This window comes from Leucopleurus acutus, assembly GCF_964270905.1.
Source record: "Leucopleurus acutus genome assembly, chromosome: 16".
Taxonomy (NCBI): domain Eukaryota; kingdom Metazoa; phylum Chordata; class Mammalia; order Artiodactyla; family Delphinidae; genus Leucopleurus; species Leucopleurus acutus.
In genome coordinates, this window is record NC_139158.1 from 83,184,747 (window position 1) to 83,256,381 (window position 71,635).

The window sequence follows — 71,635 nt, forward strand, 5'->3', positions numbered from 1 at the left end:
AAGGAACTGGCTGGCTGTCACTTAAGGCCATCAGGGGCAGACTCGGGGTCACATGCTGCTGCCCAGGTCCACCCCCTCCCCGCCTCCTGCAGCAGGAAGCGCTGCCCCTCCCGGCTCCTGCCTGAGTCAGCGGCCCCAGGGCCCGGGGCAGCGCAGCATAGCCCGCGTCACCGCGTCACCGTGAGCCGTGTCAATCACGCCAGCAGCACCGCTGGGAGATGAAACACATTCGCTTATAGAAAGCAAAGAAAGAACTTCTTTTGATAACAAGCATCTGTTAATGGGCCTCTGAGAACTGTATACAATTTAAACTTTTTATTAAAAACAAACCCAAAACATACTCATTCACCCCCCTGGGAGCCTGTGCTATGGAATTGCAAACTGCACGGGTTTGTTTTCCTTTTCCTTTTAAACGTGGCTGAACATACAGTGGAGAAATTTATTTTGTTTTGTTTTGAACTACAACTGTGGGTTTTACTTTCGCCTCTTCTGCTTAAAGCTATCTTGGGGTTCTATGTGGAGGGTCCAGACTTAACAATAAGGTGGGTCCCCATCCCTGGGAGCGTCCCCTCAGCCCTTGGACCCCAAACCCACCGCTCACTGGAGCCTAGAGTCTGGGAAGCATGGTTTCTTGCCCGGGAGAAAAGAGCCTGGGATTTTCTGTCAGCACCAAATGCTCCAGACCAAGAAGCCGGGGATGGGAGGGTGCCTCAGTCCAGTCAATGGGGCCAGGAACCTTCTCTCTTCCTGAGCACAGGCCTCCTCATTAGGGGAGGCCCAGCCAGTCCCACAAAGCAGCTCTGAACTGCTTTCCCCAAATACGGTCACGAATCCCACCCCTGCCAGGGACCAGAGTCCCAGAGGGACACCCCAAGGTGGAGGCTCAGCTCTCAGGCTCTGGGGCCTGGCTGCGGCGGCCTCGGGCTGGTCCCTCTCTGCTCCGAGCCTGCTTTCTTTCTGCAAGTTGCAGAGTCACACCCTGCACTGTGGGGCCTCCCTCCCAGGACGCCAGGCGTGTGGCAGTGACTTCTTCGCTGGCAAGGGTTAACCAGGATCACCAACGACCTGGTTTACCCAACTGTATTCACTGAAGTTCTACCGTGGGCCAGGTACAGCTGAAGCTGCTGGAAGAGATCCCAGTGACTGACTCAGTCCTTCCCTTGAGGCAGAGAATAAGCGTGGATAAATCAGACACTGATCAGTAAGCATTATAAAGAACAGAAAGCAGAGTGACGGGATGGATAGATAGGACAGCCGGCAAAAGGAGGCTGCTTTTCGGGGTGGGGGTGGGGGGATGCTCATGGTGGCTTCCCTGAGCAGGTGACGTGTGGTCTGAGACTTGAATGAGGGGAGCTGAGCCTCTGCAGATCTGGGGCAAGAGCTGCTGGGCAGCGGCCGTGGCACATGCAAAGGTCCTGAGGCAGGAAACAGCTTGGTGTGATCAAGAAACAGAAGGAACCCCAGTGCAGCCAGGGCAAGGGGAGGTATCGCTAGACCTGGGATTTTATTCTGCGTGCACTGGACGCCCCCAGAGAGCTTTAATTAGGACGGGGCAGTGGCGTGAAGTGAAGGTGCATAACAGAGAGAGCTGGGGTTTACCTCCACTTGTTTCATTCTCTTTCACACGTTCTCTCAAGACACTTCTCTTCCTTTCTTTAGAACCGTAATCCCCTTGGTTGACTTTAATAACCAGCAGGAACATTTTTCAGGCTGTTTAATTTTATTAAAAGATTCAAATTTGATGATAAATGCTGGTGTGGCTGCCTTAAGCCTTGGATACAAGACCTGCTCAGCCGTGGACATGTTCCCACCACCCACCCTCATCCCCACCAGGAACACTGCCACACCGCCCACCCCCATGCAGTCTGGGACTGTAAATAAACAAATTATTTCTTGTACTTTGGTAAATACGCCACGAACACTCAGAGCTCTCTGAGACCTACAGAGAGTATTAACTCGGGTTTTTGGTTTTGTTTTTAAGAAGGCTGTGTAGATAGGGTAACTTCAGCGGGCTGATTGAACCCCACACAGCCGAACAGAGGACAAGGGCTTGCCTCTGAAAGCACCGTTAGCCTCACAGACCATTGTTGTTCAAGATCCGTGATAAGAGCCAGAGACAAGGGTTCGGGCAGAGGAAGGAGGGCGTGAATCATCGCACAGCATCCCGGAAACCCTTGAGCCCACCAGGATGCCAGTTAATTTCACAGTGTACAGACGAGGCTCTGGGAACACAGGCAGGGTCCCTGGAGAGGCACAGCCTGTCCCCACCTTGATGACAGCCCCCTCTGAGCACATTAGCACTGCAGCGAGCAGGCTGGGTGAGGTGTGGCCCTCCGCTCCCTCCTCCTCCAGATGTGGCCGGGTAGCCCGCTGACCCTAGGATGGTCCCAAAGACGCGTCGGAGGTTTCCCTCCCTCCTTGTCAGCCAAGCACAGGGAATCTTGAAAACAGAGGACGCCTGTGCAGGGCTAATTACAGAGCACGTTAGTGTCACCGCTGTCATTAGTATTAATTACTTTCCAAAGGCTGGAAGCGCCGGTTTCCTCCAAAGACCTGACCCCGGCTGCCAGCCCTACACGCTGGGGTTCGGTGTGGATGGGGCTGCCTTTATTTGCTTCCTGGCCGGGGAGGGCTGGATTTACCCGCGCGCCGTGTTGACAGCTCGAGGCCTGACTCGCAGAAGCACAGGCAGGCGCAGACAAGACGCCAGCAGTCACGACTCGAGAAAGCCGAGCGGCTCCCAAAGAGGCGAGCCGAGCCCCCTGCCAGCGAGCTGAGACGTGCCGGGAGCCCGAAGCAGCATCTTTAATTCATGGCTCGGGTTTCCGTTTGTATTGCTAAATTCAAATGAATAACTTTAAACAACAACCCACGGACTCAGCAGAGCAGCGGCAGCACGCGCGTGCAGAACCGCGTTTCCATTTCACTGAATCTCAGGGGCTCAGGGAGGGAACTGGGGTGCCGTCGGGCAGGGAGACGGGTGTGGTCCACCCCCCGGCGCTGGTCCGCGCGCTGCCCGGGAAAGTTGGGAGTGAGCGCTTGGGAACTCGGAGCAGTTGACGTTGCTGCGGTGCCCGAGTTTGTGGTCATGATTCGCGTTGCTAGCCGTGGTGTAGGCTCTGCAGGCGCTGTTGAAACTCAGGTGCCACTTAGGATGCAGGCCGGGCTGTGTAACTGTCCAGGACGGTCACGGGTGGAGGAGTCTGTGCCAGAAGGGAGTCCATGGGGTCGGACGAGTGTCCTGAGGCACCGTCTGGAAGTCAGAGACCAATTTCATAGCCAGTGGAGGAAGGCCAGCCCGAGAACCAGAAGCGGGAAGGGGAGAGGGGCCGCTGGGGGGCCCAGCCCCCCACCGCTGACGGGCGTCTGCAGCAGAGGCCTGTGCTGCGGAGGCCTGGAGAAGCCCCAGGCCACCCTGTCACAGAGCACCAGGGGTGCTTGGTAGGATGTGGGCCTCTTCTCCGGAGTGTCGGGACTGGAGCCGTCAGTGGGCCTTTGTCCGATGAAGAGCAGGCTTTGCCCGAGGGGGCCCTCCTCCATCTTGAAGAGCTCGTACTCCACATGGGGGAGCCTGATGCCCAGCGGCAGGCACCCGTTGGTGGCGGTGACATCCCGCTCGGCTCCCAGGTACCAGGCCCCCGGGCCGCCACAGCTGCTCGGCTCGGAGAAGTTGAGCATGGCCGTGGTGACCCGGTCCATGGGGGTGACACGGGCTCGCGTGACCTGGAACACCAGCTCGGTGCCGCCACGAACCCTGGCAGACGGCGTGCCCTTGGTGTAGCGGCCAGCTGCGTAAACGGTGAAGGTGGGCTGCCGGCAGGTGGGGTCCGAGAAGTGGTGGTAATACCCTTCCCAGGAGCGGTTGTGCCCATGGAAGGTGAAGACCCTGGTGAGGAAGAGCACGGCAGGGCGCACCTCGCACCCAGGGCTGACCCAGCGGCCGCCCAGGTGCAGGGGCAGGGCCGCCTGGCGGGGCAGCACGGGCGGGTGGTGCTCGTCGGAGCGGGCGATGAGGCTGCAGGCCGGGCAGGGGCGGGCGTGGTGCTGGCAGAGACAAAGGGAAGGCGGTGACTTCCGAGGCTGGGAGGTCAGGGTGCACCCGCGGCGGGCTGGCTCGGGGTCCCGCCCCCGGCCGCCCGTCACCCCTTCCCTCCCCCCCCTGCAGCCCGGACGGTCACTTCACTCTTCGTGGACCTCAGGCGGCTCCTTCATCCTCTGGGCCTTTGCACCTGCTGCTGCTTCTACCCGGAACTCCCCCCGGCACGTAGCCTGGCTGCCTCCTTCCCGACCTCTCAGTCTCAGCTCAGAAGCCTTAGAGAGACTTTTCCCAACCACCCCTTGTATGGTGGGCCTCAGCCCCTTCTGGTGCTCAGGGACGTGTCACGCCCTATTTCCTCTGCTCTCCACTCCTTCCCCTTCACTGGAGAGTGAGCTCCAGGAAGCCCAGGCTGTCTCTCTGTGGCTGCTCCATCGCCAGGGCTAGCACAGTACCTGCTCGCAGCAGGTGTATTGGGCAAACGAAGGAAGGAGAGAGGGATGGAACTTGTGTCCTGGGATTTGAAAGAAGTTGTCCTTTCCCACACCCGGCCTGCTTGTTCCCGAAATTCGGCCGTTCATGTTTACTGCCTTTCTCCTGCCTGTTGTTACTTCCCCCACCCCCAACTCATTCTTTTTTAGGTGCTTCGTCAGGGCCAGGAGCTGTGCTGAGCACTTTTCATGCACTGTTACCTTACAGCCGCTAAAATTCTCATGCCCTTGGAACCCCTTGCTGAGCGTCTGTGCTGAGGCGTGGCTGAAAAGTTGCAAAGAGATTTGGCACAAAGATGTTCATGCTTGTGTTATTTATAATCGGAAACCCAGCCCCCTCTGCGTTGGTTGTCAGGTGCGGCCACAGTCCTCAGTTGCCCGAGGCTGTTTTCCTCTCGCTTTGGCCTTATTTACAGTTGCCCCTGTCTTATAAATTCTTAGGAGCTGGGTTTACAGTAAAACACGTCAACAGGAAGCAGATGCTAAACCAAGTCGCGTGGGAGTAGTCGGTCTGCATTCTGGAGTGGAAAAGCTCGGTCCAGGCCAAAAAGAAACCAGATACAGACTTTTTTTTTTTTTTTTTTTTTAAGGGAGCTGCTGCCCAGAATTTAGTTCAGAGCATCATTCTGAGAGGTAAGTGTCCTGGAACAGCCGCTTGTCAAAGCAAGCGTCCCCAGCTTTTGCAGTTCCAGAAGGACACCCAGGGCCATGGGTGCACACAGGACAGGGAAGGGGAAAGGCATCTTGAAGCGCCCCAGCTGGGAAAACAGCTCCAATGTTTTTTGTTCAAAAAACAAAAGATTTCCATAGATTGCTGCTGGATGAGTTTCATGCCAAACAAGGGGGCATTTGGGAGTTCCAGTTTAGAAAGAAAATATTGGATGATTGAGAACAGACTTTTTTTATTTTTATTTTGGATTGCTACATTATAAGCTCTTCTTATTTATTTCTATGGTGAACCTAAAGTTGCCTTTTTTCCCATAATACAGAAAACGATATTATTTTTGGTTTGGGGGATTTTGACCCAGAGGACTAGAAGGCACTTGGAAATGCTAATAAATGGCTACAGAAAGGTTTGTGACGGAAAGAAGCAAGAAAGCTGGGTAGTTAGCTGGAGTGCAGGTAATTGGAATGCTGGCTGGTAAGAGTCTCCTCTAATTTAGGCATTTTAACCCACATTCCAACTGTTGTTACACTCATGTGTATTGACAGGACATAGTGCATTACACCAAAATAATCTCTGGGCTGCCTTTCTCCCTCAAAAGAGATATCTTTTGCAGACAGGACATCTGGGGATGCTGGTTGGTAATTTGGGGCAAGCAGTTTTCTGCATGGCAGAAACAAATGGAGAACTAGCAAGACTTGAGGGTGAGAGAGGGAGAGAGAAAGCATTTCCCTCTCTGATGCTTTGGAAGGGGATGGAAGAAAGTACCCGTCTCTATCAAAAACCTTCCAGGCATCGTTGTGCACAGGTCCGGAGTTGCACGTGTTAATAAACAAGGCCCCAGCCAGCAGAACTCACACTTGTGTGCAAGCCAAACTCTTACTGGTTTAAGCCTGTTATGTAAAATTATACCAGCAGCACATACAGTTTCTAGTTAACTCCCAGAGGCGACACCAGGCTTAGATGATTTTGCTCGAGTGGTGACTGACTGATTAGGATTCTATATCCAGGCAATGAATTTGGGAATCAAATTGGTTTTCAATTAATTAACTTCTAAGAATGTTCATGTTTACCATCTGGTTTGGGTTGTGGGCAAGGCCTGGGCTCCGGAGAGCATAAGGTAATGACTAATTCGTTACTTGGGGGGTTTAGCTGCAGTGTATCCTTCTGTGAAATTATCTTCCTTTTTCTGTTTTCTTATGCGGAGGGGGGCGGTTGGTGAGTGAACATTTAATTTAACATCTGTACATCTGGCCCTGCTGGTCCTGTATGTTCTGCTTGGCAACTGCATTGCAGGTTGCATGGGCCACCCTGGCTGGTCAGGCAGCAGGAGGGCAGGAGTCTGCAGCCCCAGAGCCTGGCCTGGGGAGACATGACATTGTCATCCTCCGTGCCCCGGGGTCCGTTCTCTCTGCATTCAGAGCAGTGTGCCCTCCTAACGAGGTGGTGGGTGCCGGTAATCACCCCACCACCAGTGCCTTCTCGGCTCTAAGAAGGATGGACGTCAGACCAGCCTAGAACGTTGGCTGACAAAAGGGGAATCGTTTCGAGGTCATGAAGAGAACTCAGGCTGATTTTCTGATCACGAGGGCTTCGCGTTGTGCTTCTTCTCTGCTACCCAGATCTCTGGTTGGGAGGAGGGAGGTGGGAGAAGGAGAGCAGATGGGCTGAAACCTGGTGCCCCTCCCCCCCACACACACACTGGGGATGCTTTGACAAGAGGCTGCTCTCAGGGGTGACATGTTGCCCCATCCGGTTTAATTCCGTAAGTGTCTAGTATACAGCAGGCACTCAGTACATGCTGAACATGTGAGGGTTGCCTGTGGGCTCAAAGAGCACTTGACAGGGGTGCCTGAACTCATCCATTCCCCCATCCATCCGTCCGTTCTCACTTTTGAAAGATATCCCTTGGGTATTTCCTACAGACATTCTTAACCCAGAGTCCTAACCTCGACTTCATGTTTATAAACCTCAACCTAAAATCAAAAGTTTCTTCTAATTGTGAATGTGGGCAACAGACCCCTGTAGCTTCAGTGGAAACTTCTGCTTCGTGGCCGATCTCATATTAACAGTGTTGCAGATACTAGAAACACTGTTTACACTCATTGCTACTTTGAAATAGGGAGAATAAAGAATTCCCATTCATAGTAATCCCACCTCAGAGTGTTTTAAGACTTGGGTAACTCTTTTCATAGAATTGGTTTCTGTTTAAATCCCATGTCTTTTATTTTATGCTTTTACAAATATTTTTCTGAGGAGGGGTCCTGGGGTTTCACCAGACTCACTGGAGTGGTCACGAGGCCCTAGCCTTGCCCACCAGGCTCTGTGCTATGTGCCAGGAGAACTTTACATACATAAAGTTCAGTTTCTTTTTGCCTGTGTGCTCGTCGGACAAAAAAGGGCTATCAGATCTTCCCCAAATCAGGAGAGTATGTTTGTGGTGTCTTTAAGCTGAAGTCTAGGTTAATTGACTTACGTGAAATTCACTTTGGGGTGGGCACACCTCAAAGAGAGGGCATCTCCCTTTAGACTGCAGCCTCCTGCCCAGAGGGTGGTCCATGGACCACCTGGGAGCTTGTTAGAAATGCAAAATCCCAGGCCAGACCCGCAAACTTGACTGTGCTTTCTAAGAAGATGCCCAGGTGCCGGCATCTTGAGAACAGAGTCTGAGAAAGCGCTGCTCCGCCTGATGTTACTGTGACGGGGAGCGCTCAGCGCTGCTGGCCGCGGGGTAACAGTGGGTCCACATGGAGCTTTCCAGAGGGGCCTTTGAGGGCTGTGCGGCCGCCTGGCAGAGCTCTGGAGGAGCTGCCCCCCTAGTTCATTCACCAGCATTTACTGGCCCAGCCCGTGTGCCAGCCCCTGGGCCAGTTGTGGGGACACGAAGGGGCACAGGGCCTCCCCCGCCACAGGTGATATTGGGAGATGACGGTCAGCCAGTAAACAAACAGTGCAGCCCAGAGTGTGCCGGGTGCTGGGAACCGTGCAGAGTGGGGATGGGAGGGAACGTCTGAGCCGGGAACTGAGGGAGGGGGGACCTGCCCGTGCATAGCAGGGGCAGGAAGGGACCCTGCCGGGTCCACGAGGAGAATGTCAGGAGGACCACACTCCAGAAGACTCCCCAGGAGTTCCTTCTGTCCAGACCTGAGAAAAGATGTCTCGAGCAGAGGGAAGAGCATGTGCAAAGGTCCTGAGGCAAGCAGACCAGTGCGGGTGGGGGGTGGGGGGAGGGGGGCTGTGCAGAGAGGGCCCTAGGCAGGGGCAGATCCCACAGGCTGTCAGAGCTCGCCCTCCCGGGGCCCCAGACTCACCAGGGCGCTCTGCAGCGGGCGCTGGTAACCGGTGGGCCGGTAGTGCCGCCGCTCCGCCCGGTCGGTGTGGATGTCCCCCAGGTAGAGCTCCTCCACCAGCCGGGGCGCGTCCCGGGGCTCGGGCTGTAGGCGGCGCTGCACACGGACCAGGCTGAGCTCGTGCATGGTGAAGCCCAGGGCGGCCGCGCAGTCCCGCTCAGCCCCGGCACCCAGAAGCTCGTACAGGGCCCCCGGCAGCCAGGCCCGGGCGGCGGGCAGGCGGCGCGCGCAGGCCCGGCCGGCCCGGCTCTGGTCCAGGCGCCCAGCCACGTCGAGCAGGGCGCTGCGGCTGTGGAAGACGACGCCCACCTTGTGCAGGTGGTAGTCGGCTTCGGTGGCGCCCCGGGTGACCCAGGAGGCCCGGCGCAGGCGCACCTTGCCCTTGATGAGCAGTGAGTGGGCGGGCTCCCGGCACGAGGGGTCCCTGTAGTAGAACTGGTAGGCGCGGAAGAGGCGGTTGGGATAGAAGGTGTAGGAGCGGGTGAGGAACTCGGGTCCCGGGCGCACCTCGCAGCTGCGGGGGCAGAGGGGGGTTGGGCAGAGCAGTGAGTCCCCCAGCCTCGCTCCGGGATCCCCCTCCTACAGCCTCTGTTTCAGGCCTCAGCTCAGGGCTGGGAGCCTGCAGCCTCAGTTTCCCCAGCTGATCTCAGCCCCACTTTGAGGGCTGGGGGCCTTCCACTCTGGCCTTGTGGCCTCAGCTGAAGCTGTCCTTCCATGCCATCCCAAATGCCTTTTTCCGCGGACATCCACCCTCCTGGCCCGGCTCCCCGTGGGTCCCATGGCTCCCCCTTGGCCCAAGAAACACACAGGCTTTGCAGCCAGAGGACCCGGGTTCAAATCCCATCTCCGTCCCTCCTGAGGATCGTGAGCCTGGATAGCGCCTGGCTCCTTCCTCTGGGACTGGGAGGCCCTGGATGCACAGTCAGGGTTTCGAGGAAGCAGCCAGCACAGTGGTGGCACCTGGGAGGAGCTTAAGAAACAGGGGCTCCTTCGCACCATTTGGGGAGCCCTGTGCTCTGAGCTCCTGGGGGCAGGGTCCTGCCTGTTCCCTCCCCGTTGGGTTCCTGGCACCTGGTCCAGGGCCTGGCACACACTGGACCCCCAAACCCTGGTCCTCGCTGAGTGAATCGTGAATGGTGGTGCTTACATTGTCTCCCCCCTGGCTAAGCTGACGGGCCCCCTGCCACCACATTTCACCCACATCTGTGACAGGCTTGTTGATCTAAACCAGAGAACTTTTCCAGTGAAGGGTCAGATAATAAGTATTTCTGTCTTTGTGGCAGTTACTCAAGATCGTGGTTCTGGAGCTAAAGTAGCCAGAGACAGTATGTACATGGTGGGCGTGGTTGTGTGCCAATAAAACTTTATTTGCAAAGCCAGGCGTCAGGCTGGCCCTGACCCCCGGGCCCTATTCTGCTGGTGATGAAACCATGACTCCTAGACCCCTAGTCACACCCTGGCTTTGGGGTGGATGGTGGACAAGTTCCCCGGGAAAAAGAGCAGGCAGGTACCCCCTGCACAATGTTACGCTAACCAGGTGCCACCTGTACTGTTATTTTCTCGAAATGTTTCATACCAGCGCTGCTGGGGCAGGAGAAATATGTTCTCGCTCACCCTTTTCTTTCAGTCTTTCTGGTTATATTAAGGAGAGAGTCACGGTTGGAGTTCATGTGTCTTTAACACCAATCTCCCTTTTCTCCCAAAGTGAACAGACTCAGGGCCTTAGGCAGGCAGCGAATCAGGTGAAAATTTAATGATGTTGTTTTGTTTTCATTGACTTTCTTTTTTTGTTTTTTTGCGGTACGCGGGCCTCTCACTGTTGTGGCCTCTCCCGTTGCGGAGCACAGGCTCCGGATGCGCAGGCTCAGCGGCCATGGCTCACGGGCCCAGCCGCTCCGCGGCATGTGGGATCTTCCCGGACCGGGGCACGAACCCGTTTCCCCTGCATCGGCAGGTGGACTCTCAACCACTGCGCCACCAGGGAAGCCCAGACTTTCTTTTTATGGTTTCCTCCTATTTATGGCAAGTGGCTCAGCTCCCCATAGCCATAGTGATCTTACACTTCCTTTAAAAATAATCATAGTGCTGTAAATGTGTACAGTATACCAATTATCCCCCAATAAAGCTATAAAAATGCATGAATATATTTACACCAACAAAAGCAAGTTGGTTTAAAGAAAAATTGTAAGGAAACACCAGTACAGGCAGTAGTTAAAAATGGAGAGAGGTGACTCACATGCCCGAGGGTGGGAAGATTTGCCCAAAGGAACGCAGCAGGTCACACCAGACAGCTCGGTGGTTCCCAGACTCTGGGTCTTTCCCTGCACTACTCCCAGAAAATAGCAAAGCCTGTCTGAAGGGTACAATGCGGGACTTTCTCGGAAGAAAATATTAGAAGTTTCTGGAACTCTCTGGAATGCTGTTGTCTTGGGGCAGGAACAGCCTGCAGCCAGTCCCCATCCTCCCCATGTCTCAGTTCTGTCTCAGAGTGACCCCGGCCAGTGGTGCATGAACCCCACCTGGCCTGTGGAGTCGAGGAGGGGGCAGAGCCTGGGAATGCATCCAGAGCCTCTTTGCAGGACTCAAGTCCCCTTCCTCCCCCAGTGTGCTAGCAGATGCTTGGCAGTTGGATTTTTCCCTGACCTCAGGAGGTGCGTGGAGGACATGGAAAGTCCAGTCCCTGACCCCAGGATGGGACTGGCCCAAGGGGCTGGCCGGGGAGGAGGGGATGTACTAGGTGTGGAGGAGGACACTGCCTTCCTTCTCCCTGACACTGGGAGGGAGGACCCAGCTGGCTGCCCCGCACATGAGGGCAGAGCACAAAGCCCATCGCCCCAGAGCAGCACTGAGGCCTCTGAAGGGTCAGGTGAGCCTGTCAGGTTAGAAGGAGAATTGGATGGGCAGGCAGGACCCCCGGGCCCTCTCTGGCCTACTCCTTCCGGTCTCAGGACCTTTGCACCAGCTGCTGCCTCTGCCTGGCTCTGCCCCTGGCTCCCTGGATGGCTGACTCCTTCCTCCTTTCAGATCTCGACTGAATGTCACCATCTCCGAGAAGCCTTCTGTGACCGCCCTCGAAAGAGCCCTCCCGGGCCGCTCACTCTCACATCCTCCCTTTTATGTCTTTCACCATCTCAAGTTTAAGTCACTTATTTCTGTGTTTAGGGCTTGTCTCCGCCGCAGCTCCCCCTGCACCCAGCTCATAGTAGCTCCTCAATAAGTGTTTGCACAGCAGGTGCTCAGTGTGTGGAACAAGTGCATTTCCTCCAGTTGCTGTCTGTGGCTGGGGCGGGATGCCCGACACAGTCCCGACCTGCCAGGCTCACTCTGGGGAGGGCGACAGCAAGCACGTGCTTGGCAGGCCTCTGGACAGTTGCACGAATTGTGCCCGTTTCACAGATATGGGACACTGAGGCTCAGGGTGGGTGAAGCCTCCAAGCCCAGGGGCCTGTGGTCAGCGTGACCTCAGCAGGGTCTTACCCAGTGGAGATCCAGGGCCCGTCCAGGCGTGGGGGCAGCAGTGCGGTGACGGGCGCTCTGCTGGGCAGGAGCTGCTGGCAATGTGGTCCCCAGCGCAGGCGGCTACCCTCTGCCATCCCAGCTGCCTCTGCAGTGTGGGCTGCAAAGCAGACGGACCCGGGTCAGCGATCCCAGCACACCCTGGTTCTTCACCTGCCTGGCCAGCAATGGGCTCCCCAGATCGGGGCGCCTCGAGTCAGCCTCGGGACTCATCTGCCTTCTGCGCGCCTGCCTGCCGTGGCCGAGTGCCGCCGGGCAGTGGCGGACGGGCCCTGCACCTGGGACAGGAGGCAGCCTGGGCTCAGAGGGGCCGGACGGTGGGACTCCCACCCCCTCCCACCAGGAGCCCGGGCTCTGCTTGACCTCTGCCCCTGCAGCGGCCAGACCTGTGCCCGCCGCGCGTGGCCACTCCGTTCATGGTCCCTCCGTGGTGCCAGGCCCGGGTGTCGTCCATCCCCACGGGTGGGACCTGGCCGGTGCCGGCTCACCGTGGTGCTCACTCGGAATGCGTGTGGTGGGGTCAGGCTGAGGCGTGAGGCCAGCAGCGGGGCCAGGGGAGGGCTCGGAGGCCTCAGGGAGGAGGCTGTGAGCAGTGGGGCAGGCCCGGGGTCCCCGCCCTCTCCAGACGGGCTCGTCTCGTGGAGACAAGCCAGGCCTGGCCGTGGGAGCTTTACTTCTAGGAGCAGCTCAGAGGTGAGACCACCAGGGCCTTCAGCTGCCAAAGAGCAGCAGCACCCCTGGAAACTGTCATCCCTGCTGAGAGTCGGGCTTGACGCAGCCCCGATGGCGGGATGTATGGGAAGCCTGGCGAAGGGCGGCATCCCGATGTTACAGCGACAGGCTGCGCTCAGGGGCGGCCCCCTCGACCCGCCAGCCCCGCTCCTGCGACAGGCCTTCCCGGGACACTTCGTCCCACCACGCCTGTGGCTGAAGTGGGTCAGGGGGCGCGGGGGCCTGGCGGAGATGGCGGGCAGCTGGAGAGACCTGCTGGGCCGGTCCAGGAGGCCCAGGAGGGCGTGTGGGCTGAGTGAGGAGTGAATGCATGGTGCCCCCTGCTGCCCACCCCCCAGCACACAGTCACGTGGTCCTGGCAGGGTCAGGAAGGGCAGTTCGGCCAGGGAGGCTGGGGTCCCCGCCCTGCCCCTTCGAAGCCGTCTGACGGGGCCCGTGGCCCCCAAGCTCTCTGCCCCCCTCGGCCTCTCACAGTGGATTCCTCACTTTCCTGGAGGTCTGGGGTCTCACTGGGAGACGCTCGGGGTCCCCAGGGACCAGCTGCGAATACTGGAGTGACACCGACGGGGACCACGATACGGCATCAGTGGTTCCTGTTCACTCAGGACCGGCTCCGTGCATTTGTATTATATTATCTTACATTTGTGTACGTCAGCCCAGGAGATGGTGTTGGCATCGCTGCCTCTGACGGGTAGAGCCACGGGCTGGGCGACCTGGGCTTAGCTGGCCTGGGGCCCAGGCTGCCCGCGGTGGCAGAGCCGGGCTTCGAGCCAGGCCGTCGGCTGTGGCCTGACGGCTTAACCATGGCCCTTTTGCATTGCAGGCAGGGGGAGGGGCTGAATGAAGGAAGGAGTAAAAATCCCGTGTAGCCCTGGATCCCTGTATATTCCTGCTGTATCCTATACCCGATTTACAGGCTTTAAACAGCCAAATAAGAGAGATGAAAATAAACAACCCGTGTACTAGGGCTGTGGTGTCCCCACGGACAGTGGGCACTTGGGCTGCCCCAAAGGCTCTCAGGGCCATTCTGCAGTGAGTCCACGCCAAGGGGAGTCTTGAAGGAGTGGTTCTGTGTTAACTCAGGCACGTCTAGCCTTTTGGGGACCAGAGCCAGGATGTTGGGGTGGACGGATGGGCATGCACGTTGGGCCAAACGCCCAGCCTGGCCCCGTCGGGAATCCTGAGCTGGGACATACGTGCATCCGCGTCCACGGCTCACGCCTTCTTGTGCTCCTGAGATCAACTTCACCCGGACCCTCTGGGCCCCCTGGATCCAATTCTGCGGGTTAATTTGAACATCACTGGTTGTCAGTGAAGCTTGACAAGGCAAGTGTTGATTTGGGGAATGGATGGGAGCAAAGGGAAGAAAAAGGTCAAAAGGGGGTGGGTGTTATTTGCGTGGTAGGAAAATCAAGCTTATGTCTCAGAGCAAAGCCGTGAACAGGCCCCGAATATGACATTGGCGCTGCTTCCACAAAGCTTGATTTCTCGAGGAAATGTTTTCTGTCCAAAAGGAAACGAGCCTTTCCCCCAGGTACTCCCTCTGAAGGCGCTTCGAAGAGATGTCGCCTTCACGACGTTGTATTTTGACACGAATCCTGAGATAGTGTGTTCCCGCTAAGTGTGTTTTATTTGTCTTGCTTTTCTGCGAGAAATGGGGATTTAATTAAGTCAGGAGACAAAGAGATGCGGTGAAATCTCACCATATTCAGAACATGTACATGCAAAACGCAACTGGAGCCCTTCTTTGTAAAAACCCGAGTGGAGCATGACACTGCCTCTCTGCTGAAGCGTCAGCTTCAAGGTTGCAAAAATGAAACCAACCGATTAGAAATGAACTCATGAAATGTTTCCAGTCCCAGCTTTGGAGGTAGCTTATAGATTTTCTTTCCTTTCTCTCCCTCTTTTCTCCCCTAGAAAAGTCTGAGCTCAGGGAACCACAACTGAAAGCAGATGGTGCCCTGGGCCGGCTTGCACAACTTTTCCTGGGGACCTGATAGACTGAGTTAAATGCGTGGGCCAAATTGATTTTTATCAACCATGGATTTTTAATTAACGGTGGTGTCCACTTACCGCCATCCATTATTTACTGTTTACCCACTAATTAAAAATTATGCTGCTTTTGCACTCATAAGAGCAGGACATTTGAAATTAGATCGCATCGTTCAAATTACCTGCAGAATTAAATCCAGAGCGTCGAATTGCTCAGACCAGGCTACTGGGGTTTAAAATATGATCTGCTCCAGCCTGTTGTATGATCATGAGTCAGAACGCCAGGAGCAGGCCACATGGCGAACATCGTGTGGAACCTGCCTGGGGTCTTAGTGGGGAGGGAGACCTTGGAGTCTGTCTTGAGCGGACGTTGTTTCACCCAGGAATCCCAGGGAAGGCAGCCTGTCGGTGCACTGATGGAGTGCTTCCAGGTGGCGGCATACCTATGGACCAGCAGGTGTCATCTGCACAACTGCCCATGGTCCAGGTTCAGTCAATGCCCCCATTTTGCAGATGAAGAAACTGAGGTTCAGAGGGCAGAGAGACTTGGCCACCCTACCCCAGGCAGCTGCTTCTTATCCAATTAACAAATAAAATATGGTAAAATACACCTCACATAAAAGTCACCATTTTAACCATTTTAAAGCATACAATTAAAATTCGGTGGCACTTAAGATGTTCACCAGGCTATGCAAACATCAGCTCTGTCTAGTTGCAGAATTTTTCATCACCCCAAAAGGAAACTGCGTACCCATCAGCAGTCACTCTCCACGCCTCTCTCCTCTCAAACCCTAGCAGCCAGTAATCTGCTTTCTGTCTCTACGGATTTGCCTATCCTGGATATTTTGTATAAGTGGAATAAAAAATAGCTGCCCCTTTCTTATCTACTTCCCTTTTCTTATCTACTTTTCTTATCTACTGTTCACAACACTTCTATTAGATGGACGTGATTATCTTCATTTTCCAGATGCAAAATGGAGCCTTGGGAGAAGATTTACACCCAGGTCCACCATCCGTGTTTTCTTCAAAGAATGTGAAAAGCGTAGGTCTGAATCAATGGTGGGGGGTGGGAGGGGTGGAGAAAAGACATGGGGTTTGTAGCCAGAGCAGATGGAGAAATAATCAGGTCTTCAGATACCTTTCTTTTAGGGGCAAAAGGCAAAAGAAAAGCACTGTTTTTTGTCCCCCCCCCCCATCCTAATTGGCTTGTTCTGAGGTTCTGGGAGGTGTGCCAGGTGATTCTAGGTGCAGTGGTGAGCATTTCTTATCCCAGCGGTTATGCATCGCTTTTAAAGGGTGTTACAAAGCAGCTGCAGTTACCGTAGCAAAATTGTGCTTTCACAGCCCACATTGCCAAGGACAAGACTGAGTTTTAACAGGGGCTTGGTCTGAACTGGATTTTAAAAAATTAAGTAATACTTTAAGTAAATAATATTTAATAAGTAACTATTTAATAAGTCAACGTGGTCAATAGCCTGAGGGGGGTGCACAGAACGAAGAGGGAGAGATGGAGGTTAACCCCTCACTTCCCCTCACGGCTGTGTGTCCTGGAGCCAACACCACAAAGGACAGCAAACTGGGGGACCGAAAACAGCAGGACGTTATCCTCTCACCGTCTGGAGACCAGAAGTCTGAAATCAAGGGGTGGGCAGGGCCGCGTTCTCTCCTGAGACTCTGGGGGAGGGTCCTCCCTGCCTCTTCCAGTTCTGGGGGTTCCAAGCATCCTTGGCTTTTATAGCTGCATCCCTTCAATCTCTGCCTCTGTCGTCACAGGGCCGTCTTTCTTCTCTGTGTGTCTGCAGCTCTGTATCCAAACCTCCCTCTCTTTCTCTTATACAGACACCAGTCACTGGATTCAGGTCCACCCTGATCCGATATGACTGCGTCTACATCCGTAAAGACCTTATTTCCAAATACGGTCACATTCACAGGTACCAGGGGTTAGGATCTGAACATATCTTTTTGGGGACGCAATTCAATTCACAACCGATACCAAGGGCCACCCAGGTCTCCCAGCACCCTAACCTTTGTCCATCTACTCCTCCCCCACATGAACCTTGCATGGCTGTTACATGCCTTTGTAAAGCGGCACATGATGGCCGGAGTTCCTGTTCTCTCGGAGAGGCTGGCATTAATCAAATAGTCCCACCGTGGATTATAATTTCAAAGAATCGTTAAGTGTCTCAAAGGAAATTTACACAATGGCCAAAAACTTCCTAACACACTTGGAGTAACATTCCACGCTTTTCCTTATGATCTCCAGGGCCCTTCAACATCGGTTGTCTTCCTGTCTTTCCACAGCCGTACATCAGATCCCCCCCCATGATTCTCTATTGTGTGTTCCTAGGGATGAAGAGCAAACTCTTTCCTGCCCCAGGGCTGTTGCAACGCTGTTCCTCGGCCAGAGCGCCTCTCCCTCTGCTTTGAGCTGGGTGCTTCCCACTCACTGGGGTCTCAGCGTAATCGGTGTTGCCTGGCAGGCTGACATCAAACATTCCCTTCTATTCTGCCCGTCCCATCTCACCTGTGCAGCACTCATCACCTCTCTCAATTACTTACCTGCTTGCTGTGTTTTATTTACTTTTATTTTTTGACTTTTCAAGTTGATATCATTTCAGACCTACAGAAATTTTGCCAAAGCAGTAGAAAGAGCTCTAGTATACCTGGTTTCCACAAAGGTTAACATCTTGCAAAGATATATAGTACAGTGATCAAAACCAGGAAATGAACACCGATCCCATGTTAGAATGAGTCTACAAATCCTATGCAGATTTCACCAGTTGTCCCAGTAACGTCTCCTTTCTGGTCCAGGATCCAATCCAGGATCACACATCACACTTAGTTGCCACGTCTCTTTAGCACCCTTCAATCAGAGATGCTTCTTTGGTTTATGTCTTTCACAGCCTTGACACTTTTGAAGAGTACTGGCCAATTATTCTGAAGTGTGTTCTCCGGGTTGGGGTTTTCCGATGTTTATTCATGATTTTATTCATCTTGGGCAGTTTTGGCAGGAACCCCAGGGAAGCAGTGTTGTGCCCCTCTCAGTCGTTGCTTCAGGAGGTACCGAGATGTCAGTTTGTCCCAACGCTGGTGACGTTAACTTCGACCACTTGCTTAAGGAGGTGTCTGCCAGGTTTCTCCACTGTTAAATTACTCCTTTCCTCTTTGTCATTAATAATTATCTTATGTGGATATACTTAGAGCTCATGCAAATATCTTGTTTTCCATTATACTCCTCCCACTAATTTTAGCATCTATTGATGACCATTGATGATTCTTACTTACAACAGTTATTACTGTGGTGTTTCCCAAATGGTCATTTTCTAGTTGCATCATTCTTTCTGGATTTATTTTTTATTGTATTATCTGTAACTTTCTGGATTTATTGATTGGAATTGTGCTGTAAGGAAGCACTGTCCCTTCTCCCTGTTTATCTCTTTATTCAATTGTTATTTGTCTTAGGATGAACTCAGGGATATTCAATTGTTATTTGTCTTAGGATGAACTCAGGGATATTCAATTGTTATTTGTCTTAGGATGAACTCAGGGATATTTCTTTTATAGGTTACAATCCATTGCTGTCATTATTTACTTTGTGCCTCAAATTGTCCCTGATTTGGCCATTGGGAGCTCCATCGACTCCATCAAGCTCCAGGACTCCATCCTGGGTCCTTTTTACATGCACTTGTCATTTTTTTTTTTTTGAGCATGTCCTCATTTTCTGGCACTAGAAGATCTTCCAGGCTCACTTTGTACTTTTCCTGACCCAGTCCTGGAATCAGCCATTTCTCCAAGGAGTCCTGGTTCCTTTTATCGGAGAATAGTATTTAGAAACCAAGATGTAGGTGCTGGGTGCTCACTGCTACTGAGGTGTCACCCCAGGTGCCTCAACTTCTTTCTTCCTTCGTCTCTTCCTTCTTTCCTTCCTTCCCTCTTTTCTTTCTCTCTTTCTCTTCCTTCCTTCCTTCCTTTCCCCTTTTCTTCTTCCTTTCCTTTCCTTTTCCTTTCTCTCCTTTCCTTTCTTTTCCTTTCCTTCCCACGAGGACAGGCCCTTATCTCTCTTGCTCCCTGCTGATTCCCAGCCCCTAGCACAGTGCCCGATGGATGCTAAATAAATATTTGTTGTGTCAGTACATGGACAGCACTTCGAACAACGCCTTCACATAGTAGACACTCAATAAGTGCTCGTTGTGATTGCTACTTTTAGTTGAATGAATGAATGAATGAACGACGTGCTCCCTAAGACCAATGCACATGAATTCCTTGTTGACATTTCTCCCACCCCCTTGAGGTTCCTCCTCCTAAAACTTGGCTGGTGATTTCCGTCACGTGTGTGGCTATTAGGGTCAGGCTTGAAATGGAAGTGGAGAAAGAGAAGGCTTGCAGCTGCTGGGATCACTAAGAAGCTGGTTGAGGGTGAAACGGTGGTCAGTAAGGGAGTTCCCAGCAGGCTGGGGACCCTGGTTGATCCAGGCAGGTAGAGAGGAAAGAGAAGTAGAGGCAAAGGGAGATTCAAGTCTGGGCATCAAGCCCTGCTGAGAGTTTTGAGGATGGGCCAGATCTGGCCTAAGAACCTGATGCCGGGTCCTTCGCTTCATAGCCCTTTTGACCCTTGGGACCTGCCCCAGCCAAACCAGGACCCTGCTATGGTTCTCCACCCCCAAGGAAGGCTCCATCTAGCTCCACGGCACTGTTCAATAAACAGAGACTGTGAGTCACGCATTAAAAAGGCTGAAAAGTAGCAGGTGAAATTAATTTTAACGATATTTTCATCCAGCCCCCAATCGTATAGGTAATACATGCAACATGTATAAATTCAACAGGTAATAGATATGAAAACCAGTAATGAGATATTTTATATGCCTTTTCAAATACAAGTCTTCGAAATCGGGCATATATTTACGCTCACAGCACAACTCAGTTTAGATGGGTCACATTTCAGGGCCTCAGGGGCCATACGTGGCTGGCGGCTGCTGTATTGGAAGCATAGCTCCAGCTCAAGAATGGGATGTGTGTGTCAAATTTCGCTGCATCAGAGGTTTCAAGCTGTTTTCTGAAGCCCACAGGTGTTTTTTTTCAGGAGAGAAGGGGAGACCCAGAGAGTGGGGCTCTGGCCTCCCACCTTCTGCTTTAGCCCCTGCAGCCTCCGCCATTTCTCTGGTTTATGTACTGGGAGGCTAATTAAGATCTGCTTTGAAAAAAGGGTTCTCTTGCTTAAAAAAAGAAAAAAGTCTGAAACCCTGTGGTTTATTTCAAAATCCTTAGCTTGAGGTAATTCACCTAGAATGTTTGTACTTGGAAGCTTATGCACATTTAAATAAAAATCCCCACCCCAAAAAATAACCTCTCTTGATTAGAGGCGGGCCGCCTTTTACAAATCAAGATGGGCTGGTGTGCAACAGCACACAGAGAATGTTTCGCCAACAAGCTTCAGAAACCGGCTGTTGAAATGGCAGCTGTCACTGTGTTGCTACAGCAAAAGCTGTGCTTTCCAATGAAGCCATCGCACAAAAGGCACGCAGAGTCTCCGTCTAAACTCCCCGGAGAGGGTTACAGATTGGCACGCTATGACAGTACCAGCAAATCACAGAAATATGAAGACAAACTTTGAATTCTAAGGAGCCTAAACTTCCCCTCTGGTGTGGATGGCTGGCCTTCACATTCCTCATATGTCCCTCATTTGGCCATAATTGAATCTCATTATCCATCTAATCTGAGAGTCTTTGCCTTCAAGGCTGGGGCGTGGGCGTGAGGCAGGATGGACTTTGCATTCTTGGGAAGCTCAGAACTGGTGTGCTCTAGAAGAAAGTGCACACCACCTCCCAGCCCTGCAGCATCCCGGGACTGTGACACGTGCCCTCTTTTGCTTGGTGAGCTCAGAGTTTAAAGTTGCCCTGAGGAATTCTGGAGCGACCACGTGCCTGGAAAAACAGATTCTGAGCCGTTGAGGCGCTGGAGGGCCTCAGACTCGGGTGTCATTGTGTTGAAGGGCTACTGAAGGGACATAGCTTGGTTCGTCACTGTTTCCCCCGTTCTGGGTTAAAAGTCCCAGCTTGGGCTGGACCAGGGGGGTCGGTGGAAAAGGTGGACCTAATTGGTGCCACGTGGAGAAGGGGACTGCTTTATGTTTGTGTTTGCAAAATTGAAGACATTTTGTCAAGGGGAGTGGCTGACCGTGTAGCTATCTCCCCGCGGCCTGTGTTGAGCATTTCCTGCTAATGGAAGTGGAAACGCACAGCTCACGGGATGGGACAGGAATGGGGGGTTTGGAAGACAGTCTAGCCCGCCAGGCCTGGCTCATCAGCCAGTTTTTGTTTGTTTGTTTAGGATTGTTCCAGTACAAAAACCGTTCACATCAAAGCTCCCTCAGCCCCATGATAATACTAATTATTCCTCGCTCTGGCTGGGGCTTCCACCCAGATGAAAACTGGAAAATTCCAGCCAAAGCCCAGCTGTTTCCAAACAGCCAAGGCATCAGGGTGATTGATGGAAGTGTTTCCCTTTTCACCCAGATGTTCTGGTGTCTTGGAGACAAGGCCTCCTTCGCTCAGCTTTAGCGCCTGTGTTCCCAGATCTGCATGTTGGCCCCTTAGATGTTCCTAATTTATACCAAATTTGGTCAGTGCTGTCCATGGATACCAACGTTCAGCCCTGTGCTTTGAGGGGTGCGGCGAGGGGGAGTTGGGGCCTGGAGAGATAGGATGTGAGATCTCTCCGGGCTTCTGAACCTGGCTCGGTCTCGCGGAACATTCTGGTGCCTGCCCCGAGGGATGTAGTTACAAGTCAGTGTTTGCTAAGCAGAACGTGTGTCTAGAAGTCTCCCGCTGGATTGAATCCTTCTTCGCTCTCTTGGCAGGAGACTGAAGCTCCCATTGCTCTACAGAACAGGAATTTGGCAGAGGTGATCACAAGGTTTTGACACATTCAGTAAGAAAGAAGACGTTTGTGTAATCGCGGTGAAGACTCCCGGAGAAGGGCGCAGGAGTAGGGATCTCGGGGCGGCAGCTGCAGGGGCTTAACTCTTCACGGGGCCTTAGGAACTGGTTCTCCACCAGGTCTTCCCCGGAGGGCCGAAGAGTCTTCTTGTCTCACAGAATTATTTAGGCTTCGAGGAGAGGAGGATGGAGTCTGTCGGTCTCCATTGAGTGCCTTTGGGTCTGTGTGTGTGTGTGGGCGGGGGTCCGGGGGGCAGCCCCAGCGTTGGGGGAAGTGCATCACTTACGGGGCTGTTCTCGGGAGTTTCCACAAGGGGGCCCTCTTGAGCTTCGGCTGGGGCGGTTGGGCGGCCCCGGATGAAACCCGGCACCGCCTCCTCCAGACCCGGCCTCCCGCCGAGGGCCTCCGGGCTCCCTCCGTTCACCTTGGCTTTGGCGAAGAGGGAGCCCCTGGAAGGCCAGCGCCGGGGAGCATGCTTCCTTCCACGTGGGAGGTCTTGGGTTCCGCTTGCACACAGGACGTATTTGGAGACCGAAGGGCGAGGGTCACGGGCTCCCCTAGCCTCGCCTCCTTTCCTTCTTCTTTCGAAGAAGTTTGCAACGCAGAGCAAACACTCCAGTTGGAACCACAAGAAAGGGCATCTGGGAAGCTTCATCAACAGTGAAACCAACCATCGTGGCTCCTCTGGGCCTTTCCCCAAACACGCATACAGGGGGGCCTTTGGGTCAGGCATGACAGGAGGCACGGAGATTTTAAATGCGAGAAAATTATTGTCATTTAACAAGTCAATTTTTCTTACACTGTGTTGAGATTAAGTTCGTGGTCTCTTCCATACATTCGAAATAAGGAATTTCCCTAGAGTGCGATTTTGAGGGAGAACCTACATCATGTTTTGAAAAACCTATTTTGTTGGGAGTTACTGGATTTTATTTTAAAAGAAATGGTAATATTTAATTACGGCATTATTTTACTGTCTAGAAAATTAATGTGCTTTTGGAGTTTCGGGAGAAGGGCCGGCTGTAAGTCCGAACCCTATTTTTAAATTACCATACAAATAGAATCCCAAAGACGCAAATATTGGCTTTAGTGTCACAGGCAAGGTACAGGAAAATACGCCGGCTTCCTAAATGTTAAATAAACAGGCTTGTAATTCTTGCCCTCCCTTGCGACCCTGGATGGCTGCGTTCTTATCCTGGGGAGAGAGCGCGCCGCTCACCGAGGGGACAGCAGCAGTGCTAATTGGATGAGCATAGTGGATTAGTCATCGGGCATCTTGTTACTATCCTAATAATAAGGCACACGTTTCTGTGAAGCTCTAGAGTCTGCAAAGCCCACGATTACTTATCCACTGGGTCCTCACATCAAACCTTTGGGGTTGGTATTGAGATTGCCCCCCATTTTACAGACGAGCAAACAGAGACTCCGAAAAAGAGTCTCTCAGAGTGTCTAGCTTCCATCACGCTAATCGGTCGGTGGAAAGGCCCAAACTGCAAACCAGCTCTGTTACCTGGAAACTCCACTCTCCTTCCAAAGGCACGCACAGCCCCTGGTCTCGGCACGACAGAGCACCTACCGTGTGCCTGACCACGGGGTGCAAAGATGCTTCTACAAGGGCTCAGGGCCTGATGCTCTGAGCCAGGGCAACCCCGAAGGCTCGGTGTGAGGACCCAGTGGATAAGTGGAGGTGCTCTGGTCCGGTTTGCTGAAGGGAGGCACAAGGAGGGGGCCGCCAGGAGGAGCCTCGCCACCCTCGGGCTCCTTGAGAGCCATAGGGAGTTAGGAACTGCTTGACAGGTGGAGAGAGCCGAATGGGCACTGGGCAGAGGCTGAGCACGTAGCAGGGAGGTGTGAACCAGCAGCCGGACTGAGCCAGACGTCATTAGCTAGCGGCAGGAGCTGCATGGGAGGCCTGCTGGCACCGGGGGAGCGGGGAGTGTGCTTCAAGCAGAGGGAGCGCCGCGGTGCCGGGGCGGAGAGCAGGTGGACCTTTTGAAAGGCAGTGCTTTCCCGAGGGCCCCGTGCTTACCTGAGTGGCACTGCCGCTGATTCCAGGCGTAGGTGATGGACAGTTTACATCTGAGTAGTTACATGTCTATTTCGACTCAGCTGGATAACTGACACATCCAGCCTGGGATTTTGTTAGCACGAGGCTAGAGCATACAAGGAGAGGTTATCTTTAAAAATAAGTGAAAATGAGTTCGTTGATTTGGAGAGAAACGTTGACCCAATTATAGGACAGTAGCAATCAGATGTGGCCAGACTGCTGTTGGTGACACGCAATGACAGGCGGCTGGGGACCAAGGCGCTAAGGCCCTGCTGGCTTGTGTTAAGGACGACCTAGCGTATGTCGCGGAGGGGAAGGAGGGGCTTAAGGTGACCCGTGGGAGACCACCTCAGACCCCAGGTGTGGAGGCGAGGCTGGGGAAGTGGGGTGCCGGAGATGGGAAAGCCAGCCAGGGGCTGCTGAGACGTGCGGTGAAGGCAGGGAGGAAGGTGTCGTGGCTATGCGGGTTCTCAGCCAGGAAACTGGGCGGGGGGGGGGCTGGTGGTGCTATTCCTGAGATGGAGACCTGGGGAGAGTTCTGTTTTGGGGGTGCGCGATTTGAGGAGCTGACAGGGCATCGAGGAGAGCCAGTCATGAGGAGCCGGCTGGGGCCGCACATCTGTCTACAAGGCACACGCGGGGCGAGGACAGAGGGTAAAGGTGGAGCCAGAGGCAGAATCCCAAGGAAAGCAGCCCCACGGGAAGGGCGAGGCAGGGGCCAAGGAGGACCACGCCGGGAGATGCAGAAGTACCAGGGCGCAGGTCGTATATAAGTAGGGGTGGCAGATGCAACACAAGATGCCCACTTAAATTTGATATCCAGATGCACAATGAAAAATGTTTTAGTATCGGTGTCTCAACGATTGCACAGATGAGTGTAGGGGTTTGGAGAAGAGAGACAAGACCAAAGTGATAGAGAGATTGTGTTTTATGGCCTAATTATTATTTTTATATAAGTTCTTTCATGCCACACAGAGGGCAAAAAAAAAAATCAGAAGATATAGAAAAGCATGAAGGTGATCTAAAAGCTCATGCCCTTGCCTCATGCAAAGTGCCTTGCCATTAACCTGCTGGTACATGTCACCCTCTGGATTCTAGAGTCTGGGTTGTCAAGAGAGCCCGAGCACAGGGGCCCTGGTCCCCTTTGAACCTCCATCTCCACAACAATATCTGGCCCATGGCAGGCACACCATAAATTTTTGCTGAATGAATGAATAAATCTTTCTAGACTTTTTTTCTTTTCACACACACATACCTGCATTTATTCAATTTTTTTAAACAAAAATAGGACTGTCCTATGTATGGTATAGGAAATCTATGTTTTTAACTTAATAATGGATTTTGGAAATCTTGTAGGAAGGTTGGCCTTTTAGGACTGGAGGGACTAAGACATATTCACGGTCTTTGAAGGAAGAACACAAGGAAATGATGAAGTGGCACAAACAGGAGATATAATAACCAGGGAAAGCTCTAATCAAGAAGACTCCAATAAAAACAGGCTAATCTCTTCAAACAAAAGCAGTGTGTGGCTTGCAGTGGAATTTTCAAAATGTATAAAAAAGTTGTAAAATGAAAAGTGAAAGTTGCTTTTTACCCTGAAGCCCTGGTTGCTCCCTCCAAAGTGAATCATTTTAACAGTTTCTTGTGCATCCTCCCAGAAAATGCATTCATGCCGACCTCTGCATATAAATGTATATGTTTTTTTATTTGGCTGTTAAATTTTTTTTATGAATGCAGTCTTTCTATACACATCATTCTGCATTTCGCTTTTTACACTTAAATTATCACGGATATCTTTCCATCTTAGACTTATCCCTTTGTGGAACAGACAAAATAGTATTCCATTATACAGATGAATCTTGGTTTAGTTAACCAATCCTCTGTAGATGGTCATTTAGATTGTGGCCAGTTTTTTAACATACAACAATATGTTGGACATCCTTTTAATGTAGCTTGGTATAAGTTTTGTGGGTGTCATACAAAGAAATTGTATGTGCATTTAACATCTTGATGGATTTGACCTAACTGCCCTCCAAAAATGCCGTTTCAATTTACCGTCCACCAATGGTATAGGAAAGTATCTATGTCCTTACACGTTTGGCCACACTGGATATTATCAAACTTTTCACTTTTTGCAAATCTAACGTATGAACAATGGAAGAGAAATTACAAGATCATGAAAGTTTGTGGCTAAACACACATTTTTGTGTGTGATTGTGAAATACCTATAAATAAAGAGGCACAAGTTATTAAGCAGATACTCCACTAACTTGGATTCATATCCTTTTGCTCATTTTCACTGCCACCACTCTGGGTAAAGCCATCATTTCTCATCTGAAAGACTGACCTTGGTCCCTCTCTGTTTCTCCAGAATCCACTCTGCCCCCTGTAGTCCATTCTCCATGGAGCAGCAAGTGTGATCTTTAAAAAATGTAAACTGGCATCCTGATTCTGCAGTGTGAGTCTGAATATTCTGAGGGACACCCTCCCTATGCACAACTAGATTTGATGTAAAGCATAATTTTCCAGAAAGTAGGGAAGCCTCTGAGTTCCCTGGTCCCCAAAATGAGCTGAAGTGGGACCTGTGGAGACTCTCCTGAGAGCAGAAGTCAGTGTCAACACTGAGGCTGTGAGGAACCAGGATTTAGGGGGTTGCTAGTGCCCCTTGACTCCTGGGAGAAGCAAATATGAATGTTCTCTTGAGAAAAGCACGATCAGTTTAGGTTCCAAAGTTTTCCATGAGTTTCCAATTGAAGATCACCAAATACACAAGTAAACAACCCACTATGGAGTAAGAGTTCGCAGAAATGAAAAGCTTACATACCAAGAGCATCAGATATTGCTGTTACTATCACAAAATAAAGAAAAGTATGTATGAAATGTTTAATGAAATAAAATACGGAATTAAAAAAAAAGAACAACAGACATGAACCTATAAATATGACCAAACAGATTTGAAAAAAGAATCAATGGAACTTTAAGAAATAAAAAATATAATTGTTTATATAAAAACTTAGTGCTTAGATCGTGGGGTAGATTAGATACTGTTGAAAAGGGAATTAGTGGACTGGAAAATAGATGTAAAGAAATTACCCAAAATTCAGGAAAGAGGAGGGGGCTGAAAACTAAAAAAGGAGTTAAGAGACATAGCAGCTACAGTGAGAAAGCCTAAGTAATGTCTTCTGGAAGGAGAGAAAAGAAAGTTATAGGAGAAGCAATAGGTGAAGAAAAATTGTCTGATAATTTTCCAGAAGTGATAAAAGACACCAAATATTGGTACCAGCAAGGACAGTGAGTACCAAGCAGGATTAGTAAAAATAAATCAACACTTGAGTCTTCAGAACACCAAAGAGAAAAAGAAGAGAAAAGAGCCATCAGCCTAGGTTTTTTTTTGTACCCAGCCAAACAGCCCTTCAAGATCAAGGATGAAACAAAGACATTTTCAGATAAGCAATACTGAGAGTGTTTACCACTATATGAAATGATATTGTATGTATAGGAATTTGTGGTGAAGGAAGGTCTGATTTTTAAGAAGGTATAATGAGCAAAGAACTTGAAAGTTTAATAAAAGAATGAATAAACTGATGATCTATAATGTTGTGGAGTTTGAAAAAAGGACATCAGCGAAAATACTGGAAAACAGTAGCATGTAATTTGGAGGAGGAATGATTACGTTAATGTTCTAAACTTGCGCTTCATGGGTAAGAAAAGGATTAAGATATTAAGATGGTATAATTTCAGAAGCAGCCACTAAAATAATAGAAGTATCATATAACTTCTAAATCAGAAGAAAGAAAGAAAAAAATAATAGGAATAAGTACAACCCAACCTTATTAAAAAAAAAAAACACCTTATTTTAAAAAAAGACAAGTAGGAAAAAAGCATAAAAAGCACAATTTGTAGAAAACAAAAATATGGTAAAAACAAATCTCATTTACTTGCCAGTTAACAGACATTAACAAATTGGATTTTTAAAACTCCTCCTATATGTTACTTTTATACTTGAAGCTTAAAGACACAGAAAGGTGAAAGTAAAAGGATTGAAAATCCTTACCAGATACAAAATAAAGGAAAACTGAAACCAGATGAAATAGGATTTACTCTAAAAAGCATTATTAAGGATAGAGGTCTCTCCATAAAAGGTCCAATCTGCCAGGAAGACGTGACTGTCACAGAGCATCAAAATATACAAAGCAAAACTTGCTATATAGGGAGATACTGAAAAATCCATCATCATAATGAGAGATGTTAGCACAACCCTTTCAATTATTTATAGGTCAAGCAGACAAAAGATTAGTAATGATACAGAAGATTTAAAAAAGAGTGAATAGACGTAATTCATTTTATACACATGTGTGCACGTATACATGTATGTGTGTACATCTGTATGTGTGTTGTGTAAGCATATACACAATTATATATAAACAGATTACTGTACCCAACAATCAGAGAATGCACATTTTTTTGGAGCACGCATGCAACATTTACAAAAACTGACTCTATATGAGGCCATAGAATAAACCTCGACACATTCAAACAATTGGTATCATACAGGTGATATTCTGCAACTAAATTAAAAGTCAGAAATAAAAAACATTTAAAAAATCCTGTGTTTGGAAATTTAAACTACTTCTGAACCACTCAATGAAGAAATCAAAATAAAATAAAATAAAAACCAGCAATTAGAGCTAAGCCAAAGTGAAAATAGTACCTATGAAAACACGTGAAATGTGAAGAAAGCAAGACTTTGAGGAACGCTTATAGGCTTACATTTAAAAGAAGAAAGTCTGAACGTTCAAGATACTTATCCAACTTAAAAAGTTAGAGCAAGAGAAACAGCATAAGCCTAAAGAAAGTAAAAGGAAAGAGAGAATAATAAGAAAAAAAGCAGACATTAATAAAGTAGAAAACAAGCTTCGAAAGACAGAATCAACAAGGCCCAAGTTCATCTAATAAATTGGATCCACCTCTGGTGAGACTGATCAGAAACAGAAAGAAAGAACGGAGTGGCACAGTGGGCGGATGGGGAGAGAAGAGAAGAGAGGGAGATTAATAATATTGGGAATGGAAAGGGGACATAACTACAGATCCTGCATACATACACAGATCGTTCTATAACTGAGAAATCAAACAGTAATTTACCACTGTCACTCCCCCAAATAAACAAACAAATAAAAAAACCCAGGCCGGGGTGTTTTTACAGAGGAGTTCCACTAAAGTCTAACGAAACAGATCATTCCAATTTTACATAAATTCCTCCAAAGAGCAAGAGGAATTCCTCCGTCAACTCCTCTGGGAGTCCTTTGTCACCCGGGGCAGATCCAGGTTTTGTGGAGCCTGAAGGTTATTCAACTTGTGAGACCCTCCGAAGAAAAAGGGCGCAAATTTATAGAAAAATTCAAAATTAGCATAGAAGTACATATTGATTGAGAATGAGAAAAAGTCATATGAAATTACAAATTTTATACCATCGACAAATATTACACACATTACAAAATCCAGAACATACTATTTTTATTAATCAACAGCTTGAATCTTCTACAGCAGTTTTTTCCTGCATCTTTTGGGTTGTATAGTCTTCAATGCCCTCTTTATAAGACAAAGACTTTGTGTTTTCTTTTTCTATGGCAAGAACGGAAAGGCCATTCAGTCTTTCTTTCGCCTTTGTTGATTGAATGTCTTTTTGGCTTTTGATAATTTAGAAATGTTTCTTTTTAGCTCCACAGCTCCTTATAATGTCATACATTTTTCAGGTTGTAATTAAGCTTTGGAAAACCTCTGTTAAGTTTCTTTTACCTGTAAGCTGTGAGATGTGAAACAACAGTTCCTACATTAGCTCCAGCTCTGGGCAGCTCATGTCTTGTCTCTTCTCTACCCTTGTGGTTCTGGTGACTGGTGCCAAAGGACAGATTCATGTACCTTCAGGACACGTGCCTTCATGTCCTGACAGTGGTAAGGGAGTCCAGTGAGAGGCTAGAGTCTTCCTGGAAGCCAGCCACCCACCTGCTCAGCCAGTGATAACTTAACAACACAGGGAAGCAGCTTCGAGGCACAAGAACACATCTCACTAAATAAAAGAATTCCCAGCTCACCTTCTCCTTAAGCTGGATCCCTGAATGCCTGTGGTCATTCCAACACTTCACAGCAAGAGGCAGTGATAGAAGGTAGTCAGAGGGAAAAGGACCAGCGAAAGAATGGGAAGAGACTGTCTCCTAAATGACTGATGTTAACACAGCTTACATTTCCAATGTTTACAAAAATGGATGTCCACGTGCAGACCTTGCTAGGGTCCTGCCCGTCCTCCCGGTTTTGGAAAGGACCCTCACAAGAGAGAGACGCTGAGGCCTTTTGAGGACAGTGTGAGGAAGGGAAATTACAGGACAACCTCATTTTATGGACATGGTTGCAAAAATCCTAAATAAAATATTAGCAAATATATAAAATAGATAACTAGTAAGAACCTGCCGTATAGCACAGGGAACTCTACTCAATACTCTGTATGAGTACATGGGAAAAGAATCTGAAAAAAGAAAAGAGTGGATATAAGTATACGTATATACATATATGTATATATATAACCGATTCACTTTGCTGTACACCTGAGGCTTACACAACATTGTAAATCAACTATACTCCAATAAAAAATTTCTTTTTAATATTGCAAATGGAATACATAGTATATAAGAAGGTCATGCATTATGTCCACACTGGGTCTATCACAATAATGCGAAAGTGTTTAATATTAGAAAAATCTATAAATGTCATTCACCACGTTCACATATGGTGAGAAACATCATGTGATGTATGACTCATAGATGCAGAAAAAAGCTTTTGATAAAATCCACACCCGTTCACAATTTTTAAAAAATCTTATCAAAAGAGAAATAGTTTTAAATATCCTCATGCCGATTAAGGGCATTACCAAAATCCCTACATTAAATGATATATATATATTTTTTTTGCGGTACGCGGGCCTCTCACTGTTGTAGCCTCTCCCGTTGCGGAGCACTGGCTCCGGACGCGCAGACTCAGCGGCCATGGCTCACGGGCCCAGCCGCTCCGCGGCATGTGGGATCCTCCCGGACCGGGGCATGAACCCGTTTCCCCTGCATCGGCAGGCGGACTCTCAACCACTGCGCCACCAGGGGAGCCCTAAATGATATTTCTTAATAGTGAAATACTGAAGTGTTGGGATCAGAAATAAGAGATGCTTATCACGGTGGATGCCAATTATTCTCAACATTTACTGAAGGTCCTAGCAGTAAGATAAGAAATAAAAGGCTTAAGGATTAGAAGAGAAATAACATGGTCACTATTTGTAGATGATACGATTACCTTCAAACAGAAGTCAAAAGCTACAGAAAAATTATTGGAAACAATAAGAGTGTTTAGCAAGATGGCTGGATACAATAAATCAATGTAAAAAAATAGATTACATTCTATAACAGCAACAAATAGATGGAGGGGGAAAGACACCATTTACAATAGTAGTAAAATGTATAAGCTACCTAGGAATACATCTCATAAAAATAAGCAAGACATATTTGGAGAACATTATAAAAATGTATTGAAAGACATTCCAGAAGATAGAAATAAATGAAGTGATATATTCATGGGTAGGAAATATCAAGAGATGTCTTTTCTCTACAAACAGATCCATAGGTACAGTGGATTCCGGTCAGAATCCCAACAGGTTATTTTATTTTACTTTTTATTTTATTTTATTTTTTTAGGATCTTAACAAGATGGTTATAAAATTTATATGAAAGAGCAAAGGTGTCAGAAAGTGAAGAAAAATAAGGGATGGGGGAGTGTTGTATCAGAGATCAAGATTTATGGAAAACTAGCATAATTGTAACATTGTATATTCTGTGAAGAGATAAACAAATTGACCAAAAGAATACAGTAGAGAGCTCAGATACTGACTCCGAAATTTATAAGCTTGATATATGACAGGACTGCTTGGTTATCCACAGGGAAAACAAAAAGAAATTCTACCCCTTCCTCACACCAACCCCCCCCAAATCAATTTCCAATGGATAAAAGACTTAAATGTAAATTTCAAAGTGCTAAAACTTTTCCAAGAGAATGTGGAAGAATATCTTTTTGACCTCAGGATAGGGAAGGATTTCTCAAACAAGATGCAAAAAGTGTTACCACTAGGAGACAGGCTAATAAATACATCAAAATTAGGAACTTCTGTTACTCAAAAGACACCACAAAGGGTATGAAAGGAAAACCACAAACCAGGAGGAGATACCTACAACACAAAGAACAAACAAATGATTAATGTACAGACTATGTAAAGAAGTCCCAAACATCTTAAAGACAACACAATAGAAAAGTAGGCACAAGACACAGTATCTTACAGAAGAGGAAACAGAATGGTAAGTAAAGCTGGGTAGAGACATTCAAGCCCATTAATTGTCAGGGCCATGGAAATTAAGGCCCAGTGAAGTAACATTTTACACTCATGAGATTAGCAAAAATTATGAATTCCAAAAGTAGCAAGTGTAGGTGAAGATTAGTGGGGACGCTGCTGCTTTGTAAAACCACTCTTGTAAATGAACGTTATAAAAGTTTACAGGGACTTCCCTGGTCACGCAGTGGTTAAGGATCCGCCTGCCAATGCAGGGGACACGGGTTTGAGCCCTGGTCGGGGAAGATCCCACATGCCACGGAGCAACTAAGCCCTGTGCGCCCTAACTACTGAGCCTGTGCTCTAGAGCCCGCGAGCCACAACTACTGAGCCCTCATGCCACAACTACTGAAGCCCACATGCCTAGAGCCCGTGCTCTGCAACAAGAGAAGCCACCGCAATGAGAAGCCCGCGCACCGCAACGAAGAGTAGACCCCCCTCGCCGCAACTAGAGAAAGCCCACGCACAGCAATGAAGACCCAACGCAGCCAAAAAATAAAGTTAAAATGATACTTAAAAAAAAAAAGTTTACAACACGAGATCAGTGGCTTACATTTTCTGTGACTCACAGTCAGAATCTGTTTTACATCAACACCCAGTATGTATGCATGCACGAGCACATGCATATTATGGAAATGGAGGATTCGGGAAACAGTATTGGTTCTCATAAGGAGACATCCACGCCCTTCTTACTGGTGCTATTTTGTAGAATAAGTAACAAGATGGACAGGTTTTGTGGCAGTTGTTTTATACGCTTAAAAAAAAATCTCAGTCTTCTCTTTTCATGTTTTAACATTTTCTTAATTTTTCTTTTGGTAACTAGAGCCATGTAACAAGTATGGGAAAAAATCGTGCCTTGTTTCAATAGTTTTGCTAATTTTTAGGCTGAAAGATGATGGATGGATGCCTAGAGTTTGCCTTATTATGTTGAATTGAAATCAATATTTCTCTAAGAATAACAAAAGAAAACACACAGATTGGGTTCCTCTAGTGTGATTTCCTAACCCATTAATAGATCATTACGCAGACTTTATAACTCTTGCACATGTGTACCCACAACAAGTACAAGAATGTTTGTAACAGCCTTGCTTATAATAGCCCCAAACTGAAAACGGATGGAATAGACCAAAGAACAGAAAGGTAACCTGCAGCACCCTACATGTTGGAATATTACACAGCAGTGAAAAATGCATGGCATGCAGCCACACAGAACAACACAGACACACAGCTTAGAAACCTAATATGGAGTGACAAACGTGCAGAAAAACACGTACAGCACATAATAACTTATATAGCTCAGGTGCAAGCACCGGAAAATACATTCAGGGTGCACACACCCTGAAAAAAGCAAGGAACAGATAACCACAGAATTTAGGGAGGGAAGAGATATAGGTGGATAAAGACACTGGCAGTGTTCTGGTTCTTGGTGGAAGAGGTGGGTCCACAGGAGTCCATTTTATGTTATACTCCAGAGGACATATATTTTCGTAGTTATCAAATATTATGTAATAAAAAGGTACCCTCTGTTTAAAACCCTTCCCATTCCCAAGCCCTACAAATCCAGTCTTCGCCTACGATGGCTCTCTCTTCTCTTCTGTCAGCATTTGGCACACCACACACACTGACTTACTGTCAACTTTTTGTCACACCCAGTGCTACGACTGAATGTTTGCGCCTGCCCCCAATTCACACATTGAAGCCCTGCCCCCCAGTGCAATGGCTTTTGGAGGTGGGGCCTTCGGAGACATTAGTTTTAGATGCAGTCATGGGGGTGATCTTACAAGAAGGGGAAGTCTTGAGGCCCCTCTCTCTCGGTGCTGTGAGGGCACAGCAAGAAGGCACGCCAGGACGAGGGCCCTCGGCGGACACGGAGTTTGCTGGCGCCTTGATCTTGGGCCTCCCAGACTCCAGAACTGTGAGAAAGACATGTCTGTGGTTTAAGACACTCAGTCTGCAGCCTGAAAGGACTAAGATGCCCAGCTTGTGCTCACCCCAGGGCCTTTGCACTGACAGTTCCCAGGCCCAGGAATGCTCTTCTGGGACGTTCCAGCTCATTCTCATCCTTCAGCTCAAGTGTCACCTCTTTAGTGAGAACTTCCCTGTGACCTTGTTGCAAGTTGGGCCCTCCAGTGCCCCCCAGGGCCTGCTGCCCCCCTTCACTACCTCCACAGGGAACAGTGGGGGTGTGGTCACTACCTTCCCAGCACTGACCGCTGTTAGTGCAGATCAGGGCACTTGGGGGTCACAGGCCTCCTCAGCTGACTGTGAGCTCAGGGAGGGCTGGGACACCTCTGCTGGGCCTGGTGCCACACCTGCCAGACGCATGCACAAACACTGACCAGCAGAACCAGCTCCATAAACTGCGGGGCCCAGTGCATATTGACAAAGCAGGGCCCTTGTTCCGAGAGCATTAAGAATTTCAAGACAGCAAGAGCAGAGCATTACAGCCCGCATGGGTCCCTGTGTGAATGCCCACAGCTGCGCCCTCTTGCAGATCAGTGTGTTAAAAGGCCGTGGCCTTAGGAAAGCAACGCAGGGCCTTGGAGTCACACTGCGTGACCTAACCACGCACGTGTGTCACTTTCCTGCTGAAGGCTTCTGCCGGGGGAGCTTCTCCACCCCCAGCACACACCTGTTCGTCAGCCCCCTGTGCCGAGGCTCCTTAAAGGCAGGGACCATGGCCGGCGTGCCCCGTGGCTGGAGCCCAGGCTGGACCAGACAGATCCAGGCTGGAATCCGGGTGACAGGCTGATGCTTCACCTCCAGACGCTCGGTTTCCTCATCCGTTCAGAGGCTTGCCATGCAGAAAGAGGTAACACGGGTGAAGTATTTACTTCAGGTGTCTGACACGTAGGAAAGTCTAAGTCCATGTGAGTGATTCTTGTTGCAATGCAGAACGCGAAACGCTGGGCTGTGATGCGACGCCCTGGCTGAGGGTCCCCCAGTCTCCTCGGCACAGATGGGGCCACCTGCAGAGCAGGGCGCTGCCTCCTTGTTTTCCACCAGCCCCCGCAGGAGCCGGGACCCCAGCCCTGGGGTCCCTGCTTGCGTGTTCATGGGCACTTCTGTTTCCTCTTCCCCAGCCTGGGGCTAATGCAGCCGCATCAGGCATTCCTGGCGCGGGGAGTGAGCACAGACGACAGGATGGCGGAGAGCTGAGCACTGGGCCTGCCGCGGCAGGCTGTAGCCACACTCACACTTTATGAATATTTTTATGAGCAGAGGAGGGCAAGGGGCATTTCTATTCAGTCCTGCTGTCCCTGAGGTTAATAAGTTCAGGTTGATTTTCTGAATCCTGAAAAGAAATTTTAGTGTATGCAGTTAGCAAGAATCTACACCAAACCCCGGGTCAGGTGTGGGAGAGAATAAAACCGATTGTGCCCCAGAGCGGTTCATTGCCCGGCCTGGGAGTGGAGGTGGGTGCCCAGGACGGGGGCAGGTGCTGAGCTGGGTGGGTGGGTGGGTGCAGACGGTGTACCCACATCATTTCAGGGACGAAATGTCACAAAAAACCCCAACACGACAGTGTGGGGGATGAAGAGGAAAACCAGCGAGGAGGGGTCCCCCAGCCTGCGGGTCCAGGGAAGTTTTGGGAAATGACACGTGGGTAGTAAGTTGAGGCTAATGGAGTGGCGCGTGCAAAGGCCCTGAGGACGGGCAAGGAGAAGACAGAGAGCTGCTGTGGCTGCAGCTCTGCCTGCAGAGCGGGTGGGGTCCACAGGTGGGGGATGCTGCCTGGGCGGAGCAGGCCCTGGGGCTCGGGCAGGGGGGGCCATATCCTGAGGCACAGAAGCCCTGGAGTTGCTCCAAGCAGGTACAACTGAGGGAGCACAGGGCTTGCAGGGGAGGAGGGGCTGGAGGAGCTGGAGAGCCCTCCGGGCGAGGCTGGGCAAGGCCGTGCACGCACGGGGTGGGCGGCCGGGGAGGGGGCAAGGGGCTCCTTATGAGCGGCACTGAGGTGGCGGCGTTAATAAGACTCTGATCTAATGTTGCGTGAAACAAAAAAGTAGGCTCTGCAAACCGCGTGAAAAACAAAAGTCACTATGTGAACTTGCGTGTGTGTGTCACTAGGTCTGAACTCACAGATCTGGTCACAGGGGCCCTCTGAGGAGTGAGACTGCAGGAGAGAGTTTGAGGAGAGTTGAGGAGAGTTTCAGATTTACAGAAAAGTTGGGAAGATAGTACAGAGAGTCCCCATCTACACCAGCCCTATTCCCGTTATTAGCATTTTACATGAGTGCAGTACACTTAAAACATTAAGCAACCAATCCTGGTACATCATTATTAACTAAAGTCCATACTTGATTCGGATTTTCTTCATTTTTACCTAATGTCCCTTTTCTGAGAAACATGATTTTAAATTAAATTTAAAAACTAAAATTCAATGCAGTTATTAGAACACTTAGGTTTCGGAACAACTTGGGTAAGTGCTTGCATGTCTTTTTCAACTGTAAATTTTATAAAACCTAAATACATAGCGAGTATTTCTTTTTTATACTTAAAAAATATTTTTCGCTGCGTTGGGTCTGTGTTGTGGTGCGCGGGCTTCTCACTGCGGTGGCTTCTCGTTGTGGAGCACGGGCTCTAGGGGCACGGGCTTCACTAGTTGCGGCGCGTGGACTCAGTAGTGTGGCTCGCAGGGGCTTAGTTACTCCGCGGCATGTGGGATCTTCCCGGACCAGGGATCGAACCCGTGTTCCCTGCATTGGCAGGTGGATTCTTAACCACTGTGCCACCAGGGTAGGCTGTATCGAGTATTTCTGGTGGAAATTTTGTGTCCAAAATGGGATGTGCTGTCACACCAGATTTCGAGTATTATTGCACATTATTTCAAAAATAATGCGAACTCTCTCAATAATTTTAAAATATTGATTGTGTGTGGCCATATTTTGGATCTCTTGGGTTAAATAAGTTTACCATTAAATATGAATCAAAATGTATAATTACATAATTTCACTTCATTCTTTTTACCTTTTAAAAGTGTGGCTACTAGAAAATTGAAAATTACCTATGTGGTTGTGCTGATTTGAGGGGCAGAAGCCTGTGAAAAGACAGAGGAGGGGTATTTGGAGAGGAAGGAGGGGTGTCTGAGCGGGAAGGCTGGGCGGTCTGGGCCTGGGGGCTGGCTTCACTGGGCCTGCAGGGAGCTGGCAGGGGGGAGGGGTCCGAGGGGAGGGGGAGGGGTCGGAGGGGAGAGGGCTGGGCCCTGGGGCAGGACACGCCCAGGAGGAGCCCCGCAGAGGCCTGGATGCCCTGGAGAAGGAGGGGGGCGGGGGCCAGTGTGGGGTTGTAGGATCTCGGTGGGGACACCAGAGGGCTGGCCAGCAGTGCCGAGGGCTAGGGGGCCTTTTGAGGACAGAACAGGGGAACTGAGATACGGTGCCGGGCCAGCGTGAGATCTGATGGTCACAATCCCTCCAAAACCGCCTGGCATCGTGTGCAGACAGCGGGACTGATTCCGGGCTGGGGGGTGGAGCTGGCGTTGAGAGCGGCTTGGGTGGAGGCTGGTGGAGGCAGCTGGGGCGCCGAGGGTCCGTGTCCAGCTCAGGGCAACCTGGACGCCCCACTTCATGGAGGAGGACGCTGGACCTGCCGTGCCTCACTGTGTTAGGTCCCGGGGGTGTCACACGGGCCCCCACTCTGGGGGTTTAAGCAGCAGAAATGGATTCTCTCACGCTCTGGAGGCTGGACGTCCCAGATGGAGGGACAGCATATGTGGCAGGGTCGGTTCCTTCTGAGACCCCTCTCCTTGGCTTGCGGACGCTGGTCTTCCCCTGTGTCCTCACATCGTTTCCCTGTGAGCCTTCATCCACGTTTCCCCCCTTTTTTTTTTTTTGCGGTTCGTGGGCCTCTCACTGTTGTGGCCTCTCCCGTTGCGGAGCACAGGCTCCGGACGCGCAGGCTCAGCGGCCATGGCTCACGGGCCCAGCCGCTCCGTGGCATGTGGGATCCTCCCGGACCGGGGCACGAACCCGTGTCCCCTGCATCGGCAGGCGGACTCTCAACCACCGTGCCACCGGGGAAGCCCCACGTTTCCCCTTTTTATGAGGACACGGGTCATACTGGATCAGGGTCCCCCCAATAACCTCATTTTAGCTCCATCACTCTGTACAGGCCCTTTCCGCAAAGACGGTAACATTCCGAGGTGCTGGGGGTTAGGACTTCATTACACGAATCCCGGTGTGGGGATACAGTTCACCCCATAACATTTGCCCCAGCTCACCCGCATTCTTAAGAAATACGGCAGAGACGCAGCATTCCCTTCATTCCCCCTAAACATCCTTCCCTCTTCCCAAGAGCAACGATTACTATTAGTATCTTTCCAGACCTTTTTTATGGAGGAATATACATAAATATGTGTTGTAGCTGGGTGGGTGGCAGACTGTTTTTAGAATAAAATTTAAATCCCCTTTACAGTAAAAAACTTAATGAAAATTGTTTCAAAATAGATGGAGGTGTTCTTTGTGCTAAATACGGTGTTCTTTGTCTCACTTGCAATGGAAAAGTCCCTCGTTTCAAAAAAAACCAAATTATTAAGAGGGCTTACAATACAGATCCCATTTTCCAACTCAATAGCGAACAAGGTCAGCCAAGCAAAGACAGTGTAAACTAGCTCCGCAAGTGTGTCTCTTGCTCAGTAATGAAATTTGTTCAGGGGGCAGCATGATAATCAGGCCTGGTGTAGGCTGGCTGTGAGGTGGCTGAAATTTCAGCCTCCGAAACGCACCCGGTAATTGGGGACCTATTAAAGGATGCTCGAGTGCAGCTTCAGATACTGTGTTCCTGACTAACGGGGATATAATTTCTTGAAGGGAAAAAGGATTCCGTTCACATCCTTGGTTATCCTGAATTGGCCCTTGGGCAAAAAGAAAGGTGATGGGTCAGGTGGAAGCTGATGGGACACACTTGACCAGGAAGAGGGCTTTAAGGGGCCAGCAGGGGTGAAGGAGGAAGTTTAAGGGTGTCCGTTTAAACTGGCCACCCAAGTCCTGTGCCGGACCCATTCCTCCCGTCCCCGATAACCTTGGTCTCCACCTGAATGTCAGCCTTCCTGGTGGCAGGTCCTAAGCCCACGCTGCTTCTAGATCATGGTTCCTCCTTCCTCCGGCCAAAGCCCCTTGTCCCTGGGGGCTCCCCTGACCCTCATCGCCTCCCGGTGGATGTCACCTCCAGCCACCAGCCACTGCTCTTTCCTCACTGACGCCATGTGTCCCACTCTCACATCTCTGGCCCCTTTTTGGAGTCGCACATCCATCCCGTGTCCACCTGGGAGGCCTGCCTTTCTACCGGGGTAAGGAGAGAAGGGGCAGGCGCCAGTTAGTCACACATCGCTTCTGCTCCCAAGCCGTGGCCACGCCAGCTGCCAGGGAGGCTGGAGAAGGCTGCGCCGCCTGCAGGACCAAGCGCCCAGTGGAAATGAGGGTTCTAGAACAGAGAGGAGGGAGGCTGGGTATCGGGAGAGAGCCCTGGACAGGCCACAGCCCTGGCCATGCCTGCCGTCGCTAAGAGAGATTTCCTCCCACGTCAGCCCGCGCCCTCTGCTCTCCCCGGCTCCTGTGCTGCCTGCCTTCTAGCAGCCGTGACCTCGGCCACTGGCTTTCTTAAGGCTCAACTGCTGGATCCACCTTCACTGACCCCAAGAGCTGCTGGAGAAAAGACCCAGACATGCGCAGGGAATACACGCCCCTGGACACGCCCGTGGCTCCTCCTTAATCAGCTCTGTTCCCTCCCCCTGGTGGCCCTGACAAGCCCTCGCTGGCCTGGCCCCAACCTCTCCCGCTCCGGGGTGACAGCCCTGCTCCCACCCCCATCCCCGAGACAGCGAGTACCCACATCCTCAGAGCATGTGACCTGGGACTGTGGGGTCCTCCCGTGCTCCAGACCCCCCTCTCTAGCTCCTCCTCCAAGCTCCATCCCCTCTCTCCTCTGGGATCTTCGGCCTCCTTTCTCTGGTCTCAGACAGAGTTAAGCCTTCTCGACTCCCTTGGCTTCACATCACCAGCAGGCTCCGTTCTCCCATTCATTCTTTCCACAAATATTCTGTGTGTGCGCCGACTTTGGACCAGGCATTTCCATCTCATGCAAAGATTTTTTTTAAAAAAATCTAATATTTTAGCTTTTAACTAAAGATGGCTGTCAAAGGGAGATTGGTATGACGTGGATCCCAGTGTGTCCTTCCTGGGCTGGACGCCAAGCTCCCCACTGGTCTCAGGATGGAGCCCGAGCTCTGGGCCAGGCTGGAGGCCACCGCTATGTGCCCTTGTCCAGCTGTCCACCTCTTACCCAGCCTTGTGGAGCACAGACAGCACTTCCTTCTTGTAGAGTGAACAACCCTGCAACAGTACATGGTGCCCCGACCACCACAGTCTCCATCCTCCTCCCCAGGTCCCTCCATCTCATCTCATATCAGACCACACATCCAGGAGTCACCTCTTTAACCCGTTTTGGGTTGAATTGTGTCCTCCTCGAAAGATACAATCAAGTCCTAACACCCGGTATCTGTGAATGTGGTATTGGAAATCGGGTTTTCCCAGAAGCGATTAATGAGGTCATCCTGGCTGAGGGTGGGCCCAGATCCAGTGACTGGTGTCCTTAGAAGAAGAGAGAAATTTGGACACAGACACGGAAGACACAGGGAAGAATGCTGTACAGATGGGGCAGAGACCGGAGGGATGCGGCCACAAGCCAAGGACAGCGGGAGCTGCCAGAAACTGGAAGGGGCAGGAAGGAGGCTCCCCTAAGCCTTCAGAGGGAGCATGGCTCTGCCGATATACTGACTTTGGACTTCTGGCCTCCAGAACTGTGAAAGAATAGATTTCTGTTGTTTTGAGCCCCTAGTTTGTGGTATTTTGTGTGACAGCCTCAGGAAACTCCTGCAGCGCCCACGTCCAGTCCACGGACAGGTCCTGACCCTCCTGCCTCCACGCATACCTGGAAATAGTCCCACCTCTCCCCATCTCCACCAGTGCACCCCAGCCTTCACCACTGCCTCCCGTCCTCCACTCGGCAGCCAGAGAGCCTTTTGAACCCCCAAACCTGCCCCTGGCTTCCCAAAGCCCTTCAACTTGACCACAGCCTCCCCCGAGGTCTTCAGGCGCCCCGTGAGCTGGCCTGCCCACCTCTCTGACTCTCCATCGCTCTCTCCGGCCCCAGACATTCTGATTTCCCTTCAGTTTCTTACACGGGCCAAACTGCCTCCTGTCTTAGGGTCTCTGCACCTGCTGTGCCTCTACTCAGGTTCCCTTCGTCCCGATCGTCATGCAGCTGCTCCTTTTCGTCTTTTAGGAGCGAGCTTCAGTGTCACCTCCTTGGAGGGGCCTTCCAGGGACACCTCATCTGGCAACCCCACCTTCCCAGTCGCTATCTTTTCGTCTTTTCATATCATTTATTTGTTTGTTTTCTTATTTATTGTCTGTGCTCCCCCAACCCCACTGCCCGATTAGATGCCAGCCCCACGAGGGCCATGCCAGGCCCCTTTTGTTCCTTACTGTGTCCCCAGGATGGGGATCAGTGCCTGGCACATTGTTGGCACCCACCGAACGCCCCTTGAAGAACACTGGAATGAAGAAGTGTATTTCCCTCGTTGAGTTGAAATGATAGGAAGTTATGTAAAAACACAGTCAATGCATGCTCATTCATTTAGTTCTTCTGAATCAGAATTTGGAGGAGAGAGAAGTTTGTCTTTGTATTAATACTTAAGTGGGATAAAAAAAAAAAGAAGGAAAGAACTTTCTGAGCAAATTATCTGTGTGGACAGGGAATATGTTTCACCCTCTTAATAATGAACTCCAGCAGCTCTGGCCTCAAATACTCTGAGAAGCTCTCTGGCGACGAATACGCAAATTCCAAGTGATTCCATGTTCTGCTGAAGCCCTTACAGGATTCTGGAAGCTCAGGACCCTAATCTCTGTTCCCTGGGCCCCTGTCCACAGCAGTAATGGATGCCCGGAACGGGACTGGGCTTAGTTCTTTACACGTAACCTGGAAATCTGACTTTTTAGGAAGTCAGGCTGCCCCTAGTCCCCCTCAATGGCAGAAATGGAGACATCTTGGAATTGCCCCAAACAGGCATTTTACAGTCGCTGAAAGCTTGGGGTGGGGTTTACAGGAAAATGCAGCCAGTCGCTCGATCACAAGGTTATTACCTTTTCTGAGATTTCAATGGTTACTTTAAGTTGACCTCCCCTGCAAAAGGCAGATGAAATGCAAAAGTACTGCGAAACTGTGGCAGAAAAAATAAGTCCAAACATCAGTCGTAAAAGCCCAGGCAGTCTCACCCCCTGGCAAGTTGGTTTTCATTTCAGTACCCGTGGTTTGCTGTTAAGGAAAGTGGAGCCCATCAGAACTGGGTTAAAGCTGATGGGCCAAACAGTAGACTTCAGCTTCAAACTATCTAGAAACCCACACCCAGCCGCCAAAAACACATGTTAAAACAACTCTAATTGTACATTTCAAAGAACAAATAATTTCGCTTTGCTGTGGCCACTGGTCATTCCAAACTAAACACATCTATGTCTTGTGCTTTGTTTTTATGCATATTTTGGGGAAAGATTGGTTGGGTGTGAGCTATTGCTTCGCTTCCCTTTTTTTGTGTATAATTTAATATTGAGCCTTGAGAAGGGCAGCTCAAATATTGTAACGTCCATTAAGCTCTGGGGATAGCTATTTGCCCGGCCTGAGACTCATGCCCCAGGTGGAGGGGAGGCACTTTGATTAACAAGTCCTCCAGGATTACAGCCAGTAAGGGAACCTTTGCTGTTGGCAGAAAAAGGGAGCCTGGAACCTAGGCAGGCAAACCCAGCGCCTGTCCACCGCAGTTTGGCTTCAAGCAGAAGAGGACTTGCGAAGCAGTTGGGGGGCAAAGGCTCCACTTTGGTCCCACTTCATGGGACCAACAAGTAGCCCAATGAATCTCCCTGGCATTGGACTCCACCTTCCCTGCTTCCCCTGGGTGATGGGTGGTGGGTCTCCTGGCCCTGGGCTCACTGTGTGGAGAGACTGTCAGTACCTTAGGGCCACCAGAGAGCCGCGAGTTCTGGGCTAACTGGGGCTGGGACCTCCATGCTGTGGATGGCCCCTGAGCAACTAAGAGCCCACCAGGCTGCAGTCTTTCCAGCCTCTGCCCCTTGAGAAGCACCCTAGTCCAGTGGCCTCCATCTCCTCGGGTGTGACATGGTGACAAGTGCAGTGCCCGAATCACAAGGCGATCGGGAAGAAATAACATAATGCTCCCACGGTGCTGAAAAACGCAGGTGCCCAGTGCATGCCGGCTCTTGATGGTACGGATCCGTCCATAGCTATGGTCTGGCCTCAGCCACCCCAGTAGGACTCCAGTTCCCTCTTCTGAAGTCCTGTCTACTTGACTGGACACAGGGCACCTTGGCATCCCCCTCTCCTGGCAGCAAGGAGGGTACAAGTTCCCGTCTAAATACCTGAATGGTTGGGACATTGCTGTTCCTCACATCAGCGCCCAGGAACACCAGCCCGCCTAAGGGCATGTCTACTGCCCAGGAGAGATGGTGCCGCTGGGGCTGACCCCACTTCTGATACCAGGACCCCGCCCTGCAGCCAGGTCAGGTTTCACAGGCCTCAGCCTCCGTCATTTCTCTAACCGACCTCTCCTGCTGAGATCCTAGCAAACGCGCGGGAGTGCAAATCTGGGAGATTCGGGGGCAAACTCAGCCCCTTTCCTTGGACTCCCCAGCCCCAGGTGGAATGAATCCTATAGGAAGTACAGAAAAAAACATAAAAAGACAAAGGGAGAAATCACCCATAATCCCACCTCTCAGAAATAACCACCCATTTCATATGATTTTGTCTGTATTTTAAAAGATAAGGATGCCCCCCTCCACCATGAACACATAACTGAGATCAAATGCACATATGCTGGGTTTCTATTCTAACATTATGCCCAAAATATCTTCCCATCATTCAATGTTTTTTAGATATATAGTTTTTATGTGGGTCCATAATTCCCTCAAATTTTATTTAAGTCATTGCCTCATGGTGAGTATTTAGTTTCTGGTTTCCTGGCCTCCCTTCCCTCCCAGGTCCCTGGGTATGGCTTGGTCCTGACCCACTCACCTCTCAATTACAGGCTGATCCCATAACTTCTCGAATCTCCTCTTCCCAGAAACACCTAGCGCCATCCCACCCAGCAGAGTGGGCCCTTCAGACACAACAGTAGGTGTTATGGGTTCAAGTGCATCCTCCAAAAAGACATGTTCAAGTCCTAACCCCAGTACCTTAGAATGTGACCTTTTTCTTTTTTTTTTAGAAATAGGAATGTTACAGATATAAAGAGTTAAGATGAGATCATATTGGGGTAGAACGGGCCCTAACCCAAGATGCCTGGTCTCCTTATAAGAAGAGGAGCAAATAGCCATGGGACAACAGGGGCAGAGACTGGAGGGATGCATTTAAGGAAAGCCAAGGACTGTCAGCAAACCCTAGAAGCTACGAGAGGCAAGGAGGGATTTTCCTCTACAGGTTTCAGAGAAAGCATGGCCCGTTGACACCTGGATTTCAGACTTCCGGAACTGTGAGACAGTACGTTTCTGTCGTTTTAAGGCACCTAGTTTGTGGTACCTTATACAGTAGCCTCAGGACACAAATACAGACTTCCTGAAATGCATGACACTGACCCACCCACCAGATGGGCACTTTGGATACATTACCAGACAAAGGCAACCCAAGCTCCCGCACGCCTTTGGAAGCAGGGACTTGGGCTTCTGACTCCCTTTTCTTACTCTGCACCCCCATCCTCCTCTGACTGTGTCACCACCCTTTCTGACCCTTCCTCTCCAGCCACACTCCTGATGTCCCAGAATGCCTTGCAGCCACCCCTAAGAAGGGTAGTATAGGATAATCCCAAGATTAGACCCTGCAGGGCAGTGTCCTGTCACCTTAATAATGATGTGAGTGGGACTTCCCTGGTGGTGCAATGGTTAAGAATCCGCCTGCCAATGCAGGGGACACGGGTTCGAGCCCTGGTCTGGGAAGATCCCACGTGCCGCAGAGCAGCTAAGCCTGTGAGCAACAACTACTGAGCCTGCGCTCTAGAGCTCGTGAGCCACAACTACTGAGCCCACGTGCCGCAACTACTGAAGCCCGTGCGCCTAGAGCCCGTGCTCTGCAACCAGGGAAGCCGCTGCAATGAGAAGCCTGCGCACCGCAATGAAGAGTAGCCCCTGCTCGCCGCAACTAGAGAAAGCCCGCTCACAGCAACGAAGACCCAACGCAGCCAAAATTAAATAAATAAATAATTAATTTAAAAAAATAGAAGAAAATAATTATGTGAGTGACATCACCAAGCCCTTGTTGTGTGCCTAGCACTGCGCTAAACTTTTCATGTGGACAGTAACACCTATTTCTCACAGCAACTACCCCCTTGGGGTAGACGTTGTTTCACAAGGGAGGAAACTGAGGCACGGACGGATTAAGTAATTTGCAGTCGGTGGAGCAGCTGGAATTTGAATGTGGGAAGTTGAATTCCAGAGCCCAGCCAGCTCTGCGGTCTCTGCAGATGGACCATTAGGAGCCTTCCCTCTCCAACAACTCTCAGATTAACATTTAATTGGGGATTTAAAACGCTGCTCTTGTTAGCATGCCTGTGGTCTCTGCGCTGCAATCTTCCCCATTAAGTCGTGTTATGTAAACCACCAGCCCAGATGCCTCAGAGCGCGTGTATCTCCCGGTGCCCAGACCTGGCTCTAAACCCTGGTTCTTTCAAACCGGCAGCAGGGCAGGGAGGTCCTCGCCTGAACTTCGAGCTGAGCTGCCCCAGGAGGGCCCACAGATCTCAGCCCCTGGGCTTGCTGGCTGGATGACCTTGGGTGTGTGGTCTTGCTTTCGTCTTCTGTAGAATGGTGCCCATGGCATAGGATGTTGCAAGAATCAAACGGGGTCTCACTGACGACGTGCTTAGCACAGCACTTGGGCTGTGTCTCTCCCTCCGAGGAAAGTCAGTTTCTCTCTCACACACAGACCCCATATATGGTCATTTATGGTAAGAATATCTGGCCATCTATTCTCCTCCTGGGTAAAAAAATGCACATTTAGCTTAAAACCCATGTGCCTCTGCACGTTTCAATGGAGTAAACATGAAAGAAACGAGGAACAATGAGTAAATTCTCTTTTAGGAAGCTTCGATGGACAAACAGCAAGCTGGGAGAAACGGCAACATATACGGGAGACAGCTCCTCTCTACAGAAAGAGCACTAACGAGTGAAAAAGAAGAAGAGATTTCTTTAAAGTCTGATATAAAAATGGGCAAAGGATACGACCAGACATCTCACAGGAAAATCAATGAAAGGGGCAGATAAGACGTTCCTCTTTGCTCATAATTAAAGGAATGCAAGTCTAAACAACCAAGCATTGCCACTGGTGAGATTTTTAAAGAACGATAATGACCAGGGTTGGCAAGGATGTGGGAAATGGGGGCTCTCATAGGCCATCCATGGGGGGTGTTGACTGTGCAACCCGTTCGGAAGGAAGGCTGGTAGAGGAACTTAACCCACACATTTTGCTGCAGCAATTCCACGGCTAGGAATTTATACCCAAATCTGCAGGGGAAGGGGAGGCTAGGGGCAGGGAACAGTGTTCTAAGCAGAAGGAACAGGACGTGTGTGTGTGGAGACTGTGGTGGAAAGGGGTGTGGCTTGATAGACAGGGTGACGCAGTGACTGTGTCCTGGTCACAGAAGGTGGCTGGTGACATCTTCTCTCCGGAGGAAGAAAGCTTGCCTGTGAAGTGTGTGGGGATGAGGGTCACACGGGGACCAAGGAGCATTGGCAGGGGCTCAGGGGAGGAGGCTGGGGTGTGAACACGGCTGAGCTGGATGGAGGCTCTGGCTGGGACTGAGTCCCATAAAACATAAGTGACTCTAGTTGGTGGACTTTCTTACCTCCTACATCTTGATAGAATATGAGTGTTTTAAATCGCAACATGCCCCTGAGGGTGGCTGGTCGCCTCGACTAGATGCTAATGGTGGTAGTGAGGAGAAGAGACCAGGGAAAATGGGCCAGAGTGATGACCTAGAGGAGGTGTCTGGGGAGAGGCTGTGCGTCCCACCCTGCTTCTCCTCCCGGGCATGCTGTAAGATGGGGACCAGGGCAGAGCCTGCCTCAAGGGCTGAAGTAGGGGCGGCACTGAGCCCGGGATGGTTGGACACCTTGAATGCTGGTGAGTGTAGCCTATCACCATTACCAGTATCCTTACTGGGCACTAAATTTTGAGGGGGGTCTATGGGGGGCCAAAATGACAGTTGAAAGCCCATGTCCTGTACTAGGAGGTTGGTGGGACTCCTTAGAATCAGAGACTTTCGGGGCTAGAAGCAAATCCAGGCCACTCCCTAGTCAGTGCTAGCCACCATCGTCCCGTTCGCTCTAGGATGCCTCCAGTGGTGGGGAGCTCACGACTTCTAGAGGCATCCCCTGCCCCTCTGCACCCTGCTGAGAGCCCTTCAGGGGACCCTCCATTGCCCTTGACATAATATCTGACTCCTTCCCCATGGCCCTCGGCGGTTCAGCCCCTGCTAACCTCTGACCTCGTCCACCCCCTGCACCTTCACTCCCTCCTCACCAGCCTCACCGGCCTTCTCTCTGGTCCCTGAACACGCTGCTCTTTTCTTCTGCAGCCGGGCCTTTGCACATGCTACCTCCTCTCCCGGGGTGAACCTACTCTTCCGTCTCCTCTAGTTAAACCGCCCTCTTTTTTTCAAGTTTCAGCTATTTCGCCTTTTCAGGGAGGCCTTCCTTAACCTCCCAATCCAGGCTAGATGCTGCGGACCTGCTCTGTATAGTCACTCTCATATTGTTATTACTTGCTAGCTGGAGATTTCATTGTCTGCTTGACTCCAACTTCGACAAGGGCAGGAGCTGCCCCATTTGTTTCTCGGTCCTCATCGTCTTCCCCCAGTGAGTGGCGCATACACATCAAGGCCCCCCAAACGCAGTCTCTGATCGGAAGCTCACCTGGGCCCCTCTCTGCTAGACAGGTCCGACCCCAGCAGTGAGGGCGGCCACCCTTCCCATTTCACAGGTCAGAAAACTGAGGCTGGCAGCTGGGGCTGGAGGAGGGTTATAGGAGATGGTGTACAAGGAGGGCTGACCCCGGTTCGCTGAACAGGAACAGTTGCTAATTTTGTTGCTGTTGTCCGTATCATTAGACTAGCCACGGTGTTCTTGAGGACACACGGAACATCAGAGTGGGAAGAAAATACAGCACCCACCAAAAGGAGATGGCCAGGAAGGGACGCACCCAAGCTCAAGTTGAACTGGCGCCTGGCTGAGAGCCCTGACCTGCCTCTCTCTTCTCCGGGTCTGGAGAGTCGAGTGCAGGCTCCAGCTCTCAACACTAACAGCAGGGAGGGTTCACAAGGCTCTTGGTGTCCAGCGCTGACCACACGACGTCTCATTTAACCCTTCGATCATCCCTTGAGGGTGCAGCTATCACCATTCTCAACTCACTGATGGGGACATAGGTGACAAAGCTAAAATGGGACCCAGGTCAGTTCAGTTCCCAAGACGCTGCTCTCAAGCTCTCCGTAGCACAGAGAGAGACACGTGATAGATTCTAAGACACGTGTTAGATTCAGCTGAGACCAGGCAACCTCCCATCGCACAGGTAGAGGTCCTGCGCGGGCACCAGCCCTGCCTCCCCAGTGTCCCCATGCCCAATGGACTGGTTGCCCTTCCCGCTGGGAGGCCTGACATTCTCTGGGACATCCTGTTCACCGTGACACCTGCACTCCCAGCTCCAGGGTCGGGGGCGGGCTTTGCACAGAGGGCTTCTGAAAGCCATTCTGGTTTGAGGAACAGTCACACCACCACCCCTGGCCACAACTCATGGCCACCTCCGGCGCCAACTTCAGAATTCAGTTCCTTCCCTAGAGTCCCCCCAGCTCAGCTCAGATGCCTTCAAGTTCAGAGACCGACTTGGGCAGTGAAGCACTCTTATCCTGGAAGTCTTACCAGGGGCTCATTCTGGCTTACAGTTTTCATGAACATAGTGAACGTGCAATGCATTTCCCAAAGACTTCTTCACATGGAACTTCTTACTAGTTTGCCATCCAGATGGTCTGGAAATCAGGGAAGCTGCTCTATTAGCCTTGAGTTGGTTGTTTTGAATTTGGAGATCCCAGCCTCCGTCAGAACATGAGTGAAACAGCCGGCCGTGATGATCTGTCTACAACACGAGACTCGCAAAGCGGCGAGGGGCAGATTCTGTTCAAAACTCTTCTTTGTTTGAAATGACGAATACAATTACCGATCTCTTTTCACCTTTGATTTTTCAGACGCGTGTACCTAAGTTAATTTTCTCCCCAGTTTTTACTCTTGGTTTTGAGACAGAGCCCCCACATCAACAACTAATTTATTATGGAATGGCCCGTGATTTTTTTCTAGTTAATCTGTCTCTAAGGGATAACTTGCCATTGCAAAGTATATGGCTAGAGAGATAAAAGCAGGACTGAGATTAAAAAAAAAAAAATACAAATGAGAGGAAAAAAAGAAGCTGTGGTTTTTCATTCTTCCCCTCAAGCATAAATTGTTGAGTAAGGAGATTTTTAAACGCCAGAGGTTGCTGGGGAGTGAACCAAAGCTGGAAGCCACTGCACTGGCACAAGACACATCTGGCGTTGCAGGGTTTGGAGGAGGGTTTGCTCCAGCGGGTAACTAACCACGCTTACCCACAGCCTAGCTCCTGTTATCCCCAGGGAGGACATTTTCAGAGACAAGAGGGAGAGACGGCAAATGGGAAAAATCAACATCCAAATTAGAAACTACCTAGATTGTGTTGTTCTTCTTGGGCCCACTGCGTCTTTGATTTCCTACTGCTCAGAGTAAGCATAACAAAATCCATCTGACCTGGTGATTTTCACAGATTCGTCTCAAAATCTACCAGTTGAATCAGATCTGCCCATACCAGCGAGTCTCCACCGCGGACAACTGTGGCCCCCCAGGGGACATCTGGCAGTGTTTGGGGACACTTTTGGTTGTCATAACTGGGAGGTGTTGCTACTGGCATGTGGTAGGTGGAGGCCAGGGGTGCCGCTACACCACCTCCAGTGCACGGGACGACCCCCAGCAGAGAAGGATCTGGACCACAACATTGGCAGCGCCAAGGCTGAGAAACCCTGGTGTGTGTGTGTGTGTGTGTGTGTGTGTGTGTGTGTGTGTGTGTGTCACGGTGAGTTCCCGTGCTGGGGCCGTTGGTGTGCCTACACTAAAGTTTTTGAACCTGGAGACGTGAAGTCCAGGCTTCCCTCAGCTCAGGTACCTAAATTATCTAAGTATCTGAAGGATTAACGGGGTTCTGTTTCCTTTCACTAAAGCACAAAGATCCTCTTGCCTGGTGATACAGCCAGTGGTGAAAAGGACTTTTGAAAAAGGGTTCAGTGGAAAATGGTTCCTGGCTTAGAGTAGGGAACTTTGAAGGCAGCCCGCGTGGGACCGGCGCCCTTCCTAGCGTCTGGGTCTGAATCACGGGCTCCACAGCGGACTCCTGCGCTCGCCTGGGCGCGCCGGGCACTCTTGGCTTCTCTCCTGTGGAATCTGTCTGACTTGCGGTGGTGAAAGGTCGCCAAGGAGCAAAGCAGCAGGACTCCGGAGAAGAGCCACGAGGCTACACTTGCAGTGATTTTATTGGCAGGACAGAAGCTCGGGGCTTGCCAAGGACAACAGCACTGCGCGGTGACCAAGACTGCAGGTTCCTGGGGTAAAATCTGTCCTGCTGCGCTGGACTGTCCCATTCCCACGGGGAGGAACAGCCCGGGAGGAGGTGGAGGAGACATGAAGACACAGCATCCCCCTTCTCCCCTCCCCAGCTCCGTGCCCCGAAGGAAAGTACACAGACTCTTTTCTCAGCCACCCCCTCCTCGCCCCCTTCCTTCCACCCTTACCGTCCTGGCACAGGGCTGCCGTGGCCTATCTTTGCTCTGAGGGAGGACTCCATGACGGTGGACGGCTGTGTGACCTCTCACCCCAGCCCTGAGATAAATGTCCCCTTTTGGTGGGTGTATCTGCAGCTCTTCAAACTGCGAACACACCTTCCCTCCACTTTCCTTCAGACCCCGTTCATCTCTTCTTCAAATATCCTGCTTAGAAATTCGGGGCTGATTGCAGAGCTCCTGCAGGGAGACCTGACTTTGCTCCTTGCCCGTAGTGGAGTAAAGCGTGCTTGGCTGTACCTGCGCAGCGTGTCTTCCTGCAGGACCTGACGCCTCAGGGCCAGGAAGCAGGTGCTAGGTGCTTCTCCTGCTCTCCTTCTTGAAATCCTCACAGCAATCCCAGACAGAGGTGAGGATCTGGTGAGCCCATTTGACAGATGAGAAAGTTGAGTCTAAGAGAGCTGATGGACATGCCTGCCCAAGGCCACACAGGTTGATATGAAGCTGATCTGGGCTTTTGAACCAGGTGGTCTGACTCCAGGGCCAGAATTCTTAACCCTTCACAAGGCGAGGGTGCTCGGGGGTGAGCCTGGCACACAGGGGTGATTACTGTCATTTTTGCCAATGGTGGTGCACCATGGGCAGCTGGCATTTGCAGACTTTTGTTCATTCCTAGGCCCTAAGAAGACGCAGCGGGACAGCAGTTAGTCCTGGAGATGGCCCTTGTCTCCTCTACCAGGGGTCCTGTGGTCCTCTGCCTCCCCGGCCCAGGCCTGCTGGGCACCAGAAGTTAGGGGAGGGGCCCAGGGTCACTGTACCCTCCCCTAACTTCTTCCCCGGCTCTGCTGCAGGACACAGCTCTGAGTCCCAGCAGGTCTAGGATTCAGTGGGCAAGACCAGATTCTGTAGCCTTGGTCTGAGTGACGTGGAGCTTGCACCTTGCCGAGGGAGTCTCAGTGGGCCTGGGATCCTCCTGAACATTTTTGGAGGTCCCAGCCACCCCAGGGCCCGGAGCAGCTGGTGCCTGGAGGTCAGCCTGCTGCGGGCGCGCATGTGGTGCCGGAACCGGCTTACCCCACACAGGGCCCAGGAAGAGCCTGGAGGTGAGGCAGGTGCTGGCCGGCGAGGCTGGAGAAGAGAGCGCAAAACGCAGAATCACCGGCCTGGTTCACAGGCGCATACAGCAGTCCCCAAGAAGCCCCAAGGGCCTTCGGACGGCAGCTCCCTCCCTTCCGACCTTAGGCGGCGCGCCGGTGGGGGGAGGGTGGCACCTACCTCCCAAAAGCACCAGGACGCAGGCGTAGGGGAGCATGGCTGCGGGCATCCCGTCGGGGTGGCAGGACGGCCCCCAGGGAGAGGAGGCGTGGGCGCGGGGCTGTCCGGTGGCAGCGGACTCCGGGAGCCCGCCGGGCTCCTGCGAGGAAGTTGCGAGGGTCCTGCGCCCCCCTCGGCGCTCTCACGCGCTCACCTCCCGGGCTGTTGATGGTTGTAAGTCGAGCTGCGCACTCATAGGTCCAAGCTGCCAGAAGAGGTGGAGACAGCCTCGGGCGTTGCGCGCACTGCCGCGCCCGCGCCCAGCCCTCTGGCGCAGCTCCTCCAGCCATTCAGAACCCCCAGTCGACCCCCCTCCGTGCCCGGGCTCTTGCCTCCCCGCCAGGTCTTTGCAGTGAGCAGGGAGGCCTCCCTCAAACTCTTGTCCGGGACAAGTCAGACGGTGCGGTGCGCTCCTCCAGCCAAAGCGCACCCCTATCCAGGCCGTTTCCTAGAAGGGCGAGGGGGTCAGGGGAAGCTCCTGTACGCCCTCTGGGCCCTCAGACCCCCAAGGCTTCTAGTCAGGCCTTACAGATACTCTTGGAAAAGTTGCGTCAACTTGGAGGCGGGCGAGTGCAGGAGCGCAGTAAATGTGGCCAACCTGGGGCGCCCCGCAGCCCACAGCCGCTCTCTGGGATTAGCTCGTCTCCGCTCCAAAGAGCATCTGGGCAAACAGTGTGGAGTAGACCAGGGCGGTTCCCCCCACCCCAACTCCTCCCCTCCCCACATTTCCCATCTGAGTGAGTCAGCTGAGGGTGGCAGCTCAGAGGCAAGGCAGCTGCGAGGAGAGGGGCGGGGTATGGATGGGATGCCCCCAAACCAGTCACCTCCTACCCCGGACCCCAGGCCCTGGGCCTCCCCAGGCAGCTCCCCAGTGGCAGGCAAGCCTTGAAGAACAGGAGTAGCATCTGGGAAGGAGGACCTCCCAAGTTCTTGGATTTATGAATGAAGAAGAGACAGAGAATCACTTGCATTAGAGAAATGTAAGTGGATTGTTCCTATGCGCACAGACCAGCGGGAGAACGGAAGTAAAGCTGTGTGGGGGTGGGGGTGGAGACCTGAGATGCATAGATCAAGGTGTCTGTTTTCATTGTGTTGTCCTTACCTGGGAGAGGGGGGGAGACAGAGAGAGAGAAGGTAGAACCAAGAAAGGAGAGAGAAAGTAAAAAGGGAGGAGGGGGAAGAGAGAAAAGGGCAGAGAGAGAGAGACACAAAGAAAGGTGGGGACAAAGGAATAAGGCTGAGGGGAGAGAGATGGACAGAAAGGAGAATGGAAAAGGGAGAAGGAATAAGAGAATGAGAAGAGGGAGGAAGAGAGGGAGAGAATAAGAGAAGAGAGATGGAGATTGTCGCCTTGGGGAGGACTTGGGCACGTAGGGACGGGTCCGTGTCCAGGGTGCACGTCCAGGCGGTTCACCTGCTCTCTAAAGGGCTTCTAGACCCACCCGTCCACATCTGTGGGCTGCTTGGCCCTGGGGGTTGGTAGGCAGCACCCCATCTTTTGATTCATTAGCAGAAGCTTGGGTGAGGCTCCCAGGGGCCTCCGGAGCCTTTCAACTTCAACTTCAACCCAAGGACCCCCGACTGGGGACCCCCGGGGCTGTCCTTAGCTTTCCTCTTCTCCGGAGGCAGGAATGAGGCCACAGCGTGATCTTACACAAATGGAAATGTGAGAGAAGCGATCAATTCCCTTCCTGAAAATGACATTTTTTTCGGGTCTCCATGGATTGCTGAGAACAGCGTGAGACTCGAGGTGGCCCCCCCGAAACCGCGATGGTACCAGCTCCCCGGCAGACAGTGGCCGCACGCGCGCCGCATCTTAAGTTTCTGTGAAAGGGGTAACTTATGGGCGGGAGGAGAGTTGTGAGGGGTGGTTATTTATAATTGCATAATTGTGATTATTTGTGGCAATTGTGTGCCTTTAATTTTTCAAAATGTACAATTATGGATAGTTTGAAACACTGCATGCTGTTCTGTCCGTGAGTGTTTGAGGCTGTACTCTCTGGACTTCCTGAATGCGGGCATTTTGCTGTCCCAGGTCGGGGCTTTGAGTATTAATGGTTTGACACGGGGAGGAGGCGTGCCATTGATGTCTCAGGTGGGGTTATGATTCAGTACTTTCAGAACCTATTGTACTGCTATTAGAAATGGGAACTTCCCCGCAAAGCCTGGTGCTCGTGTATTAATTGCTGTATTGGCTTATTTATAAATAAGAGGAATTTCTGATAATTAGTTCGACCTTGGTGTGGGCCAGGTGCTTCAGATGCATATACTTTATATCCGGACAGCCTGATGAGAAGTAGAAAGTATTGTTGGCCCCATTTCACAGAACGAGGAAACTGAGTTCAGAGAGGTTGGGCCACTGTCCCAAGGCCAGACAGCTGGAAGGTGGGAGAACTCCTGAGTCCCTGCTTGTGTCTGGGATGCTCTTGTGTCTGCACAGGATGCCCTGTCTGACCGTGCTCTTGGCTTCATTCTGAATCTGAAGATCCTAAACGAGAAAGCCCATTCTATGATAACAGCCATTCTTCGAAGAAGCTTAGGAATGACAGGGAAGCACTATTGCAAAGTGATGCCTAAGTCTTAGCTAAACTCATCTGTTGAGATCGAGAGTTACAGGTGGTACCCGCGCCTGCCCAGCCACACACTACCGGTGCGTGATGCTTGGGAGGATGGGAGAAGCTGGAAAGGGCCTTCGAGGCCGACTGGTGCCGCTCTCCTGGTTTTACAGGTGAGAAAACAGAAGCACAAGGGCAGATAAGCTCCCTGTTCAGTGCAGATTTTATTCAAAAAAAAAAAAAAAGAAAAGAAAAGAGAAGGAAATGAACAAGTAGCAAAGTAAAGGAGCTGTTACACTGGAGGATTACTGGACTGAATGTCAATATTATGACATAGAATATATATATATATATGTGTGTGTCATCTTGGGCATGTTACTTAACTTCTTGTCTCATATGTAAAATGGGATAGTAGTAGTATTGTTGGGAAATTATGTGAGATAGTATATGTAGCGTAGAGCACTTAGAATGGTCTATGGTTCAACCAAAGACTATATGTGTGTTTGCTTTCTTCATGGTATTTTATTGTGTATATGCAATAGAATTAATTTAACTAGTTTCCCATTGATCAATGTATAGCATTTTCAATTCCTCTGCTATTCCAATGTTGTTGTGAGTATCCTTACATATCCATCATGAACGAGACTCCCCTCTGGTCACAAGGAGATCACACAAAAGAGAGAGAAGGAACTGAAGCTAAACTTATTTGGCTTCAAACATAGATATTTATTTTTAACCGAAAAAGTTATATCGTCCAGACCTCGCATTTTGCTGAAGAAAGGGTGGTTTTCGCTCAATTCCTGACCCCTTTCTTACCTACAGGACCATCCCCCGAGAACACTGGAAATGGTGGTAATTATAAGGTTTTTTGGGGGAGAAGCCAATTCTTTCCTGAGCCCAGACTCTGCTGGCCGTGAGTCATGTCCGTGGGCATTATGGCGTTTTGGCCTCCAGAGGTGCGCTTTTCTGAGTTGTCAACCGCAGGGGCCCTCCCCAAGTGGTCAGAGCGGCAGGGGGTACGGGGGGGACACAGGGCGGGCTTTGCTGGAGCCAAGCACAACCCGTGTGAGGGAGGACCATGAGCCAGATGTCCAGGGTGGGTGGGAGGCCGGCCCTCTGTGCTCTGTGTTTATCTCCCACCCCACCCTCCCGCCAGATCAAAGTCCGGGGCTGGGCCGATAGGAGAGCTTCGCAGACTGGGCCGCTTTCTTCCCTCTCCACCAAACACCTACCTCCTCAACCTTGTCCCTGTTAAAAACACCACGGGAAGATAAGATCACCCCACGAAATCTTGCTATAAAATGGTCTGTTTCCTCTGCTTGTTATCAAGGGTGTCTGATCAAAGAAGTGGTGCCTGGGCCTGGTTATCTAATAACCAAATAAACATCCAGGCCGGCTTCCCTGGCTGGGAAAGGCAGGCGGGGGCTGCTCTGGATGAAGTGAGGGGCAGATCAGAGCAGGCTGGACCCCCGCTTGGTGACCGTTCCTGCCTACAGAGCATCACATTTGCCGGCCCCGGAGTAAACCAGACCCTCACGACCACCCCTGTGTCTCAGATGGGGAGACTGTTCTTGTCCTCTGGGATAAGCCCGTGGTCCCGGGGTAATGGACACTCATTTGTCGCCTCTGGTAGTTGCCGTGGTGTCGGCCTTGCCCCCATTGCACTGGTGCATCTCCCTGCCTGCACCCGCCCCCATGCCTCGCACAGGCCTTGTGTGTGATGGGGGCTCGCCACGTTTTGTTGAATGAATGAATGAATGATCAAGTAAACTATCACAGAATGAGCCCTGGGTCATGTCAGAAGACTTGATGGCAAATCTCAGTGCTACCACTTAGCAACTCACGAGGGTTACGGCCAGGGTGAGGGGACCAGGGCTCGAAAGCTGAAGGGGTGCCCACCGTCAGGCCCTGCAGGTGCAGGGTGAGTGCCTGAAGCCGAGCGCCTCCTTACACCCTGAGCCCTGGGTGCCTCCCTGGCCTCATCTGGTCCCAGCCCTGCAACTCACCCTGTCTCCGTTTCCTCCTCTGTAAAACGGGGATAATGCCCACGCTACCCTGTAGGATTAAGAAGACAGTGCCCAAGTGGGCGCTGGGTGAGGATCCAGTCTTCCCAGGCCCTGAGACTCCCTGGAGGGAAGTCAGAGCTCACACTGCTGGTGTGAGATGGAGGCTGGACGAGACCTGCTCTGGGGCTTAAGGTCCGGCTCCTCAGCCTGACCCTAACTGCCTGGGACCAAAATGACTCCCGGTTCACCTGCCTCTGGGGAGGCAGATTGTGAGAATGCCCTGGGATGCCCAGAAGCTCCTCCCACCAGCCCTCACACCTGTCTCAGTCTTCTTGCCCCCTCAGGCTGTTGTGGGGAGGAAGGGGGCACTGGAGGGCTCAACCCAGCACCTGACACGTAGGTGTTCAGTGAACACATTTTGGATGGATGGATGGATGGGTGGGTGGATGGATGGATGGATGGATGGATGGATGGATGGATGGGTGGGTGGATGAATAGGTGGATGGGTGGGTGGGTGGGTGGATGGATGGATGGATGGGTGGATGGATGGATGGATGAATGGATGGATGGGTGGGTGGATGGATGGATGGATGGTTGGGTGGATGGATGGATGGATGGGTGGGTGGATGGATGGATGGATGGGTGGGTGGGTGGATAGGTGGATGGGTGGATGGGTGGATGGATGGATGGATGGATAGGTGGATGGGTGGATGGGTGGGTGGATGGATGGATGGATGAATGGATGGATGGGTGGATGGATGGGTGGGTGGATGGATGGATGGATGGTTGGGTGGATGGATGGATGGATGGATGGGTGGGTGGACGGATGGATGGATGGGTGGATGGGTGAGTGGATGGGTGGGTGGGTGGGTGGATAGGTGGATGGGTGGATGGGTGGATGGGTGGATGGATGGGTGGATGGATGGATAGATGGATGGGTGGATGGGTGGACGGATGGGTGGGTGGATGGATGGATGGGTGGATGGATGGATGGATGGATAGATGGATGGGTGGATGGGTGGGTGGATGGACGGGTGGGTGGATGGATGGATGGATGGACGGGTGGGTGGATGGATGGATGGATGGGTGGGTGGATGGATGGATAGATGGATGGGTGGATGGGTGGACGGATGGGTGGGTGGATGGATGGATGGGTGGATGGATGGATGGATGGATAGATGGATGGGTGGATGGGTGGGTGGATGGACGGGTGGGTGGATGGATGGATGGATGGACGGGTGGGTGGATGGATGGATGGATGGGTGGGTGGATGGATGGATGGGTGGATGGATGGATGGATGGATGGATGGATGGGTGGGTGGATGGATGGATGGGTGGATGGATGGATGGATGGTTAGATGGATGGGTGGATAGTTGGATGGGTGGATGGGTGGATGGGTAGAATGACCTACCATTTCAGTTGTCATGATTGTTGTTCTGGGTGGTACCCAAGCTGAATGGTTTGTTGGTTTTATCCTCTCATTTGTTAATTTGTTAGTAATAACTCACTAATGCACTAACTCACCCTTGGGTTGCTGGTCCCCATGCTGTGGAGATGCATCATAATCCCTGCATTCAACATGTGCTCATTCAGCAAAGTTGGGCCATATGTTCCCCCATGAGTAGCCACAGAGCCCAGCATAGTGGGAAGGTGCTTCAACTCTTTCCTGAGTGAAGAACAAGCACTTGTTCTCGTGTCACCAGGCTCGCTTGCCTGGGAAGTTTGTGGTTGGTTTTCTTTTGAAATCTCTGGGTCCCCAGCCCAACCAGCATCTCTAATTGATGCCAGGGCTGCTCATGGTTGGCACAAAGTTGATTATTTCTCTCCCATTATAACATGAACACTGTTCCTGATATACTTTTTGGAAAATACAAAGTAGAAAGAATAAAAATGACAGTCACTCGGAATCTGACCACACGAGGACAAGCCTGGCTGACGCTGGGATGTATGACTTTCTTCTCCATTTATATTTACATTTTCCAATCTGTGGTCAAATTTAATAATGTGAATGTCTAAATAAACCACTAATTCCCCAATTTCACCTTTCGGCTTAATTTTCCAGCCTTTAAGGAACAGCCAGTTGCAGGGCCATGGGGGCAGGGGAGACAAGAGGACAGAAAGCGAAGTTGTATTAGGCGTATTCTTTTTTGGCCTGTGTAGCCTGAGTGTTGGATTTCCTCTTGTTTTATTTTGTTTGAGCCTTTCGACGTGTTAGGTGTCTGTTTGTAAACTTTCCTCTGCTTCCGATTTCAGTCTGGAAGCAGCAGATTGATTTTAAATAGAAATACCTTGAAGGTGGTGTTGTTTGGGGGCTGGAAAATCCATCCAGAGGGGTCCCACCACCAACTGCCAAGTGGAAGTTTTATGGCTGGTTCACTACATCAATAGAAGAGGCAGTGCGTCGTCTGGGGAGCAGATGAGCTACGTTCCAGGGGAGCAGACAGAAATTTGGGGGTGGGGGGAAGCTTACACGTGCTCAGGGCACAGCCCAAGCAGAAGAACTTACTTAGTTTTTCTTTCCTTCTTTTCTTTTTTTTTTCAGCTTACAATTAACATTCAGAGTTCAGTCTCCACCCTCCCTCTTGAAATGGAATTTTTATCTTTTGATTCACACTACAAGATAAAATCCCGGTTTATCCAATTGCATGAATAATTGATAAGCTCTTTCCAACTTGCCAGAAGCAACTTAGCAGTCTCGCCTTGCAGTCTGGAACCCCTGGCAATTTCTGGAGTGCCAGTGACAGACCCTTGCACAGTTTCTCCTTGGAGTCCACCGACTTTCTGTCTCAGGGGTGGGATTTATCTCTTGATCCAGATTCGGGAGTTACAGATTAGGGACCTAGGGTTCCAGCGTCGGGGATGCGGGGAGGAGGGGAGGCAACGTCGGTGTCCACTTAGATTTCCTGAAATTGAGTCTGTGACAGGTGTGGATTCCGCTGGGAGCCTCCTGGCTGGCGGCTTCAGAGTTCACGGCATTAATTAACTCTAATCTGTTCCCTGATAGTTTAAACCAGACCCGAGATGTGAAGGTATTTTCTTTCCTAAAATGTAAGGGGCTTAATGAGATAGCAAAGAGGGCCTGTGTCTCGCCTCTTTAATGCACTTGGCTCTCTGGCCGTGTTTATATGATAAAAGCAGTGGGGTGTAATTTATGTGCTTAGCTGGGGTTTATCCTTTTTAAGCAGGTCTGGACGGCTTACCTGTTATATTTGGCTCAAGCCTAGCTTAAAAAAGAATTTATAGAGTGTACTGCAGAATGTCCCAATTCTGCAACACCAAAGGTAAAAGTGACTTGGTGCAAAATGCCCCTAAGGAAAAGGGTTGACAAGATCGTGTGTCTTCCTCCCCCTCCCACGCTCCAAGCATCTTCCCACCGGCTTTCATGGTGGGTTTGATGGGGCTGAGATTGCCTGTGCCTTGTGGCTGGCGGGGTCTCGGATTGAAACCCATCGAGAGGAGTCAGCTTCCAGGTCTCTCGGGAGCAGTGTAGTCCTATCTCGCCTCGGGGGAAGTGGGGAAGCGGGGCTTTAAGCAGCCGCTCTCATTTATCAACCACACCATTCATTCCGTTTTCTCTTTCATTTGCAGAAGGTGGAGAGAAAATGAATCAGAGGCGGTTTGTTTTTTTTTTCCTGGCCTGTTTCCCCAAAGCTCCAGGAAATTAAGAAACATGCCGTTAGTTTTAGCAAACAATTTAAGCAAACTCAAACCAGAGGTCTCACCAAAGGCCTAGGATCTGAATGAGGCCCCGTTAGTGGTCCTGGTCTTCTTCATGGATGCTGCCAGAAGTAGAGGAGGAGCCGGTGGGGAAGGAGGGGGAACGGGGGCATCTGCGGGCTGCGACTGACCTCCCTGCAGACCCCCAGGGTCAGTGGGCCTTTCCTTGGAAGCTGGTCCCCGACATGGCACTGGGTGGCCTTCTCCTGCCCCACCTAAACCCATAGGTTCCTGCAGTGTCTCCAGGCTGTGTGGTTTATTGGGAAGTAGAGTGTGTGGCGGGTTTCAACTGTCTGCGCTCTACCAAAAATGTTAATGGGGTGAGCTCTGCCCCAGCGCGGACACAGTGGAACGCAGATCGTACGGGCTGCACCATCACGAGGGTGATTCTGGTGTTTAAGATGCACGTTTTGCTGGACCGCACTGATGGGTCTCCAGTAGCTGTTCTGAGTAAATGAGAAGATGTATGTAAAGCTGCAGTCCCGGTGCTGGGCCCAAAGTGAGCGTCGGGTTGTGATAGCAGCGACGATGACAGTGACGATGACAGTGACGATGACAGTGACGATGGCAATGACGATGGCAGTGACGATGACAGTGACAATGGCAGTGACGATGGCAATGACGATGGCAGTGACGATGACAGTGACGATGGCAATGATGGCAGTGATGATGGCAGTGACGATGACAGTGATGATGGCAATGACGATGACAGTGACGATGTCAATGATGATGGCAGTGATGGCAGTGATGATGGCAGTGACGATGGCAATGATGATGACAGTGACGATGACAGTGACGAAGTGACGATGACAGTGATGACAGTGACGATGACAGTGATGATGGCAATGACGATGGCAATGATGATGGCAGTGATGATGGCAGTGACGATGGCAATGATGATGACAGTGACGATGACAGTGACGATGGCAATGACGATGGCAGTGACGATGACAGTGACGATGACAGTGACGATGGCAATGATGATGGCAGTGATGGCAGTGATGATGGCAGTGACGATGGCAGTGACGATGGCAATGACGATGGCAATGACGATGGCAGTGACGATGGCAATGACGATGGCAATTACGATGACAGTGATGATGACAGTGACGATGACCATGATCAGGAGGAGTCAGGATGTCAGGGGTCAGGGTTCTGGCTCCAGCCCAGCCAAACCACTCACCGCCACAGTGACCTCGACGCATCCCTGTTTACCTCTGCACTCACGTTGTTTGTCCATAAAACATCCAAAATGCATTGGAGGGAGGTGAGAAGTGAGCTTGAGAAACTGACACCCCACAGCTTCTGGCTTCCAGGGGTGTAGCTTTCTTTCCTCTCTCTCTCTCTCTCTCTCTCTTTTTTCTAATTCCCACGTGAAATACATGCCTATTACAGAAAATTGTAATAAGCAGAAACACACCCCTAGGAAGACCAGAGTCTATTCATCCTTCAGTCATTCATTCAGCAGACACTTGGTGGTGGTGGGGTGGGAATGGAACCAAGACTTGGGCTTTTGCATAGAAATCGACATGTCAATTCTAAAATGCAAAGAGTTGTGTGACTGGAATTGTGTTGACTCTATAAATTGGTTTTAGAAGGACTGACACCTTAATATTGACTCCCAATCCACTGACATGACATCTCTCTCCATTTATTGAGGTCTTTGTTTCCTTCATTACTGTTGTTTTGTTTTCAGCATATAGTGTTTGTATGTGTTTTGTGAGATTCATACCTAATTATTCATGGATTTGGTGCTATTGTAAATGGTACCTTAAAATATTTCAATTTCCAATTGTTCATTGCAAGTGTCTAGAAATACAATTAATTTTTGTTTATAGACCTTGTATCCTAGAACCTCACTAAATTCACTTTTTAGTTCTAGTAACTTTTTCATAGATTCTTTGGAATTTTTTGTGTAGATAATTACGTAATCTATGAATATAGACAGTTTCATTTCTTCCTTTCTGAAGGAGATGCCCTTTCCCCCCTGGATTTATTGCAGCAGTACCAGATTGAGTAGGAATGATGAGAGCCAATATCCTTGTCTTGTCCTGGATCTTAGGAGTAAGGCATTTAGTCTTTATTATGTGTGACGTCAGCTGTAGGCTGTTTGTAGATGCCCTTTATCAGTTTAGATGCTCTTCTAGTCCTTGTTTTCTGAGGTTTTGTTGTTGTTGCTTTAATCATGGATGTGTCTTTATAAAATGCTTTCTCTGCATCTTTTGTGATGATCATATGATTTTTCTTCTTTCACCTGCTGATATGGTGAGTTTCATTGATTGATTTTTTAATGTTGAGCCAGCCGTACATTCCTGGGATAAAGTCCGCTTGACTGTGATGAATTATCCTTTTTATATATTGTTGGATTTGATTTACTTGTATTTCATTAAAGATTTTTATCTATATTCATGGAGGTTATTCATCTGTAGTTTTCTTTTACTGTAATGTCTTTGATTTTAGCACCAGGGTAATACTGGTCTCATAAAATGAGTTGGGAAATGTTCCTTCCTCTTTTGTATTCTGGGAGAATATGTGAAAAATTGGTATTATCTCTTTCTTGAATATTTGGTAGAATTCAACATTGAAGCCATCTGGGCCTGGGGTTTTCTTTTTAAAAAGGTTTTAACTGTACATTTAATTTATTTAATAGATAAAGGATTATTCAGGTTATTTATTTTTTCCTGAATGAGCTTTGGCATTTTGTGTCTTTCAGGGAATTTGTCTATTTCATCTAAGTTGTCGTATTTGTGGGCATAGAGTTGATTGTAATATTCCTTTATTATCTTTTAATCTTTTCAATGTGATGTCCAGGCTTTCATTCCTGATATTGATAATTTGTGTTATTCTCTTTTTCTATTGGTTAATCTGGTTAGAGTTTTATCTGCTTTATTTTTTCAAAGAAGAAGCTTTGGGTTTCATTTATTTTTCTCTGTTATTTTTCTGTTCTCAGTTTCAGTAGTTTCTGCTCTTATCTTCATTATTTCCATTCTTCTATTTATGATTCTATTTTATCTACCCTGTTGGCTTAGTATTTATATCTTAAAAATATGTTTTAGTGGTTGTTCTAGGTTTTTTTTTTTTAGATTTTTTTAAAAAAACTTATTTATTTTATCTTTGCCTGTGTTGGGTCTTCTTTGCTGCACACGGGCTTTCTCTAGTTGCACCTAGTGGGGGCTACTCTTCGTTGTGGTGCGTGGGCTTCTCACTGCAGCAACTTCTTTTGTTGCGGAGCATGGGCTCTAGGTGCACGGGCTTCAGTAGTTGTGACGCACAGGCTTCAGTAGTTGTGGCACCCAGGCTCTAGAGTGCAAGCTCAGTAGTTGTGGCGCACGGGCTTAGTTGCTCCGCAGCATGTGAGATCTTCCCGGACCAGGGCTCAAACCTGTGAGCCCTGCATTGGCAGGTGGATTCTTAACCACTGCACCACCAGGGAAGCCCTGCCCTAGGTTTTACAACATAAATCTTTAATGATAAATTCTGGCTTCAAATAAAATGATACTGTGTTATGTCTAGTCTAGGAAACTTACAACAATATGCTAATAATTCTTCATTCAAATGCTTTGTGTCATTGGTGTCATGTATTTTAGTTTTGCGTATGATATGACCACACAGAAGCTTGCTACGACTTTTGCTTTTGCTACTACTTTTTTGAAAATCAGTTATCTTTTAGAGCAGGAGTTGGCAAACTTTTTCTTTAAAGAGTCAGATGTAAATACTTTAGGTTTTGCAGGCCATGTGGTTTTTGTCACAGCATCTTGACCCTACCACTTTAGTATGAAATCAGCCATAGACAATATATGAATGAATTTTATAAATTCAATACAACTTTATTTACAAAAATAGGCAGCAGGCAGTATATGGCCCACAGCCTGGGAATAAATTTGGGGTTGATAGTTTTTTCTTCTAGCACTCCAAGATGTCATTTCCATTGTCTTTTTAAAAAATCTTATTTTATTTTATTTTTTATTTTTTTTGGAGTATAGTTGATTTAAAATGTTGCATTAGTTTCAGGTGTACAACAAAGTGATTCAGTTATATATATATATATATATATATATATATATATATATATATACACACACACATACATGTATCTATTCTTTTTCAGATTCTTTTCCCACTTAGATTACTACGGAATATTGAGTCGAGTTCCCTGTGGTATACGGTAAGACCTTGTTGATTATCTATTTTATATATAGTAGTGTGTATATGTTAATCCCAACCTCCTAATTTATCCCTTCCCCCCACCTTTCCTCTTTGGCAACCATAAGTTTGTTCCATTGTCTTTTATCTTGCCTAGTTTCTGATGAGATATCTGATGTAATTATTATCTTTGTTCCTCTGCATGTAATGTGTTTGTTTTTCTTCTGCCTACCTTTGATTTGCTCCTTGTCCTTAGTTTTCAGCAGTTTGACTATGATATGCCTGTTTTGGTGTTTGTTTTTGTTTATTGTATCCTGTTTGGTGTTCTCTGAGCTCTTTGGATCTGTGGTTTGATGTCTGTCATTAGTTTTGGAAAATACCTTTTTTTATAATTTCAATAATTTATTTTAAAGTATTAACATTGGTTTCATGGCCCAGAATATGGTTTGTCTTGGTGAATGTTCCTTGTGTACTTGGGTGGAGTTTTCTATAAATGTCAGTTAGATAATTATTTCTTCAAATATTTTTTCTGCTTCATTCACTCTTCTCCTTCTGGGATTCCAAATACACTTCTGTTGGACCATTTGTTATTGTCCCCAAACTCTTGGATGCTCTGATTTTTTTTTAAATTAAATTTATTTATTTATTTGTGGCTGCATTGGGTCTTCATTGCTGCACGCGGGCTTTCTCTAGTAGTGGCGAGCGGGGGCTACTCTTCATTGTGGTGTGCGGGCTTCTCATTGTAGTGACTTCTCTTGTTGTGGAGCACAGGTTCTAGGCATGTGGGCTTCAGTAGTTGTGGCATGTGAGCTCAGTAGTTGTGGCACACGGGCTTAGTTGCTCTGTGGCATGTGGGATCTTCCAAGATCAGGGCTCAAACCTGTGTCCCCTTCATTGGCAGGAGGATTCTTAACCACTGCGTTGCCAGGGAAGTCCTGGATGCTCTGATTTTTTAAAAACTCTTTTTTCTCTTTGAGTTTCAATTTGAATAATTTCTATTGACCTGTCTTCAAGTTTGTTATTACCTGTGTTAAGTTTACTAATGAGTCTGTCAAAATCATTCTTTGTCTTTGTGACTGTGGTTTTTATTTCCAGTATTGCCATTTGATTCTTTCTTATAGTTTGTACTCTTTTGTTGAAATTACCCCTGTGATCATTCATGGTGTCTTCATTTTGACTTGAGCCATTAACATGTTAATCAGTTATTTTAAGTTCCTGTCTGTTAATTCCAACATCTATACCATATCTGAGTCTGATTCTGTTGATTCTTTTGTCTCTTGATGGCTTGTTGCTTTTTCTTTGAGTGCCTCAAAATTTCTTTATTGAAAGCCAGACATCTAGTGTTGGACAACAGGGATGAGGTAAATAGTTTTTATGTCTGGAAACAGAGCATGCCTTTATTTCTGCCAGGCCTTTAGTATGGGGAGATGAGTCAATCCACTTAGGAGTTCAGCTGGGTTTAGGTTTTGTTGTTGCTATAGTTACCCTCAATGTACCACTAGCTTCAAGCTAACCTCTTTGGTTAGCTTGTGTTTATGTGGGGAGTTGCTTTGCAAGAGCGTTTTCCGTAATGTCTGCTCCACCCTCAGCTTTAAGTCTTCCTTTGCACTTTGCCAGAGAGGATCTCTCTACATCCTGTTGCCCCCCTCCTGGCCGCTGATGCTGTTACTTGTGACTCCACACTGATTCACCTGGTGGTGGGCTGAGGGCGGGGGGAGTGTTCTCTGTTACGAGTATGCCTTGATCTCAGCCAGGCCCTGTGTGAGCCTGTCCAACCACAGCTGTGGGTCTGGGCTCAGGATGTCTTCCTTTGCATCCCACCCTACCCCAGGAATAGAGGATTTTTTTTGTTTTTTCCTTCAGTCAGCTTCATTGGTTTTCACCAGTGTCCTAAGGGTGCCAGGTTTTTTTGCCCTTCCCCTAGAACTTTTAGGAGATGGGGAGGAGGACCTGGGTGGGGCTTTGTGCTTTTCCTGTGGTGGCCGCTGTTCCCTTCCTTCAGGCCTGCTCTACGAGGGAGCTCTCTCAGAATTCTCACCCTGCCCTTTCCTTTCTTTATCTGAGCACCAGTCCAGCGGTGGAAGCAAGACTGCATATAGAATGAATTCCTCTTATGTCTGTGGCTCCCAGAAGTCCTACACTGTCTAATGAGCCCACATCAACCTTTAGCAATTTGTTAAATATTTTAGCTTTTGTCATACCAGTGTCCAATGGCATGTACTTCCAGTGAGCAGGTGCCCCAGTTCTGTCTCTCCCTAGAGGCACCTATCTTTCCTTAGATTTCAGATTAGTTGATTCCCTGGCAACCTCAGAGCTCTGCTGGACTAAAGGAAAGCTGGCAAGTTTCAACTTGTCTGGCTAGCTTTTCTGTTGTAGTAGTAAGGATGGGAGTGATGCCCTTTCCAGCTTTCTACATCTGAAGCTGTCTGACTTCTTTTAAAGATAAACTTTTTTTCAGTAAAATTAACGTTTCCTTTAAATAATAAGTTGATAACAGGAAGCAAACGGTCATACAGGTTGCAGAGGAAGTGACAAAAAAATGAGGAGGTGATAGGTGAAGGTGTGATGTGGGGAAACACTGCGTTAGGGACAGGAGCTTTGGAACCCACGTTCCACCTCATGATATCTGCATGAACTTGGGTGAGGGGCTCGGCCTCAGTGAGTCTCAGTCTCCACCTCCTCTTCTGTACAATGCAAGTCAAATGTGGTCTACTCCAGAGGATTAGACGCGCTAATACATAAGGAGTGCTTGGTTTGGGGCTCGACTCATGTTAAGTTCTCAATAGAGTGGTTATTCATTTTCATGGATCCAAAGGCCATTTTCACACTGTGGGAGGCACTTCTAGATGTACACAGATGAGAAGGGAGTGGCTTATTTTCTTTTTTAAAAACTTTATTTTATTGAAGTACAGTCGATTTACAGTGTTGTGTTAGTTTCTGCTGTACAGCAAAGTGATTCAGTTATACATATATATAGGTGTGTATATATATATATATATATTCTTTTCCATATTCTTTTCCATTCTGGTTCATCTCAGGATATTGATTATAGTTCCCTGTGCTACACAGTAGGACCTTGCTGTTTATCCACTCTCTATATAAGAGTTTGCATCTGCTCATCCCAAACTCCCAGTCCATCCCTCCCCCACCCCCCTCCCCCTTGACAGCCACAAGTCTGTTCTCTCTGTGAGTCTGTTTCTGTTTCATAGACACGTTCATTTGTGTCATGTTTCAGATTCCACATATAAGTGCTATCATATGGTATTTGTCTTTCTCTGTCTGACTTAACTTCACTTAGTATGACAATCCCTGGGTCCATCCATGTCGCTGCAAATGGCATTATTTCATTCTTTGCATGGCTGAGTAATATTCCATTGTATATATGTACCACATCTTCTTTACCCATTAATCTGTCGATGGACATTTAGGTTGTTTCCATGTCTTGGCTATTGTGAATAGTGCTGCTATGAACATGGGGGTACAGGTATCTTTTTGAATTACAGTTTTGTCTGGACATATGCCCAGGAATGGGATTCCTAGGTCACATGGTAGCTCTATTTGTAGTTTTTTAAGGAACCTCCATACTGTTCTCCATAGGGGCTGTACCAATTTACATTCCCACCAACAGTGCAAGAGGGTTCCCTTTTCTCCACACCCTCTCCAGCATTTGTTTTTTGCAGACTTTTTGAGGACGGCCACTCTGATGGATGTGAAGTGATACCTCATTGTAGTTTTGATTTGTATTTCTCAAATAATTAGCAATGTTGAGCATTTCTCATGGGCCCGTTGGCCGCCTGCATGCCTTCTTTGGAGAAATGTCTATTTAGGTCTTCTGCCCACTTTTTGGCTGGGTTGTTTGTATTTTTGTTATTCAGTTGTATGAGCTATTTGTAGAGTTGGTTATTTTCTATATGATTCCCAAGTCTCCTAGACTCTGGCTGGTGTGTGTGTGTGTGTGTGTGTGTGTGTGTGTGTGTGTGTGTGTATGAGACTCTGATGGGATTTTCTAAAGTAGCTTCTGCATTACTCCCACTGTGGAATTGTATGTTAAGAAAATGTATTGATCAGGAAATATTTTAACGAGTGAGAGAGAGGGGAAGTAACCAGCCCAGCACAGGGCATCCAGAAAGCCCTCAGTAAACACTGGCAAAATGAGAAGAAGAAGGAAATCTTCACCTGGGGCTGGGGCTAAACTTCCAGCTTCATCTCACTTTTGTCAGTCACGTGTCTGCTTGACCTTGGGAGACCCTTGACCTCTCTAAGCCTCAATTTCCCACCAGCAAGATGGCAGACACCTTTGCTGCCCTCACTTAGCTCCTATGATTGTTATGAGGTTGAAACAGAGCGATGTCTGTGACCATCTGAAAACTCTACGAACGTACAAGGCATTCGTGTTAAAAATGATCACTCAAATCCATTCTGAAAGGTTGAAGGATACGTGAATAGTGGACCCTGGGGCCTTCTCAATTACGGCTTCAGGAATAGTTAAGGTAAAGTCCGTCAGCGAGTGATCAATTCTTTTTGAAGTTTCTGTCCCAAGGAGGCATTGGGAGTTTTGCAGCTGCCTGATGTGTTTCTTAACAAGTTATCTCCAACTGGAGAAACATCAGTAGTTGTCGAGGCCACGGTTTGTCTGCCTGATTTATACAAATTGGTGAAACAATATCTGCGGCCTGTTCTTTGATCTTGGTTTGAAGCAAGTCAACTTAAACACTCATGGGAGCCGGAAGGAGATCCTTCACATGAATGTGTCCACAAATCTTGCCCGGACGCTCAGGGTGAGGCCTCCGCCAGTTGCTTCAAAGGCCTCATCCATCACAACAGGGGGAATAAAAACTCAAGTTATGCTGTAGTAATCTTATTGATTGCCATCCTTGACCCAACTCAACCCATGTCCAACTGCGGCAGGAGTTTCTAAGTCAACTTTTGTTCTAGAACTTCACTCTCCCCACCATCGCCCCACACCGTTCCCCCGCGCCATACCTTTGTTTAATCAAGGAGGAGGGTGGGCGGGGAAGGAAGCTCTCGTTGCTGAGCACTGGAGGTTAATTGCAGCCCTGGAGCCCGACTGCCCGAGTTTGAATCTCAGCCCGAGTTTGAATTCCAGCGGGGGGACCGTGGACCAGCTGTAGAAACCTGCCCCTGTTTCAGTTTCCCTGTTTAGCAGTTTGGATGGTGTATCAGTCAGGGTTACACTAGAGAAACAGAACCAGTAGGATATTTATGTTAAGGGATGCATTTTAAGGAATTGGCTTATGGGATTGGGGGGGTCTGGCTAGGTAAGTTGAAATCTGTAGGCGGATGCCTGAGGCCCCTGTCCACAGGCAGAATTTCTTCCTCAAGGAATCTTCAGTTTTGCCTTTCAACTGACTGGGTGAAGCCCACCCCCCCGGCCCCCGCCACACACACCTTATTATGGATCATCTCCTTTATTTAATGGTTTTCCCAAAAGGTGTTTGATTTTTGCTTTATTTAGAGCAGAAAAAATTTACTCCTAAAAACCCTAAAATTGGGGGGAGGCAGTTAAAATATCAGTTTAAAAATTTTGTTTTCTGAATGAAGTCAATTTACAGCTCAAAAAAAAAATTAAAAAAGAAAAGAAAGAAAAGGGCACGTGGAGTTCCGGTGTGTGCAGAGTTGTGTGCTGTGCTCTGTTCCAGTCTCTTGGTCCCATGTGCGTGGGGTGATGAGGAGCAGGGCATTTGGGGAGACAGAGATGAATTCAATATCAGATTCATCTCTTGCTACTTTATGATCTTTTCGGGTTGTGTAACGGTTCGCTATCTCATTTAACAAGACTACAAAGTGAGATGATAATAGTACATGACCTACAGGGACGTTGTGAAAATTCAATGGGAGAACACAGATTGCTTATCCTCAAGCTTTGCATGCATTTATAAATGTTCATTATTAATCATGAAAAAAAAGTCAAGTCACCTGTCAATGCTCACCCGTCTACAAAATACCTTCACCACAGCACCTAGGTTAGTGTTTGGTGGAATAATAAGGTTCAGTAGCCCAGCCAAGCTGACATATGACATTGACCATCCCAGACAGCATAGAATTGACGGGAAAAGAAGATGAGGGGTTACATGTAAAGTGGGGCCTGGCAAAGAGGATGCTCTCCATAAATGTTAGATTATTACTGGGAAGAGGATTAGGTGAGAGAATACTCACAATAGGCCGGCACATAGTAAGTGCTCAGTAAGCATTAGCTGTTACGAGGTCTTTGCAGTTTCACTCAGGAGATCTGTATGGGGCTTCTGCCACGTGCCAGGCATTGTTGGGCTGGGGATATGATGGTGTGTGCTCTGACTCAGGCCTATGGTAACAAGTCATTGCGTGCGCACACTCACACACCACACACACACACACACACACACATACACACGCACACACACACACAGAGCTGATGACAATTGGTGGCTCCAGAGGCTGACATGAGAGCTTATCATGGAGAGTTTGGGGGCTTGGGAATGCTTCCTTGAGAGTGTGAGTTTGGAGCTGAGGTTTGAAGGGTGAATGTGGGGGGCTAGGACGTGGGTGGTGGGGTGGAGGGGGGGGGCTATGGAAGCACATCTTGGGGAGAAAGATGGGCACAAACACAGGCCCCCTGTGCAGGGGCCAGGAGCCACGGGCTGGTTCCCAGCCAACATGGGAGTCTTAACTGTGGATATCTGATTGCTTACATTTTATGTTTATAGTTCTTTTCTCTCTTAGGCTGCAAATAATTAAAATTGTTGTTTATTGGCTCTTTCTAGCTATTTCAAAATAATAATACCAATATTATTACTAACACCATCATTATTCCTAAAAAGAGTTGAAGATCT

At 49.6% G+C, this 71,635-nt stretch overlaps 1 protein-coding gene across 1 annotated transcript; it reads right to left on the reverse strand.

Moving 5' to 3' along the window:
- Window positions 1-3,273: 3,273 nt before the first annotated feature.
- On the reverse strand, window positions 3,274-52,393 carry APCDD1L (APC down-regulated 1 like; the record flags this gene model as incomplete). The annotated part of the gene is made up of 4 exons (XM_082856369.1): window positions 3,274-4,044; window positions 8,503-9,055; window positions 12,019-12,157; window positions 52,345-52,393. 4 exons carry the CDS (start codon window positions 52,391-52,393, stop codon window positions 3,274-3,276), a joined length of 1,512 nt encoding a protein of 503 aa, XP_082712495.1.
- Between the last annotated feature and the right edge of the window lie 19,242 nt (window positions 52,394-71,635).